Genomic DNA, 67,879 nt, shown 5'->3' with positions numbered 1-67,879 from the left:
TTACGGCGTTTTGTAGTAAATTCTGTACAATACTTTGGTTTAATTTGTGACTTTTTTTGTAAGAAATTGTTTATAATATGTTGCATTTGTACTTAAGTCATTCCATCTCTCACTCAGGATGACTGCGAAAGTGACTGTTCACAGACCTCAGTGATGTGAGCGCTTGCTCAGGAGTGACAAGTTGCTAATATGCAGATGGGATGGGTGATGCTTCCTGCTTCTCATGATGCATGTTTCTGTATGTTAATGACTTGTTGGGTAGCTATTAAGGTACTAGAATTGATAAATGTGTACAGGGTCCTTTTGCAATAAAACTGGTTATGACTTGATCCAAGTGTTTAACAATTGGGGCTGTTAAGTCTGACCATACATCACTGTGATAGAATGTGGGCTTTTTCAAGGGCGAAGAGGAGTCTTGACCACAGTGTAACTTACAGTTTCCTAAAAAAGAAAACGAAAAAAAAAAAAGTAAACCTGGCAGCTATAGAATACACTATGTGCATTTATAATAGCTATTTTATATATTGTAGTGTCAACATTTTTAAATTAAATGTTTTACATCCACATGTGGTGGGGAGTCTTGTCATTAAGGTGTGTGTAACGTAGAGTCCAGTTGGTTTTTTCCTGACTAGACTGCGCTTGTTCTCATAGTAGTGATGCTTTGCACATTCTATGCCTTGCATAAGTCCTCATTCTACCACATGTTAACTAACTCTCTCGCTGATGACGCAGACACTAACGGGGGCGGGGTTTATTTATAAGGGCTCTAGAAGATACAAGTTAATTCACACCAGCATCATCTGTTAACGGATAGTCGACACTAGTTGCAGCAGCTTTCCTTTGTGTTGTGGTCGGTCTCATAACTAGACTGAGTTTCTCTCCCACCAGGAGGAGCACAGCAGCCTTCCCTGCGGCATTTGTATTATCATAACCCTTAGAGTAAACTTGGGCGCGGGGCAGCGCACAGCGCTCGGCGCCAGCTTCTTGCGCCCCGCCAGTTCTGAGGGTGTTGGCTTAGGTTACATCTGGTGCATGCCCGGGAGAGGCACCGTAGCGATGGCCTTCCAAGTGGTTTTAAAATTGATCCTTTTGCAGCGTTCAGGTCAATTATGTATGTTGACTAAATTTACAAATAAACTTGTTTATCCAACTGTCGAAAACTTAAACTGAATGTACAGAGCTTTGATTACTTCCATGACCTAGGTTCTTTGTATTCTAGTTTGACTTAATCACGTTTTGCTTGGCAAAGGAAGCTTTCATTTACAAAGATAATTGTAGAAAGCATGTAAACGGTTCTCTATAAAAATGCTATATGATTGCCATATCTGCAGTGTGAGCTTGGAAGTGTATTAGTATCCACCCCCATATTTTCAAGGAATAAAAATACTTTTATTCAAGGTGCAACACAAGACAAGGAAAATAAATTTCTTTAAAATTCAAGGGCTCACCTGAGGTGGTTCGTGAGCCTGTTGACGCGCATGTAGAGCAGGCACATTAACGGTCCAGAGGACGTAGCTCTCTCCGTCTGAAGACACCCTTGCAGCGTGAGGCTGGTTTTCTTGATCCTTGATGGCCAATGGTAAAGTCACGACGTAGAAAGTATGAGTCGGCAGGATGTGGGCACGACAGCCAGTCAACAGACAAAAGTAAATTTGAAGGTAGACATTCCTGTCATATTTAAAGTTTTAGGGCCTTGGAAGGGGTGGGAAGCTAGAATAAGAATTGGGATAGCTTTTTTTTTTTTTTGAGGATTTATGCATACGAGAGCTGGGGTGTAGGCCAGAGATGCAGGGGATGAGCGGATTCAGCAGAGACAGTGGGGAGCAGAACAGGCTGATCTACTGAAACAATCTGGAGCAGCAGGGGAGACAGGCAAGGTCTGCTGCGCCCTGTGGGTAGCCCCCTGGCTGGGGTCCCTGGTCCAGGGATCTGGGATGCAACTGCTGCAGTGGCTGATGATAACTTCGTAGTGCTGAGACTTAACCCTTCACACCACCTGGGAAGCCTCAAGATTCTGGGTAATAGCCTTGTGAGATGTAAAAGGTGGGTCCAATAAAATACACGGTTTTAGAAGGTCCATGGTAACCTGGTCTAGAACACCTGGCAGTCAGGACCATCTCGTCGTGGTGGAACACCTGTGCCCTGGGGTTTCCGGCGGCATCTGAGCACACTGGAGTGGAGACACTTAGCTGTGGTGATGAGCTGGCTGTGAGCGCTACCTGTGGTAACCCAAGGCGGGCAACACCTTGACCCCCACCTGCTCTGCTTCCTGATGGAGAAGGTGAAAAAGGTCTTTGATTTTACCAGGCAGCTGGAGTCTGAATAGCGGCAACAAGCACTTAACACACTTGTGTGAGTGCACTTGACCCAGAAGGCAAAAATACTGCTGTTTTAGGAAGCTGCCCACACAAGATACCCCGGGGAATAGGTGAGGGAAGGGAGCCTGTTAGGGGGGAAGCAAACAAAAGAGCTGAAGAAGGCATCCTGTGCTCGTGATTGAGAAGACAAAAAGTTCTTGAAGTTAGGAAACTATTGTTAATGGTTTTCATTTCAATGATGATCTCACAAAATTCCCTATGGGGGAATATCCAGAAAAGCCTGGCCCCGCTCAGCGGGGTGGGGGTGGGAGCACATTACCTAGCGGTGTGTCAGTTTGCCCAGGTTGGTGCCAGTTTTGGGGCGTGGGCCCTGTGTATTGATTGGTCGATGCCCTTCACCGTCAGCTGCACCGTCAGGCCGCAGACTCACCTGGTAAGGTGATTCTGAAGAGCCAGAAGTCCTTGATCAGCTCCGAGGAGGCGCAGAAGCAAGTCCTGTCCTCCCTGCCGCCTCCCTCACCCCGGAGTCTGCAGCCTGTGCCCTGGGAAGGTGGCTCGAGGGCCACATGTTTGTGAATCTGCTGCCCAGAACCCAGGTCCCATCTCTGTCTCCTCAGGCCTCTCCCCTACTAGGCAGTTATGCTTCATGGACTGCCTGTGGCCGTGATTCTGGATCTTTACCCCAGACTGTTACATAGGATCAGACAATTTACATCTAAGAAATACAGGGAGCAACCCGCAGGGCGCAGCAGACCTCTCCTGCCTCACCCGCTGCTCCCCTCAGCAGTGGATTTCAGTCAGCCTGCCTGTTCTGCTCCCCGTTCTGTCTCTGCTGAATCCTCTCACCCCGCCCCCCCATCTCTGGCCTGTCCCCCAGCTCTTGTATGCATAAATACATCTTTTTAAAAAATTTGCATCTGAGAGACAAAACAAATGACATCCTGTTTACAAAATGTAAGGGGGCATAAAAGAAAATGAGGGAACCAAACACTTCAAGGCCAGCTTCTTTTCTGAACTCTGTTCTTGTTCAAAAGATTCAGAGTCCCCATCACACATAGGCCAGGGGGAGGGAGACAAGGCCAAGAGGCCAGCGGGGACCACCCACAACCCTGGCCAGGCCTGCCCCTGCCAGGGACCTCTGGTGCCGCCTCACCCCTCACCCGTGTCTCTGAATGCAGGGAATGCAGGGAAATGGGCGCCGACCCACTGGGCTGGGCTGTACTGCACCTCCACTCTCACTTCCCGATCATTGCCAGCTTCCCCCAGCGCCACTCTGCAGGGCCCCCCTTCCTGGCCCCTCACCATCACTGTCTTGTGCTATGGGCATCTGCTGGGGGCCGACGCAGCCGTTGGGAACCGGCCTCCATCACCTCCGGGCGTAGCAGCAGAGGGTGGACACAGCCTGGCCGGCTGTCCGCCATTAGACTGGCAGGAAAAACAGTCTTACCCTGGACCTCCTGCAGGATGCGGCCTGCCTGTTTTGGGAGTAGCCGCCAAGGGCCGGGCATCAGAGCTGCAGGGTCCGGCCAACCCAGCCTGCCACGGCAAGGCTGAGGGCTGGGGTTTTCACCACACCTGCCTGCAGCTGCTTTCTCCCTGGGCGGGGCGTGGCCTACTGGGCATGAGCGCCCTGAGCTCCCCTGCTCCCGGATATCCAGCCCCACCCCCTCCCCATCCCTTGGGGTGGGAGCACTTCGAAGTCACCCCACTGAAGAAATCACAGCCCACTGCCCGCAACCCCACCCAGGCACTCATCTGAGACCACAACTGAGCTATCTGCACCTCGCCTGGGCCCCCACAGCATAGCCTCTTGCTCCCCTCACCTCACTGGTGGACCTGCCAGCCCCCTGTGGGCATTCCTCAGGGGTCACCAGCCTGGACCTGGCTTCTGGCCAGCCACTGAAGCATCCACCGCTAGCTGGTCTTACAGCTACTTTCGCCAGGGCTGGGTGGGGAGGGAGGGAGTCGGGGGAGGGAAGAGCCAGGCTCCTGCCCAGGTTGCTGACCCCAATCCTGACATCATCTCAGTGGTGCTGTGGGCCAGGGTGGGACAGTTTGGGTGGCTTCCAGTTTCTGTTGGGGGTGGGGGGAGCGGCCTGCTGGGAGGCGGGAAGAGACAGAGGAGGCACTGAGCTGTCGGCGGCCTCTCGTGAGTCTGGATCTGCTCCCTGGCCGTCAGCGGGGTGATCGTCAGCCTAGACAGCAAGAACTTGAGGGAGAGGTTGGGGGCACCAAATAAACACAAGGCCTTCTGCTGGCCCCTCTTAGCAGGGCATCTGAGGCCACGGGGGAACAGGAAACTCCCAGCGCTCTGAAGGCGGGGGCTGAGTCTTGGCCGCCTCTGGAGTGGTGCCTGGCACTTGGCGGAGGCTCCGGGCATGTTTGCTGACCAAAGTGAGTGGCCCTGGCAGCCTCACAGCACAGCTGGCTGGGTCTGCCCCTGGCACAGGTGGTAAAGAAGATGTCCACTTCCCAAGAGCTTTGGATGCTGGCCTGGCTCCCAAGTAGGGCGTGTCCCATGGAGGAACCGGGACCGCAGTGGCCTGGGAGAGCAGATGTCCCACTAGTGCCTCACCCAGAGGCTGAGCCCTTCAGCCAGCAGAGGCGGAGGTCCGGGCCTCAGGGGTCAGGCTGAGAGGAGGGGCTCAGGCCAGACAGATGCAAGTTTAAGGCCCAGCTCTCCCGCTTGGACAAGTTCCTTAACCCATCCGTCCCCGTCCTGCCTTTCCACATCTGTGAAGTGGGAGTGAAAACTGTGCCGATCCAACACACTTGTAAGGGTTTAGTGCAAGCAATCCTCTCACCCCCTGCACCTCTGGCCTACCTCCCAGCTGTGCAAAGCTTCATGACTTTAAAATGACCCATCACCTCCCCGGTGGCGCAGCGGTTGAGCGCTGGGTTGCAAAGCTGCCCGCAGCCTCTGCGACGCAGGTTCGATCCCCGGCTGCTCCCCGGCCACCGGAGGAGGGTCCCACATGGCACGCAGACCTCTCCTGCCGCCCGCTGCTCCCCTCAGCAGTGTCCTTCGGTCCTTCTGCCTGCTCTGCTCCCCGCTCTGCCTCTGGTGAATTCTCTCACCCTCCCGCGCTTCTGACTGTACCCAGTGCATATATAAACAAACAAACAAATAAATAAATAAATAAAACATGCCTCTATTTAAAAAAATAAATAAATAAAAAAAAAAAATAAAATGACCCATCAGGGCCTCCCTGGTGGCGCAAAGGGTTAAGACACAACCTATGGCGCTAACTGCAGCCACTGCGGCACGAGTTCGATCCCCAGCCAGGGAGCTACCCGCAGGGCGCAGCAGACCTCTCCTGACTCACCCGCTGCTCCCCTCAGCAGTGGATTTCAGTAGATTCATCTGTTCTGTTCCCCACTACCTCTGGTGAATCCTCTCACCTCCGCACTTCTGGCCTACACCCCAGTTCTTGTATTCATAAATAAATAAAATAAATTTTTAAAAAAATGACCCATCAGAACAGACACAGGGAGTAAACCAGCACACGAGTCCCAAAGCAGGTGCCACGGCTCAGTGCTAGCGCCAACGGTACGTGCTGCGGGGAAGGCGGGGGCGGTGGGGGTTGCAGGGGAAATAAATCAGAGGGAGAAAGACAAATTCTGGATGGCGTCACGTGTGGGATAGAGGGTCAGTACCGACAGAGTTCGTAACAAACCCTAGAAATCTGAGTGTACAACTGAAGCCACGAGAGAGGGCGGGGGAGAGAGAAAAAAGTCGCAGGAGGAACACGGACCGTGGCAGAGGGCGAAGGCACCTCGTGGTGGGTGTGATGTGTGACAATACCTGAAGGGGGAGATCTTTTACCTTGAAATCGCGGACAGTGTTGTAAACCAGTTACCGCAACGAAAACAATAAAAGTTACATTTAAGAAATATTATATGCTGTTATCATCAATATTTCAGAAGGGCCCCGGGGGTGCAAACTAGGAGGTAGTTTACTCTCTGGGAATAGCAACACAAAGAACCTTCCAGGGTGGGTGAGGCGTGAGCCATGTGCTGAGAGTGTGTTCAGAGGCCAGGTCTGGGAGAACCAGGCTGTGACAGCATCGAGAATCCAGGGCATAAACAGACCCCTTGAAGAGAGACTGAGTGGGGCCACAGGACGCAGGAGTGGGGCATAGAACAGACTCCAGAACACAGGAGGCCATTCCGGAGCGCCTGTCCTGGACAAAGTGTCTTGGCGACCTTTAGGCCTGCCTGGGCCGCTGGCCGCCTGGCTGAATGGGGTGCCCCCGTGGCGCCCACTACTGGGAATTCTATCACAACACACCAGCCTGTGTGACAGGCCGCTGAGCAGGCACAAGTTGTGTTTTTTAGCCAGCAGAGTAGAAGGCAGACCTTGGGGTGCAGAGTCCCTCTTAAGGTGCCACCCCCTTCGTGGGACATCTGGCCAGGAAATGGAAGGAAGAATCAAAGGTCAAGGCCGACTTCCTCTGAACAAATTTCGTGTAACATGATACATGGGGTTCAGGATTTAAAAACGGAGAGTAAACACATCTCCCACATGAAATCAATGTTCCAGAGTCCATCTTGAATAACTAGGACAATAATAATAATAATTAGGACAAATCAAGTTTCTCCAAGAACAACCCAAACAATAGAAAAGGTGGAGAGGGGGCCAGTGGGTGTGTTTTCAATCAAAAAGAGACAATGGAAGTAGAAAACAAGGGTGGGGGCTGCAGCGGTTAGGATTCCTCCACTGCCCTCTTGCCCAGAAAATTCTGGGCTCCCAGACCAAGTGTTTATCTGTCACAGGGGGCCTAGATTGCCTCTGCCCCCAGCAAGCATGAGAGCCTGAAGCTTTTAACTTTTATCTGTCTGGCCAAGTGCACACAGGAAGAGTCCAATAACAGCTGTTGAGTGAATGGATGACTGATATAATAGCAAACATTTATTCTGTTCTCACTAAGCGCCTGGAGCTGGGTGCGCGCTCCACAAAGATAGTCTTATTCAGGTTCTCTGAAAACAGTGTGGGGGAAGCACTAGCCTCACAATGCAGATGAGAAACTGAGGCTCAGAGAGGAGCTAGTCACCTGCCTGCAGTCACACAACGGGAAGGACAGAGACTGGAAGGCTGCATTGGTGGAGGGGTGCGTAGGTGGGCAGAGGATCCTTAGAGAAGGGGGCTCGTCCCAATGCTGCCGCTGGGACACAAGGCTTCTGAGTTTAATTCCCTTGCAACCAGGCCCCAGGGTTACTCCTGCATTGTTTTGTTTTGCAGCTGCCAAAGAGCGCTCAGAAGGAAAGGATGTCAGGTGAAATTTACAATTGCTGGGCCTCCCGGGTGGCGCAAGGGGTTAAGCACGGCACTGTGAAGCAATCCGCAGCCTCTGCAGCAGGAGTTCGATCCCCTGGCCGGCCAGGGAGCTACCCGCATGGCGCAGCAGACATCTCCTGCCTTGCCCACTGCTCCCCTCAGCAGTGGATTTCACTCAGTCTGCCTGTTCTGCTCCCCACTCTGCCTCTGGTGAATCCACTCACCCCCTGCACCTCTGGCCTACCTCCCAGCTCTTGTATGTGCAAATACATAAAATAAATCTTCAAAAAACCCCACAGCTTTATTGAGATATAATATACATCCCGTCCAATTTGCCCAGTTCCATGGCTTCAGTACAGTCACAGACATACAGTACAGTCATAGCCAATCCTAGTCCATTTTCCTCACAGCAGAGAGTACTCAGTGCCCGTCGCTAGCACCCCCCAGCCCAAGCAACCACTGATCTACTTTGTCTCCACAGTTGGCCTATTCTGCACGTTTTATAGAGAAGGGCTCATGGGCTGTGAGGTCTTTCACGCCAGGCTCCCTTCATTTACCTGAGTGTTTTCAGGGCTCACCCTTCTCTTTTTATGCCTGTATAATAGTCCTTCATGAGGCTACGCCACACTTTGTGCATCTCTGGGTTATTTCCACTTTTTGGCAGATGTGGACTGTGCTGCTGCAAACATTAGCATGTTTAGGTGTGAAGTCGCTGGGTCCTGTGATGACTGCAGGCCTCACATTTCGTGGGTCTGCTTAACTGCTTCATATTCCCGCCAGTGGTGTGTGAGGGTTCCCATTTGTTACAAGCCAGGGAGGGGGCACCCCAAACCTGCCTGCTCTAAGTAGCTCCTGCCATCCGCTGCATCAAGACAAAACATACTCTAGTGCGTGAGACCTTCAATGGGAAGGACCTTAATACAGTTACTGCTCAACAAAGAGAAGACAAAGAACAGTTTCCAAATCAAGCACCCGAAGTTACCCGTCCCCTCGTGGGTACAGGTCCAGCCAAACAGGGTTGGCCCAAAGCAGGGCCACTGAGGCCGAAAACCTGCCATCATCTAAGGTGCCTCCCCGTGGGGACCCACAGGAAAGAGGCAGAAGGGGCCCAACACGTCTGAGACAGGAGGAGAACATCAAGATCAAGATCAAGGCTGCCATTGTTAACCTCCCCTCGGGCCTCTCACCCACGTCTGTTTCAAGTGTCTCCTTCCATGTCCCCCAAGTCCCTGGCACAAGGCCAAGACCAAGAAGCCAGCACAATTTCTGCACATGTCCCTCTGCTCCACGGGCCCCCTCCAGGTCTCCTCTGGATCCCCAACCTGCCCCCTCCTTCCCCAGTCTCCTTCCTGGCTTCTCCTCCCTGCTCAGCGCCTCCCTTCCTTGGGGGGGACAGGGAGCCTAGAACCTCCCGTTTTCCTGGGGACCACCCTATTACAATTTCACCTTGTCCTCACCAGCACTTGTTATCATGTCTTATTTATTTTAAGAGTCATTTGTTTTTAAAGATTTATGCATACAAGAGCTGGGGTGCAGACCATAGGTGTGGGGGGTGGTGGAGGATTCACCAGAGACAGAGCGGGGGGCAGAACAGGCAGACCGATGAAATCCACTGCTGAGGGGAGCAGCGGGCGAGACAGGAGAGGTCTGCTGTGCGGTGTGGGTAGCTCCCTGGCCGGGGATCGAATTCATGCCACAGTGGCTGGAGACAGCGTCACAGTGCCCAGGGTCTTTTTACTGACTTTGATGGTGTCTCTGATGCATAAAAGCATTTTATTTTAATGAAGTACGATTGACCTTTTTTTCCCTTGTCGTGGGGGCTTTTGATGTCATATCTAAAAAAATCCTGCATAAGCCAAGGTCACGGCAACTCACCCCTAAGTTAACCTCTAGCATTTTCAGAGCGGCTTGACCCTCGCAGACCCCAGCCCATATTGCTGGCTGCATCTCTCCACAAAGCCCCCCTCATCCCAAACAGGCTGCTCACGCTGCAGCATTTCTGCCTCAAGGTTTCATGTGGGGTGGGCTGCAGTGGGCGGGGTCCACACTAGGCTTGGGCCAGCGCGAAGGTTTGGGGTGCAGACTGGCAGGAGGGGAGAGTGGCCACTAGTGCCAGTGGGGCATGAGACCAAGCCTCTGAGACCAAGGCTGGGGGCTCAGGAAGCACCTGCCAGGGGGGCTCACAGCCCACCCACCTAGGCAGGGGCCTGGATCCTTCCAGGTGCGTCTGGCTCTACTGCTGTCCACTGCCTGCCCCCCTCAGCCTTCCACTGCCAGCCTCTTAGAGCCGGCGACCTCCCCCAGCCTCAGCACTAGCCGGCCCCTTTGGGGGACCCTGGCCCTCTGGACGCGCGCTCTGCCGCTCTGGCCGGGGGTGGCACTGGCAGGACGGGGACAGGCCCGCGGGGAAGGGTAGCTCGGATCTCCCGGGGCCGCCGGCAGGCGCTCGCGGCCGCGCAGAGATGGGGGCGCGCGCAGGTGGGCCGGGCCGGGCCGGGCCGGGCCGGGCCGGGCCGGGGCCGGGGCGCGCGGCGGGGGCGGGGGCGGGGCGGGGGCGGCGCGTGCAGGAATGCGGCCCCGCCCCGACTCCCGTTCCGACCCGGCGGCGCGGGCCGAGCTGCTGGCGAGAGTCATGGCCGCTTCGCGACAGCCCCAGGTCGGGGAGCTGCTGGCCGAGGCGCGCAGGGCCTTCCAGGAGGAGTTCGGGGCCGCGCCCGCGCTGGCCGTGTCGGCGCCGGGCCGCGTCAACCTCATCGGGGAGCACACGGACTACAACCAGGGCCTGGTGCTGCCCATGGTGAGGGGCCGGGCGGGGATCCCCGAAGCCTGGCCGGCAGCCGGGCCGGGCCGGGCCTCCGGGGCGCGGGAGGTGCGCGCCCAGCGGTTCCCCTCGCGGAGTTGCGGGACAGGCACGTGGCCACGGCCCGGGGCCGCCCGGGGAGGTCGTCCGGGAGGCTGTGCCGGCGCCTCTCGCTCGAGCCCGCCCTCCGGGGCTGCTGGTCCGCGCCTTCCTCCGGGGCCCCCTCAAAATGCGGGGGCGCTGTTGTTGCAGGCGGAAGGGTGCGCTTGGGGCTCTGGCCTCAGCAGCCGGGGTGAACCAGCTCTGGCCTCCCGACGCGGGCCGGGCACTTTCCAGGGGAGGAAACTGAGGCCCAGAGAGGGCTCGTGAGCGGCCCAAGGTCACACAGCTGTTTCTCGGTGGGGCCAGGACCAGAGCCTGACCTCTCCCGGCCCCACTGAGCAGCTTGGCAAGGGACTGAGTACCCTGCAGCAGAGGCCACCCCAAAGTAGAAAGATTCTTTTGTGAGCGCCTCTGATCCCCATTTCCTGTTGAGCTATGGGGGCAGGGGGCCCTTGTCCTCACAGCTGGGGGCCTTTGCTCGGGGCACAGTCCACATCTGCATTGCTAAAGGGGCTGGGGCCCCAGTCCCTACGGCCAGCTCAGCGCCGAGACACTCCCATTCCAAGTGGGGCCTCAAGGTCACTGCCCTCCCTCTGAACCTGGGTATCTGTACCCCTTGCCTTTCCTGCCAGGCGCTGGAGCTCGTGACGGTGCTGGTGGGCAGCCCCCGGACAGACGGGCTTGTCTCCCTCCTCACCACCTCTGAGGATGCTGACGAGCCCCGGCGGCTGCAGTTTCCACTGCCCACAGCCCAGCGGTCCCTGGAGCCCGGGACGCCCCGCTGGGCCAACTATGTCAAGGGCGTGATTCAGCACTACCCAGGTATGGGCCCAGGTCAGGGTCACGTGCACACTCGTGCCAGAAACACCATTTCTTGGCCACACGCTCCTCAGCTCATTGAATCCACTGTGGGCTAGACTGGTAAGGCTGAGCACCCCCTCTGTACAGAAGAGGAAACTGAGGCCCGAGGGAGGGTCCAGAACTTGCTCATGACATGATGGGAGGGGGCAGGATTCCAACCCCAGCTGGTTGACCTTCAGAACCCTAAATCAGAAGTAGGAGGACTATGCCAGGAACCTCAGGGCGGAGGGGGGAGGGCCGTGGGCCCCTTGGCTTAGCAGGTTGGTAACCTCTGGCAGTTGAGGCGTATTGTCTGGTAGCAGCCACCTCCCTCACACCAGAACCTGCCCTTCCGCGCCCACCTCACGACGGCCCATCTCACCATCACCCCACTTTCCCTGCAGCCGCCCCTCTCCCCGGCTTCAGTGCAGTGATGGTGAGCTCAGTGCCGCTGGGGGGCGGGCTGTCCAGCTCGGCATCCCTGGAAGTGGCCACGTACACCTTCCTGCAGCAGCTCTGCCCAGGTATCACCTAACCCTGGGCTAACCCTGCCCGCCCCGAGGTCTCCTGTGTTCAGAGCTTCTTCCCCTCTGTGGCTTTGGGAGGGAGGAGAGAATCTCCCTTGAGCATCTGGGAGCTACCCCCTCCCCTGAGGCCCCCTCCTAGGCCCCCCCCTCACCTCACTCTGCTGTAGATTCTGGGCCGCTAGCCGCCCGGGCCCAGGTGTGTCAGCGGGCCGAGCACAGCTTCGCAGGCGTGCCCTGTGGCATCATGGACCAGCTCATCGCACTGCTGGGGCAGAAGGGCCACGCGCTGCTCATTGACTGCAGGTCAGGGCTCCCCTTGTACCCGGCTACCGCAGAACCAGGAGCTCCTGGCTAGAGCCTGCCCGCTGCCCAGTGCGCCAAGCAGACACTTGGCCTTGTCGCCCCCCCCCCCCCACTCCAACTGCATCCCAGGTCTCTGGAGACAAACCTGGTGCCGCTGTCGGACCCCCGGCTGGCCGTGCTCATCACCAACTCCAACGTCCGCCACTCGCTGGGCTCCAGCGAGTACCCGGCGCGGCGGCGCCAGTGTGAGGAGGTGGCCCGCGCACTGGGCAAGGAGAGCCTCCGGGAGGTGCAGCTGGAGGAACTCGAAGGTGAGCGCTGGGGGGTGTGCCGTGTCCTGGAGGCGCTGGACACCGTCTTTGACCCTGTCGTGCACCCCTCATCTCGGGGATTTGCTGTGCTCTACCTACTCCCCCAAACTCTGCAGGCCTCGGGCTCCAACTTTATTGGGGCTGCTTGAAATCCCAATATTGTTCTTTTTATATGAGAACTAAGTTTTCGTGCTGGAAAATGTAGCAGCGCGCAAAGGAGAAAATAATCAGCTCTCAGGCCTCCGCTCAGAGCTGCAAATGCTGCAGCCGCCGTTAGCATTTGGACACATTTCCTTGCAGTGTTTTTCCATGCTTCTTTTTTCAAAGTTGAGCACATGCAGTCTCGCCCCCCGCCTTTGTACTGGCTCACGCCCCAGACCTGTTCCTGTGCCCGAAAGGCCTGTGAGCCACTCGGCTTTTTTAAGAGCCTGGTACTGCTCACAGGTGTGCTGGGGTTGACTAAACCCTTTTCCGGTAGGTTCACAGAAGGTTCTGGTGCACGTTTTTTGCTTTTTGTTTTTGTTTTTTAGATTTATGTTATTTATTTATGCATACAAGAGTTGGGGTGCAGGCCAGAGGTGGGGGGGGAAGAGGTTCACCAGAGACAGAGGGGGGAACAGAACAGGCGGGTTGACTGAAAGACACTGCTGAGGGGAGCAGCGGGGAGACAGAAGAGGCCTTCTGCGCCATGTGGGTAGCTCCCTGGCCAGGGATCGAACTCACATTGTATTCGCTGCCAGTAGCTTCACAGTGCTGACACTTAACCCCCTGTGCCTCCAGGGAGGCCCCTGATGCACGTTTTCATACAGAAGCCTGCTCTCTGCATGCTTTTTTGGTTAGGATAAGCCCTTAAGAGTAGGATTACAGTGTCAAGAGATACCTGTGTTTTCAGGGTTCCTGATGCGGGTGGCCAGGAAGGTGTGTTGAACAGTTAGAAGGTCACATAAATGTTAACTCACTGCATTCGCTTCCAATGTCGCGGGGGGTGGAGGTGCTGAGACCTGAACGCGGGCCTCAGTCCCATGAGCCCACACACTTCACCCCCAGACCTTGCTGCTGGCCTTGGGGTCAGGCCCTCCCTGGCGGTGCAGAGGTGTCCATCTCAGACTCACTGGTCAGCCCCAAGGGACTGTCTTGTCCTCCTTGGTGAACGTTCACAGGCAGAGCCGTGCAGGTGACCTTGGCTCACGTTTTCGCGCTTGAATGCTTCGGCCGTCCCTCCTCGCTCAGCCTGTGCGCGCCCCTCCTGGGGGTGGGGGTGGGGGGCCGCCCTCTGCCTTCTCCACAGTCTGCCCCAACATCCCCCACTCACCCTCTTACACTTTCCTTCTTCCGGGCCCGGCCTGGCTCCTCCCCTTCCGATGCCTCCATTTTCCCCACCACGGATCCTCCCTGCCTGGACCATCTGGGGCGCACGTGCGTCTCATCTCCTCTCATCTCCTAGCCCGAACCTGCCTGCCCCCTCACATGCCTCCACCTTCAGCTCCCCGGGGCTCCCCACTCCACCCTTGACCTTGACCCCAGCCTTCTTGTCCTGGCCCCCTGTGGGAGCCAGAAGCCTCCTCCACGGCCCTGCCGCCCTGCCCAAGCCTGCCCAGGCTGTGTCCTCTGCCCACAGCCCCCACAGCCCACGGAGGGCTCAGGGCCCAGCTCGGAGTTCACGGCGCCTTGCTCGCCCGGCTGCAGTCCCCACTTCCTCCTGGGTTTCTGGATCCTTCACTGACCCACAACGGAACTCATCATCCTTCCTCTACAGGCCTCTCCTGACTTCCCCTGGCCTCTCCCTCCCTCCCCTTTGTCACTCTTGTTTGAAACTTCAGTCACTGCTGAGTCCTCACTGTCCCCCCTCGAGGCTACCCTCCCTTGTCTCTGACCTCTGTTCCCTCCTTCTTTCCTCTCCCCCTTGGCCCCTGGTCGGCCTCTGACTGCTTCAGAGCTGCCTGCTGGGCCTCCGGGCCTGCCCCTCCCAGCTGGGGCCCCGTCTGAGGCAGCCGCTTCTGTCTGCGGCGCTGTCCCTCCCTGCCCCAGAAGCGCTCTGGCACCTGGAATTGGGTGGCAAAGTCCCCGGGTGTCAGGGCTGCCGGTACACACAGCTGAGCCAGGGGCGGCTGGTGGGGTCCCTGGGGTGCCTGGGCCCTGCTTCCTGAGCTTTGCTGGGCCTTCCCTGGCCAGCAGGGCGCCCTAGGCTCCCAGGCGCCATTGTGGCTCCAGCGCATCCTGTTGCACCAGCAGGGCATCTCCCCTGCGCTAGGGCATCTCCCCCGCGCTGCCGAGGCCTGTGTCCTACCTTGGGGCCTGGGGGCTAAGCTGCTGCGTTGCACACCCCTGTTGGGAGTCTACTGTGTTCGCTCACTCTGTCCCCACCGAACCCCAACAAGGCAGGCTCCGCTTTCCAGCTGGTGAGGAAGGGAGGGCCGGGAGCCCTGTCCAGCGCTCCCTGGGCTCTGCCCACTGCCTCGTCAGAACCTGGTCCCCGGCCTGGCTCAGCCCTGCCCCCCACCCGGCCTTCCACCCCCGGCTGCCTCCCCAGAGCCCTGGAGCCGTCGGGTGGCGGCAGCAGGGCTGACCCCGTTCCCTCCCCAGCTGGCAGAGAGCTGGTGAGCAAGGAGGGCTTCCGGCGGGCGCGGCACGTCGTCGGGGAGATCCGGCGCACGGCCCAGGCTGCGGCCGCCCTCGGCCGCGGGGACTACAGAGCCTTCGGCCGCCTCATGGTGGAAAGCCACCACTCGCTCAGGTGAGGCCCCTGGGGTGCCCGCCACCCCGGGCACAGGCTGCCCGCAGGCGGTGGGTCTCAGCCCCTCTCCTGTTGACGCCCCGCAGGGACGACTACGAGGTGAGCTGCCCGGAGCTGGACCAGCTGGTGGAGGCCGCGCTCTCCGCACCCGGGGTGTACGGCAGCCGCATGACGGGCGGGGGCTTTGGGGGCTGCACGGTGACGCTGCTGGAAGCCTCTGCCGCCCCCCGAGCCATGCAGCACATACAGGTGGGTGGGGCGGGAGCCGGGGGCCGGGGGCCAGGGAGGAGAAAGGGGTTCCCGGGGCTCGGCCACCCTCCCACCCTCCCCACCTCTCCCACAGGACCGCTACGGTGGCACCGCCACCTTCTACCTCTCCCAGGCGGCCGACGGTGCCAAGGTGCTGAGCTTCTGAGGCGCCCAGGGGGGCCCTGGGCAGGCAGGTCTCGAAGCCCCGCCTCGCCCGGTGCCCGTGCTCTGCTTCTGGGTCTCAATAAACATGTGCCTCCGACCACCGTGCCCGCCTGCCTCGAGGTGGGTGCGCTTGCGCCTCAGAGGAGGGGGTGTCAGAACCGCTCCCCTGCTCCGCGCCGGCACCTCTCTGGCCCCGCAGACGGGAGAGGGTGAAGCCCAGCGGTAGCAAAATCTTTTATTAAGTGCAGAACAAAGTTGGGTCTTAGCCATGCTGGTCCCAGCTCTTTGGTTACCGATGGGCTCTGGGCTGGGGTGGGGCTGGGGGGCAGCCAGAAGGGCCTTCCGGGACCTGCTGTGGTCAGAGGCACCGGCCCTGGGATCGGCCCGCCCTGGGCTGGGGCACCCGGGGTCCGAGAATGGAGAGGCTGAAGCAGCGCCAGGGAGGGGAGGCGAGTGGGGCTCGGATTCCAGGGCACCATAGGGTGGGGGAAGGGGCTCAGGTCTGGAAGAACTGTTGGTCCATCTGGGTGCTGAGGGTGCCACTGGTGGTCAGCGTCCGGCTCACAAACTCCTGGGTCACATGCCGGGTGAGGGAACCCCCCGCTTCCAGGCGCTGGGAACCCCGGGTCAGCCCATCTGCCAGGGAAGAGACATCGGAGGATGCTGCTTGGGTCCCTGTTAGTCCTCTGCGCCCCCGAGGAGAGCCAGGAGCCCCACCGGGCGACTCACCCAGGAGGAAGGGCTCGGTGGTGCTGGTGTGGGTGGTGGTGACGCTGCTGTACTCGCCGGGCAGTGAGTACTGGAAGAGCCCGCAGTGGCTGCCCAGCTGTGGGAAGTGGCCTGGGATGGCCAGATGGGCCAGTCAGGAGGGGGGCCACCGAGGGCGTGGCCAGAGGGCCGGGGAGAAGAGGGTGAGGCTTCCTACCTCCGTCCTGGGACTCGATGGTGATGATGCCCTCACGCTCCGGCCCATAGCCGTTGGTGGTCTTGGCCTGCACCTTGAACTTGTAGGGCACGTTCTCCTGGAGGCCTGGCACTGTCAGGCGGCTCTCGGGGCTGTCGCCCTCCACCATGAACGTGGTGGCTGGCTCTGGGCAGGGAAGAAGCCCTTAGCCTCTGTGGCTCCCTCGCCACCCTCCCCTGGGCTCCCCTGACCCTGGGGTGGCCAGTACCTGCTCCTTGGGCCCGCTCGCAGGTCACCAGGTAGCCGAGGATGTCCCCATCGGGCCTGCGCGGCCGCTCCCAGCTGATCTGCAGCGAGTCTGGGCTCAGGGCGGTGAACACCAGTGGGCCCGGGGCACTGGGGGTGCTCAGGGTGAAGGCGGAGCCTGGGTGCAGCCGGGGAAGAGTGTCAGTGGGGGTGGGGGTGGGCACGATGCAGGCAGCCCCTCTCGGGGGGTGGCGCAACTCACCGGGCAGGGGGCAGAGTGGGCTCTGCGGGTGCACCTGCGACTCGATGGTGATGACGCCCTCACGCTCCGGGCCCCAGCCGTCCTGGCTCTGCGCCCGCACGTGGAACACATACGAGTGGTTGGGCAGAAGGTCTTCCACCACCACTGAGGTCTGGCTGGGGTTGGGGATGTCCAGTCGATACACCTCTCCTGTGGTGGGGGGTGGGGCAGATCATGGAGCAGCTTTATTCCGCCCCCTGGCCTGATGCTGCCCCCTTCCCGAAGGTTCCCCCCAGACCTGGTCATCCCCTACCCAGGAGTAGCTGCAGCTTGGCTACAGGTGGGATCAGCCTAGTAGGGCATGGTTGGCTGTTCAGGTTGTGCACTGTACGCAGATGCACAATCCTGGAGCCCCTCTATGTCCTCATGGACCTAGGTCCTGGGACCCTGCCGTGTATGTGCCAGAGAAGTGCCACGTCCCAGTTCCCACAGAGGCAGCTCATAGGCCAGCAGAGGCCTTGTTAGGCAAAGCCTAGCAGAGGGAATCGCTCGAGAGGCCCAGGGAGATGGATGAGCGCTCAGAAGAGGGGGGCAGTGAAGAGCAGTGGGGAGCATTCACATTCAGGGGGTCTGGGTGGATTCCTGACAGAGCCGGGTGCCCCGGGTGTCCATGGTGGCGGTGGGGTAGGCCCCGCGAGACCCCTCCTCCCAGCCTGCCGCAGCCGCCCCTCACCGCCATTCAGCAGCTGGTATTCCACGCTGTAGCCCTGCAGCCCCCGGTCACACTGCGGCTCCTGCCAGCTCACTTTCAGAGACGTGGGTCCCAGGGCTGAGAACACCAGGCGGCTGGGTGTGACACCTGCAGCCGAGCGCGAGCCTGGAGATAGAGGCCACAGTTAGCCGGGGTTGGGGCCCCTGGACCTCCGGCTGCCCAGTCTCTCCGGGAGCAGCTCCCTCTGCAAACGCCCTCTCCAGGCTGCCCAGCTCCTCCCGTACGTCCTCCGAGTGGGGGTGAGCACGAGCATCATGAGCTGGCCAGTGCCCGGCCCGCCTCCCTCCACCTGCCGGGCCCCTCCTGCCCCGGCCCCAGCCCCCACTGCTGGAGGGGCAGAGGCTGCGTCAGGCATCAGCGCGGATGCGGATGCGGATGTGGATGGAAGGGAGCGTAAGGGGGCGGCGTGGGCAGCGGCGGTGGCAGTGTGGATGGATGGCAGATGGAGCAGGACAGCTGTGGAGACAGGCTGGCCACCCTAATACTACCTGGGCCCCAAGAGGGCGCTGCTGGCCGCCCAGCCAGGATTATAGAGTCTTGTGAGTCTCTGGTAGTGGGGAACCCCTTCATCTGAGCCAGACTCTGGGACCCCAGGGCCCAGGACAGCGGAAGCCTGCTCCTCCCGTCTTCCCAGATGGGAGGGAGGCCTAGGGCGGGACAAAACGACAGTGAGGGGGAGGGTGTGCGCAGAGGATGGCGGTGGGAGGACCAGCGAGCATCCTGGAGCTGGAAGAGAAGGTTAGCGAGGAGCGGGCGGGCGGGCGGCACTCACTGTGCAGGCTGCGGGAGCCGAGGGTGCCGCAGTCCCGGGGCAGCGTGGATGAGCACTCCGTGCGGGTGAGGGAGTTGTAGTCCCGGGTGAGGGTGGAGGACGTGCTCAGCATGCGGTGCGGCAGGCGCGGGCTCAGGTGGGTGCCGTAGGCAGCGTTGGCTATGGTCATCCTTTGCAGGGAGTTGGCGCTGCCTGGGTAGGCAAAGTCCAGCCGCCCGTTCAGCAGGTGCTCTGGGGGAGGACAGCAGGGTCAGCCTGGGCAGGCCTGCAGCCCGTGAGGCAGGAACTCCCGGGGTTACCCATCCTCTGTGGGACCTCGGCTAGGTACAGCTGGTCTCCCCGGGCCAATCAAGGCCAGAAGCCCAGCGTCCCTGGAGTCCACGGGGCCTCGCCGGCTCGTGCAGCCCATGTCCTCCAGGCAGGACAGCACTATGCGTGGTCTGAGCACCCCAGGCCCCCCATGGAGACACACTGCCCCTGCAGCCAGCCCCGCCCTGGGGGCACCCCCAATGCCCACGTGTCCCCTGAGGCCTCTGAGGGATCTCCTTGGTCCCAGGGCCTGCCTCCCCGGCCGTAACTCGTCCAGAACTGCGCTGGGCCAGAAGCATCGCAACTGGGGGGCCAGGCTTGCTTGCCCGAGCGCCCAAGCGCCTGCGGGGCCCCCTGGGCGGCGGCGGGCTCAGGCTGGGTGGGCGCGGGGCCGGGCGCTCGGGGCAGGACCCGTCACCTCCGGGGGGCCCGGGTGCTGCGCCGCAGCTGCTGCCATCCCAGCCCGCGGGCCCCGCACCGAGGTCCGGGGAGCCGCGGGACGGCTCGGCGGCGGCGTCGGAGGAGCGCCCGCTGCTGACCGACAGGCGCGGGATGAGCTCCGGGGGCAGCCGCCACGTGACGCGCCGCTGGTCAGGCTCCGCGCCCAGCCGGGGCTCCGACGTCCAGCCGCCGCCTTGGGAACAACGAAGGGCCGCGTTGGCACCGCCGGGGGCGCGGGCGGCGGCTCGGAGGAGGGGATCCAGGTTGGGGTGTCGGCGGGGATGAGCTGCAGGCGCGGGGAGCCCGGCGGCCGAAGACTCGCCCTCGTGGGGAAGGGCGGGGGACCAGCCCAGAGATGGGGAGCCCTGGTCTCCTGACTTGACTGCACTGAACCTCAGTTTCCCGTCCGCGAGTCTCCCCAGCTGTCCACTCGCTCGGGCAGGTTCCGAAGCCCAAGCCGCCGCTGGGCCGGGCCCTTCCATTCCCACTGCTTGTGCCCCAGGCCCTCCCGAGCCCTCGGGGTTGGGGCCCCTGAGCCTCCGGGCAGGCGCGTGTTCCCTCCGGCACTCCGCTCCCGGCGCCTCATTTTAAAGAGCAGAAATGACGCAGGGTGAGGGGTGCCTCGGAATGCCCACGCGAGGCCAGAGCTAAGACAGTCCCAGCGGGGGTCTCCGAGCCACACTGGGCAGGCAGCCAAGGAGGGGACAGCCTGTCACCCCCGCCCAGTGGCTGTTCTGGGGCTCCTGGGCCTGCCCCTCCTCCTGGCCCCGGCCCTGACTCCCTGGCACGGCCGGGGGACCCTTGAGTCGCGAGGCCGTTTCCAAGGCCCCGCGCCCGAGGCTGCGCACACCTGCCCGCCTGCGCGCGCCGCCCGTGACCGCGAGCCCGTCCCCCTGTCCCGGCGCGGGGCGGTCTCTCGCCCCACCGCGGGCTCCGCGGCCTCTTCTCTGGTGCCGGGAAGGGAACTTCAGCCTTGACTTCCCTGCCCAGGGGTCACCGGCCCCTTTGCTCCCTGGACACCAGCGAAAGTCCCCCCGCTGACCAGGCCCCCAAATTCCTCTCGTGGACCCCGTGGCTCACCCGTGTCGTCGGAGACGCTGGGCCTCTGGCTGCCGGTCGGGGAGCGCAGGACGTCGTCGCTGTACATGAGGAAGCTGTCGTAGTCCTCCCCGCCCTGCGCGTCCACGATGGGGATGTCCGGGATGATGGGGACTGCGGGGCGGGGCGGGGGGCGGTGAGCCGGGGCCCCAGCCTTGGCCTCCGGTCCCCCCGGCGCCTCCCCGCCCGCCACTCACTGGACATGGGCCGCTTGGGCTGGGTGGCCAGGTTGATGATGGCCTCGCGCTCGGGCCCCCAGCCCGCCCCGTTGCGGGCCTTCACGGTGTAGCGGTACGGCTGGGACTCGCGCAGGTTCTCGATGAGCAGCGTCCGCTTCTTGGGGCTGTCCACCAGCACCTTCTTCATGGGCCCGATGGGGCCTGGCGGGGGAGCGCGTCACGGGGCCGCCCAGGCTCCAGCCTGGTGCCAGCTCGTCTGGGAGGTGGCAGGACCCCTCCTCCCCCAACAACCCCTGAACTGAGCCCCCGGGGCTTGGGAACAGGCAGGGAGCGAGGAGCTGGTGAACTCGGCATGTGCCGAGCCTAGAATTGGGGTGACTGGCTTAGAGAGGTGGCACTGGTTCTCCAAGGGGTTCGTGGGGTTCTGGCTGGTGGCAGGGCCAGTGGAGACTATACTGGCCACCGTCACCTCCGCCCATGGGCGACGGGTCCTACGCCCCAGGTGCCCCCGCGGGAGGCCTCCCACTGCGGCGGTGCGGGCACGCTCCCGGCCCAGCGCCGAACCCCAGACGCTCTGTGGAGGAGGCGCAGGGCCAGCCATGGCCCTCAGGTCCCTTGGGCGAGGGTGGGAGGAGTGGGCCCAGGGGGCTGCTCTACAGGACGGGCTGGGGCTTGTGGGAGCCGAGATGTGGGGTGCCTTGGGGGCCACGTAGGGGAAGAAGGCTGACAGGGCACGCGAGAGGGAGGCTGAGCCGAGGTCCTCTGCCCACGCCTGGGTGCACAGGCGGCCCTGGGAAAAAGGACAACCCCTCGGTCCGAGTGAGTGAGGGCTCTACAAGAGGGGAGCCGGCTGGCCCCACTTGGACACTTTGGGGAAGCTAGAGAAGGAACAGAATGGAGGCAGAAAATACCCCAGTTTCCAAAGGGGATTCTGGGAGATGACACCTGAGAAGTTTGATGTCAAGCTTGTGCTCCAGAAGCTTCGTGGGCGGAGGCCACCTGCCTGGGGTGGGGTGGGAGGGCTCTAGCTGCCCAGGTGGCGCTTGTTGCCTCCCCCCCATCTGTTGGCCAGGGGGAAAAGGGAGGGGGGCCGAGCACCCACGCAGACATCCTGGGACCAGGAGGGCTGCCCGGAACACTCCAGGCCTTTGGGGAGTCTCAGCAACCTCAGGCCACAGGCTGACACCATCAGGGGTTGAGGACAGAGGCCCCCCAGGACAGAGGCGTGTGGGTTGACCAGCCGTGAGCCCAGACAGGCTGAGGAGGCGGTGCATCCCGAGGCGGCAGAGCTTGTCTGCCAGGAGCCTGTACCCAGCACTCTGTGCTGCCCTCTGCCCCACTGGGCCCCCTAGAGTGCTGAGCCTGACCCACGTTAGGGTGCACAGGTCATATGGGGGCGCTGAACTGCCCATTACTAGGACAGACCAAGCAGCCGTGAGGGTGTGGGGCCAGGGCACTGCCCATGTCTAGGCCCAGCCCCGCCATCCCGTGAGCTGCTCACCCTCGCTTCAGAAGGCGTCCGCCCGGCCCCAACCACAAACTTAGTGCTGCCTGGGCCCCCGGGGCGACCCGACTCCCCCCCACCCCCCGGGGGATGGAGGGTCCAGGGCCTTACGGTTGTCCTCGTTGACCAGGCCGTAGCAGACCTCATAGGCTGTGATCTCGCCGTTGGTCTCGGCCGGCTCAGCCCAGCTCAGCTGGGTCACCGTGGAGGAGACCACGTTGAAGGCCAGTCGCCCCGGCTCGCTGGGCACTGGGGGTGGGGGAAGAGAGCTGTCAGTGGCAGAGGGACGGCTGGGTTCTGGGAGGCAGGGGGGCAGGGCCAGGCATGCTGGCATCAGAGCAGCCGGGGGACAGACAGATGGACGGATCCGGCGAGCCTCACCTTCCTGGTGGGTGCGGCAGGACACCAGGGAGCTGTAGGGGCCCTCGCCCTGCTCCCCGTAGGCGCACACCTTCATCTCGTAGTCACAGTACGGGTACAGGTTGGTGAGCTCCACAGAGGGCACCTTGCTGTCCAGCAGGTGGGCTTCGGACTCAGAGTCGCCCTGGATCCAGTACTTCACCTGCTCCCGGGGGGACGGTCAGTGGGGCTCGGCTGGGGCAGTGCTGCTCGTCCCTCCACTCACCGCCCCCCTTTGTGCGGGTGGGACAAGGAGGGGCCGAGTGGCCGGGTTCACGCAGCAGCGCTGGGGCAGAGCACGGGTGTCCGGGGGAGGCATGTGCCAGGAACTGGACTGCCCCTTTCCCTGGGCACAGACGGGATTTTCCCCTGTCCCCTCCCTCAGGGACCCTCTGGCCTGCAGCATCCCACCCCCCAGGGGGTGCCGACCTCCCCATCCACCTCCCCCACGCCCCATCGTACCCTGTACCCTCTGGGCTTGCCAGGAGGGGGGAGCCAGTTGAAGTGGATCTTCCGGGACCCAGCAGCCTTGGCATTGGGGTTCTGTGGGGTGCCCAGTTCACCGTGGGGGGGTGCGGATGATAACAGTGTCTGATTCATAATCTCATCAAGTTCATCTGTAGTGGTCAAGTCAGAGGGCAGCCAGCTCAGACACCCCCTCTTTGAGGGAGGCAGGAACCCACTCTCACCACCTCGGGGCTCCACAGACCCAGTTAAACCCCCAAGGCTCTTTCCCCACAGTTCTCAAGGAAGAGCTCCTGCCCACCACAGGGGGCTGGTGCCCCACTGGTGCCTCAGAGGGCATCCTGCCAAGTGTGGTGGAGCGCCCAGGGGTGTCTCTGGAGGAACGAGGATGGCATTTGTCAGCCCCACTGTCTCCATTGTCAGTCAAGGGAATGTTCCATATGAGAACATTTGCTCCTTCTCCTCCACACACCCCACTGTCACCCCCACACCGAGAATCCTCTCCTCTCCCACCTTCCCAGCAAACCATGGGCTAGAGGCCGCCACACTGGGGGTGAGGACTGACAGCACAGAGCTGACTGTGTCCCCGCTTCCAGGGAGGCCTGCGGATTAGTAAAAACTAGGTCAAAGCGTGAAGACCTAACTTGGGTGGGATTCCCAGCGCCACCGGCTGCCACAGCATGACCCCAGCCTCTCGGGCAGGGAGCAGAGTTGCCAGATGAAATGTAGGACACTTAGTTAAACCAGAATCTCAAACAACACATGCTTTTTAAGGTCAGTATATCCCAACATTGCCTGGGATAGACTCACACTACGAGCGTGTCTGCTGTTTCTCTGAAGTTCAGGTGACCTGGGCGTTCTGCATTTGCACTTGCTGAGGCTGGAAACCTCCGTTCAGAGCCCCCCCCAAGCCCTTCCTCCACACCCACTTGAGCTGACCCCAGGCTGTGCCCACCTCGGTCCCCAATGATGACGGTGGCTGAGTGGAGCTGACCCAGGCGGGCCCCAAACTTGGGGTTGAAGAGATGGACATAGAAGCGGCGGGTCTGGCGGCCCTGCAGGAGGGAGTCCATCTCCTGCTTTTCCAGGAGCTTCACCTGCAGCTCCTTCCAGGTCTCACCAGGTTGGAACACCAGGTCACCCTCCACGGGCACATAGTCCTAGGGGGGGGGCAGTGTCAGGGTCAGACAAGCCGGAGAGGTCATGGCCACATGCTTGGTCCCCACCTCACACATGCTGCAGGGACCATCCTGCACAGGCCGGCCCACGCGTCAACAGATTGCACTTATACAGCGCCCCTGGGTGCCAAGCACAGAGCTCCTCACAATCACACACTAGCTCGTTTACCCCTCACAGCAGGGCTAGCGGGTAAGAGGCAGCGCTATTGTCCTCGTTTTACAGATGAGGCACACAGAGGTGAAGAGACACGCCAAGGTCACACGGGTCTGGGGCTGGCACTGGGATTTGAGCGGGAGGGCCCCATGCAGGTGAAGACCCAGCCTGGGGGAGCTGGGTTTTCATGACACTTAAGTCTGGCATCCCTCCAGGCCCTGCCTCCAAGGTGGGGCACTCCCATCAGCTCTGGCTCTCTTCTTCCAATGCCCAGAGTATCCTGAGCAACCCAGGGTGAGTGTGTACCTGTGTGGCCTTTGTACACCCCAGCGGGGTTGGGGTCATCAGCGGCCGGGGAGCAGCCTCTCACGCATGGCCACTAGGTGGCGCTTCAAGCCACCATTTCAGTTCCATGCACGCCCCCTCGGGCAAGCTCAAGGGTGAAAGCAGACTCCTCTGCTACTGACCTGGGCGCATCTGACCTGGGCACACCCGACCTGGGCACGCCTCAAAGCTGTCAGAGTGACCAAAGACAAAGCTTGGGGGTTGTTCTATATTAAAGGAGAATAAAGACACAGGACCGCAAAATGCAAAGCCAGATCCTTGACTGGTTACTAGACGAGGGAAAGCCGGGGGAAATCTGAGCATGGACCAAAGATTGGGTGTGGTCCACCGGGCTGGACAATGCTGTGACCTGTTCTCAGCAGGTGCTGCAGAAGTGTGTTGGGGCTACGTGTCTACAGCTTTGAGGAGTTATTTCAGCAACCAAAACTAAGCACAGGGGCCTCCCTGGTGGCACAAGGGGTTAAGTTGCAACTTATAAGCTATCTGCAGCCACTGCAGCATGAGCTCGATCTCCGGCCAGGGAGCTGACTCACATGGCACAGCAGGCCTCTCCTGGCTTGCCCGCTGCAACCCTCAGCAGTGTATTAGTCAATCTGCCTGTTCTGTTTCCCACTCTGTCTCTGGTGAATCCTCCCACCCCCTGCACTTCTGGCCTGCACCCCAGTTCTCGTAAGATTTTAATAAATCTTAAAAAACAAACAAACAAACAAAAAAAACAAAACCTAAGCACAATTCTCCCTTTCTCTAGCAAGAGATGTGTCTGAAGAAAATAAAAATGAAAAAACTTTAAAAATTTAAAAAAAAATGAAAAACAGCCAAGAGATCTGGAGACCTAGCTGTATGTCTGTGTACACAGCTACATGCCTATCCACCTAGATCTGCATGGAAAGACCTAGATCTATACGGAAAGAGAGAAAGCAAGTACTAACAGTGGAGAATCCATGCAAAGACTAGTAATCATTCTCCTGTTTTTCTGTAGGCTTGGCATTTTCCAAAATGAAAAGTTGGGAAATGATAAAATCGTCTCTGAAAATTATGTAGAGCCAAAGTCCCTTTATGAAAGCATAACCCGACGGCCAGACTCTCTCGTATGATACGCACATTCCATGCAATCTCTGGACATACTGACTCCTTGGAATTCCGGTGGGAGGCCCTGGAGCAGGAAGGGGACTGTTCCTTCCAGTAAAGAGAAGTAGGGAAGGGTAGGGCGGGGTGGGCCGAGGCAGCCTCTGCGTCTGCCTGATGGGCCTGATGGCGCAGGGACACTAGACTTGGTTACTTTTGGGGAGAATTTTTGATATGGATAGTTGCCGTTTTTAAAAGTTGGTAGTGAAGTCGGACAACAAACTCACCTGTAAGCCAAACTGCACGTCTGCCGCCAAGACCCGGCTGCTCCTGACCGGGCCAGGGGCGAAGGGGGTGGGGGCACGTGTGTACATGGTGGCTGAGTGGAGCTGACCCAGGCAGGCCCTTGGGGAGTGTGGCCAAAGCCCCCCAACCTGAGCTGATGGGTCCCTCTCTCTGTAGGGGGCTAGCTACTCTGGTGGCCCCAAGGATGGTGGAACGAGGACATTAATGGTCAGGACATGTCCCTGCAACATGTCCTGTCTCTCCCAGGTGTCGCTGGCTCTTGGGGGGAGCGGGACGCCCCTGCTCCAGGCTGACAGGAGCAGCTGAACATGTGTGGGGGAGGCCAGCCGGGCACCAGCAGCAGCCAGGGGTTTGGCCAGCTGCTCGCTCCGGGCCCCGGGGTGAGCCCTCCCCCCGCAGCAGAGCCCCTTACCCGTCGGGCCTGCGCCGTGTTGTCCTGCGTGCGGTAGGAGACCTGGGACTTGCCGTTGTCCAGGATGTGCCGGGTGACGGGGATGCGGGCCGCCTGCTCCCCTCTGCTCACCATGTACTCGGGCTGCTCGAAGGACACGATCCCGCTGGCTGCAAGGAGCCCGGGTGCTGGTCAGGGCCTGGCCTCGGCCCTTTGCCGCTGCCACTTCCCGCCACCCTCCCTCTCACCCCCACAGTCTGCTGGTCACCCCTCAGCCCACCACTCTCGGGGCTGGGGGGAGATCAGAGGAAGGGGGTGGAAATTGTTCCAGAAAAAAATGTGGAGGAGCTGGATCAGTGTCCAGTACACATCCTGGAAGGGTCAGGGCAGAGAAAGGAGGCCAGGAAGAGCCAGGACCAGAGACGAGCCCCCGAGACTGTGGGCAGGGGTGAGGGTGGGGAGCAGGACAAGGGCGGGCGGCCCTGGGACAGGGGGAGGTGGGGCCGGGGCCCAGAACAGGCCCTGTGGATGCAGAGGCCAAGAAGCCAGACCCTGCCACCTTTGCTCTAGCAACCCTGTCTGGTGACCTGGCCCGGTCAGTCCCCGGAGTTCAGAGGCCACGGGGGAGAGAAGAACCAGGGGAAGGAGGGGGTGAGCTCCAGGGGACCCGGAAGCAACCACTCCTACCCTGAGAGGTGACTCAGGGGTGCTCACCCCGCTCCAGGGGCCTCACACCCACTGTATGGAGGGAGAGACCAAGGGGCACAGAGGGCAGGGGACATGCTGAGGCGGGCAGGCCAGGCCCCCCACTACTCGGGTCTCAGGAGGAACAGAAGGGACCCGACCCCCCCCTCCCCCCGCCAGCCAACCTTGCTCCTTGATGATGGTGATGTTGACCAGGCGGCGCCCGAGGGTGGCCGTGCCCACCGGCACGTCGATGGCCTCCACCAGCAGCTGCTTCTCGTCGTCGTCCTCGGGGCGGATGAACAGGGGCACCCGCACGTCCACCAGCTCCACGCCCTCCTGGAACTCCACCATGCCTCGGGCCTCTGGGGGCGGGGCGCGGTCAGGCCAGGGGGCGCCGGGCCGGACGGGGCGCGTGGGGTGGGGGCGGCCGCCTACCCTGGTCCGCGGTGAGGGTGTAGTAGCCGGGGGCCACCTTGAGCTCGTGGAAGGACCTCTGCTCCACGTGCTTCTCCGTCAGCTTCAGCAGGGACTGCTTGGCCGAGCGCGGCGCCGTCAGCACCGTGTCCACGATGGTGTGGTCCTGCCTGGGGGGGGCAGGCGGGAGGCGTCAGGCCGGCCAGGAGCTGGTCCCGTCCCGCCTGTCCCTCCTGCCTGTCCTCACCCCATCAGGGAACAAGCGCAGGAAATTCAGGACTCCATAGTCCCGGGGGGACGCGCACTGGCCCCTCCACCTGCCCAAGCCTCAGCCCCCAGCACCAGCCTCCGCCCAGCACTGCACCTCCGGGGCCCTCACTGTCCTCATCTGCGAAATGGGGGGAGGGAGCAGGGGGCAGCAGGCTGCAGGGGGCAGCAGGCTGCAGGGGGGCAGTGTGCTGGGATGGAGTCCGGCAGGGGGGAAGTTGGGGCCCGGGGCACCTGCACCCCGTGTCTTCAACTCACTTCTTCCCAGCGTTGGGCTGTTGCCTGTGGGGGACAGAGGGGAGCGTGAGACAAAGGTCCCTGGGCTGGAGGGACAAGCTGCCCCGGCAGATGCACCGGAGCCGGCTAGCGGCCGCCCGTCCCAACCCCAGGGACCCTGCAGCAGGCTCGGCGCTGGCACGGGCTGCACAGCCAGGCTGCCCCGCACCCACCCAGGCCCAGCACCCACCGGAACTTGGTCTGCTGCAGCTTGTGTGCGCCTGGGATCTGTCTGTACACCTCGTTCAGCTGCCGGGCAAGGGAGGGCCGTGAGGCTGGGGCGCAGGGCGAGCTCTGCCCAGGCCGTCCAGGCCCAGGGGCCGCTCAGGTGGGCACGCCCATCACCTCACCCCCTTCTGGAAGCGTCCGCAGGGGACGACCCCGGACAACCCCCGGCCGGGCACGTGCCCAAGGACGCCCCTCTTCCCTGTCTGGAGACAACAGCTCCCGGCGGCTTTCCCGTCGTGCTCCCACCCTCCTGCTCCCACCCGGGCCCAGAGATGGCGCCCGCGGCCCTTACGTTCTCCTCCACCTCCCGGCGCAGCTGGTCACACTCCCGCGTGTCGGGCTTCAGCAGGCTCTCCGTGCAGAGGCGGGCGAGGCGCAGGGACAGCCCGTAGGGCACTGCGGAGGTAGGGGTGGGGCGCCTCAGCCCTCTGCCCAGCGGCACCACAGAAGCCCCCTCGGGGAGCCCCTCAGGGGCCGTGGGCCGTGAGCTCATCAGGAAGGGCGGGGTGGCCAGCCCGAGCCTGAGCCCTTTCTTGTGGCCCCAGGCCCGGGGCAGCTGTGCCATGCGAGGCCCCCAGGGCAGCGCCAGGGCCCGGCCCTGCGCTCACCCAGCTCCGAGGGGTTGGTGCTGGCGGCGTGGCTGGCGAAGCCGGGCCGCTGCACGTTGTTGGTGATCTTCCAGCGCACCGTGTCCCGCCCCTTGAGGTTCCCGCTGCGCAGCATGGGCGTGTCCAGGTGGTCCGAGGCCATCAGGCTCTCCCGCAGCATGTAGTGGTCTTCCTTGAAGCCCACCATGTGGCCTGCGGGGCAGGGGCCTCAGCTTGGGGTCCCCCCAGCCCCCCAGCCACACCTCTGCAGGTGGACCCCGAAGCACGTTCGGCCTCCGCTTCCCTCCGCGCCGGCCGGAGGAAAGGGCAGCAGAACCCCGCCCTGCCCACGCCAGCCGCCACCTACCTTGGTTGCAGCAGGGGAGACAGGCCAGGCAGGTCTAGGAGGCAAGCGGGTGGGGAGGAGGCTTGGACAGTTGCCCCAGGCTGGGAGCCAGGTGAGCTGCTCCAGCCCGCCCCACCCCCGCGTGTGGCCCGGAGGGCACCTGTGCTTTCCCCAGAGGCAGCGAGAGCCAGACAGGGGCAGCAATCTAGGTGTGGGCACCGAGGGTGGCAGTGTGGTGGGTTCCCAAAGTGTGTGCCAAGAGACCCTGGTCCTGCCACTGCCCGCAAAGGTCTTGGGATCGCCTCTGTCTAGGACTCGCCGAATTCATCCCTGGGCCCAATTAGAGGTTCCCTGTGCAAACTGCCAGGCCAAGGGCTCTGAGAAGTCCTGCACAGGAGAAACCTGCTTCTCAAATGGATTTGCTCACGGAACTTGTTTCCTCTCCAGCGCACACAAATACCCCGCAACACTGGGGTCACTACGGAGCACCCCAGCCCCCGTCCCTGCAACCCCCATGCACTCCTGTCTCTTGTCTCTTCTCTCCCAGGAGACTGTCAGCTCCTGGCAGGCAGGGCCCTTCCTTCCCCGATGGCGCCGCGGCCTCCGCAGGTGGCTGGCCCAGGACAGGGGTTCTCAGGATCGGCCACTGAGAGGTCGAGGGGCTGGGGCGGGTAGGACACTAGAGCTGGATTTACCTGGCACCTGCAGCCCTGGTGGGGGCGGGGACCCTGGCGGGGGCTCTAGGGGTGCTGGGAACCCTGGTGGGGGTCTCCAGCGAGGTGGGGGCCTTGGCAGCACCCCTGGGCCCTCACCTTGCAGCATGCACAGAACTTCCAGCAGAGCAGCAGGAGCAGCGCCAGGAGCAGCAGGAGGAAGATGATGAGAGGGATGAGCCACCAGAAGGAGCCGGGAGGGCAGTCTGGGGAGGAAGGAGGGAGCGGAGGAGGGAGGCCCTTGCCCCTCCTGGCCGGTGGGATAGGCCTGCCCAGCCCTGCTGGCCCCCAGCTCACCCTTGCTCTTGTGCACCAGGACGGTGCTGTTGGGCCCGGGGGTGCCGTCACCCTCCACCGTGTAGCTGTAGGTGCAGTCGTCATCCTCGTCCCGGAAGGAGCAATACTCCACCACCTCCTCCGCTGCACCCACAGTCAGTCAGCAGGGCACCCCACTCCCCCCACAGCACCCCATGGCCTGGTGGGGTGCTCTACTCTGGGGTCCATATTGCCCACCCACCCCGGGCCAGGAGGCACATCTCTGGGGAAGAAGGCACGTTCCTGGCAAACTGCAGGGAAGGGTGAGTGGGGGGCTGTTCTGCCCAGGAGCTTTCAAAAATGCAAATCTGGGCCCCCTTCTTTCCCATCCTGGGCATCACCCAGGTTGGAAGCTTCTAGAAAATGTCTCTGACCTGGAGGAGAGGAGGCTCTGCACCCCCATGGTGTTCCTACCCCTGCCCAGCCTCTCCCCCTGCCGAGGCCACTGCCTCCTCCCCAGCCCCTTTGGTCGCTGCTCAGCTGTGCCCCTACCCTGTCCGTCTGGGTTCTGCGACTGCTCTCAGGCCTGGAACCCCTGTCTGGATGGTATGACCGCCACTTAGCTAATGAGCCTCCCGCCCAGATGAGTGGCCATCCCTGCCCCAGCACCCCATCCTGCCCCTGCCCCCATACCTTTCTTAAGCTGGTCCACCATCTTGACCTTGAAGCTGCACTCCTCGCACTTGCGCCCCTTTTTCTCCCCAGTGCCCCAGGCCTGGCACTGCACGCAAGAGCGCAGGTCCTCGCAGAGGCCCAGGCGGATCTGGGGGAGAGGCAAGAGGGCACTGTGCTGAGTGGGCTGCCCCAAGCCTGCAACTCCAGCCTCGAAACCTTGGCCAGCTTCCATGGCCCTGGGTGGAGCCCCCCATCCATCCATCTCCCCACCTTGCACCTAGAGCCCCATGTCCACACCCTGTGATCCGGGTCTCACCGCTGAGTAGTTGATCTCGCAGATGGTGTCCGTGTAGATGGACTGCTGGTTGCAGTGGCAGCGGCCACATTCGCAGTGACCACGCCCGTTACAGATGCCCTGAGGCGAGAGAGCCCGTGAGCCAAGCTGCACCCCCATCCTCGCTGCTTCCCAGTCCTCTCTCCATGACCCCCTCTGGGCCCCACACTGCTGGCCTCAGGCCTACCCCACTGCTGTCGATGCAGGTGGCATTGCTGAGAGGACAGTCACAGCTCAGGCCTGTCCAGCCAGGTTCACAATCACACCGGCCCATGGAGCAGCGTCCCCGGTCTGCAGAGAGGGAGTCACATTGGCATGGGCCCTCCAGGCTGCCCACCTCGGGGAGAGCCTCCGGGAGCTGAGCCCAGAGGCACGGCCATCTCCTCCTCACCTCCTTGGACCTCCTCCCTCCATCCCACCTTCCCCCAACACAGACCAGCCATGTGATCCCCCTGTTTAAGAACCTCTAGTGAGTTCTGTCCAATGCAATGAGGTAAGAAAAAGAAATAAAACATTTAACTAATCAAAAGAAAGAAATAAAACTGTCACTATTTGCAAGTGTCAGAACATGTCACCAGACGCCAAGAAGAATCTAGAGATGAATTTTCAGCTTTCGTAAGTGAGCCTGGCAAGGTGCTGGATACAAGGTGAACAAACAGGTAGAAAATGAAATCAAAACCTCCAATGACTCCCTTTCGTCCAAAGGACAAAGTCCAGCACCCTTAGACTAGAATAAAGGTTTATTAACTGTGGCCTGCAGGCCAAATCCGGGTCTCCGCCAGTTTGTGTAAGTTATTTTGGAACCGTGTGACTGTGTTACATGGTCTCTGCAGCTGCCTTCTGCACAGGGGCAGACTTAGTCATGACTGAGGCCATACACAAAGCTAAAAATAATCATGTTCTGGCCCCTTAAACATGTTTGGATTAGGGCCTCCCCTGGTGGCGCAGGCGGTTGAGCGCAGCGCTGTGAAGCTGTCCGCAGCCTCTGCAGCACCGGTTCGATCCCGGCCGGCCAGGGAGATTCCCACATGGTGCGGCAGACCTCTCCTGTCGCGCCCGCTACTCCCCTCAGCAGTGTATTTCATCAGTCTGCCTGTTCTGTTCCCTCTCTGTCTCTGGTGAATCCTCTCATCCTCCCGTGCATCTGGCCTGTACCCTGGTTCTTGTATAAAATAAATAAATAAATCTTTAAAAAAAAAAAAGTTTGGATTAGACTAGAACTGGCCCTGCCCTGGACTGGAACCCAAACCCCTCGCACGCTGATCCTGCCTCCTTGCCGGCAACACTCCCCCACTCTGTGTCCCTGTGCGCGCCCAGGCCCTGCTTTCCAGGGGGCTCCCTTCACTTCTCTGCAAATGCTGGCCTGGTGTGCACGCAGAGGGAGGGAGAGGCGCACAGAAGCAAGGACGGAGGGAAAGCCGAGAAAAGCGGGGCCTGAACCCTGTGGCCGTGCGGAGCTGGGCTGCATAAGCAGCGATGAGTGGGTTGTCGCCCATCTCTCCTCGCAGCCACCAGGCCCTTCCACGCGCTCCTGGTGCGGACTCTGTGACCCTCGCCCTTGGACACACGGTTAGGCCCTGCCTGCTAGAAACGTGGCCTCTTCTGAGAGAGGAGAGGCCCTGCTCCGTACCCCAATCGTGAGGCTGGAGCTGGGTGAATGGGAGTGTGGGGGTGGGGAGGTGGCACAGGCTGGAGGACGCAGGGGCTCAAGGCGAATGTCATGCTGGCTGGGGCTGGATTTGGGGGTGCAGAGGCACTGCACCTGTGGGGCCCTGGCTCCCTGCCGCCCTCCGGTGAGCTCACCGTTGCAGAGGAACCCAGAGGCGCGGGGGCACTGGAAGTTGTCGTGCTCGCAGAAGTCGCCCTCGTAGCGGCCCTCGCCATAGCACACGCAGCGGCCGCACTGGCACTCGCCGCGCCCCGAGCACGCCTCCACCTCGTTCTCCCGCAGGCAGGGCTTCAGGTCGCTCAGGGAGCCCGTGGAGCAGTTGCAGGTCTTGCCACTCCTGAGGGGGGCCAGTCGCTTGCTCACCACTGCGAGGAAGGCTCGGCCTTCCTGACCCATTTTACAGATGGGAAAGCTGAGGCCCAAGTGACCAGACAGCGGGGGCCGAGCCCAGCCCCAAACCTCGGACTCCAGGATGCCCCTGGGGCCCTCCCGCGCGCGCCGGCAGACTTAGTGTGCTGAGGCTTTAAAGACTCCCGCGGCCCCCGGTTCCTGGGCTCATGGAGGTGACACGCGCACTGGGCTGAGAACACCAAGGAGAGGAGCTCGTCTCTCTGGCCTGACACCCGTCCCCCCGTCCCGGGGCCCTCTTATCTGTCTCAAAGTGCTTTGACTGGACGCCCCAGCCCTTTCTGTGATCTCCTGCCCCCCTCAGCCGTGCCTGCGGACCTTGCCGGGGCCGGGCCCCTCTCTGGAGCCGCCTTCGCCCCCACACTCACCAGCCCTCATTGCACACACAGTGTCCGCACATGAAGTCCCCGTTGAAGTTGCACTGAGCAGACCGCACCTCTTTTTGCTGGAAAGAGATCGTGGAGGGTGTGTGGGGAGAAGGGAGCCAGGGCCACCAAACCCTCCGCCACCTCTGTCCCTCGGGGGACCCCACGGGGACATGTGGCCTCAGGCTGCTTCCTCACCCGGGGTCCCAAGCCCCCTCCCGGGCCCGGGAAGGCAGGGCCGTACCAGCTCACAGGTGCAGACATCACAGATGATGCCCACGTCCATCTTGAGGCCGTCGGAGAAGGACGGCTTCAGGTGGACGACGCCCTTCTGGTCCTCCTCCGGCAGCTGGCATATGTGCGTCCCGTCCACGTCCTGCACGGCCCGTAGCTGCACCTGGTATGTGCCCTGCAGGCAGGGGCTCTGCTGTCAGCCCCACCGAGGCCAGTGTGCCCTGGTGGCTGAGCCTCAGGGTCCTGACGCTGCTCCCTGCCCACCCCCTCGGGCTGACAGCTTGCTCTTCCAGCTGCCGCATGGAACACCGGGTGGGCGCCCCCGTGGCCCGCTCCTGCGGCAGGCCCTGAACTCCCCCTGCTGTCTAACCCCGCCACACAGAGGAGGTGACAGACAAGCAAAGGTAGGCGCCAGGTGTGTGCAAGTGGCTGACTCAGGGGCTTCCAACCCAGGCCCGGCTGCCTTCAGAGGCCACATGCTCGACCTCTACTCAGGTAGATGCCCCCCTCACACCCCGCAGGGCACAGGGCCCGTCTCGCTGCCCCAGGGCCCCCAAGAGGCATACCACTTCCCCCCGACGGATGTGAAAGGACCCAGTCTTTGTCTTCTGGAACATCTTGGAGTTGACCTCTGTCCGCAGGCCTCGGGGGCTTTCCAAGGCCCAGATGCCCAGGTTGGAGCGAATGGCCTGTAGGAGGACAGAGAGCCAGCTGGGCTCACCCATGCCAGCCTGGCCTGGAGGGCTGGGGCTGGTGGAGGTCACAGCGGTGGAGCCCACAGGAGCTGGGGGCCAGGTCAAGGCGGGCGGTGTGGGCGCCCAGGGACACCAGTGCTCTGGGACATCGTCCTCTCTGCCCTGTCCCACTTCTCAGCCCTGACTGGAGATATCCTTTGCCCACTCTGCCTCCCCTCCAGCCTTTGCCCACTCTGCCTCCCCTCCAGGCCCGAGCCCCTCTCACTTTAAAGGCCTCCTCCAGCAGATCCACGATGTTGGACGAGTCCTCCTGCAGCAGCCCCACCCAGGAGACAGGGAAGTACGTGTGCAGCTTCTGCAGGAGAGAAGACACGCTGGGTGAGTCCTGGGAGGGCAGCAGGTCACTGCATCCAGACAAGAGCTGTGGGGTCGGCTCCACGCGCAGATGGGGACGGAGGCCGGGAGCCTGCTGGTGCGTTCCACCCCTCCTGCTTGGGAGCTGGGCTGGGGGGTGGGTATGTGACCTTTCCTACCCGCCACCCTTGGCTGAAGAGAAGGGGGTTAGTGGGGAGGGAAAGCAGGAAGAGAAGGCCGGAGGGAAGGGGAAAGGGGAAGGGGGCATCTGCACCCCAGTTGAGCCCCCTCTTGCCCAGCCAGGCTGGCCCCTCACCTCGTAGTAGCTGTAGGAGTAGTTGGTGACGGCGAAGATGGGGATGATGTTGTGTTTGGCGAGCAGGCGCACCAGGGTGGGCACGGACGGGTAGTCCTGAGCCCGGTACTGGGTGTAGGTGCCCCTGGCGTCCAGGTGGCATTCCTCGTCGTTGCGGGGCATGATGCCGGCCAGCACGTTGGCCCCGTCCGCCTCGTAGTGGAAGGCCGACTCGGTGGAGAACACCAGCAGGTGGGTGCTGTCGGGGCGCCAGCCGATGTCCCTCTGGGGATGCAAGGGGGTGCCCGTGAAGCTGGGCTTCTGCTGGGACGGGCACTCCCGTGTCGTGTCCCATGGGGACGTGCATCCCTGCGACTCAAGGGCTTCCCATGTGGCCGGGAGCCGATGCCGCCATCACAAACATTGGTGACAGCAACTCTCAGAGACCAGAGATGGGGGCGGCAGTGATGTGGGGGTGGTGCGGGCCCCTGGGCCACGCAAGATGGAACCAGGCTCCTCTTTCTTGGATCATCCCTCCAGGCTCTTTACTGCACTGCGAGAAAACTTTAACATTCTGCTGCAGGTTAAAGAAAAAGATGGGCTGGATGAGCTGTGGCGGTGCATGAACATTTGTTAGAGAAAATATGGGGTGGGGCCTCCCTGGTGGCACAAGGGGTTGAGTCGCAACACTATGAAGCTATCCGCAGCCTCTGCAGAATGAGTTCGATCCCGGATCCCTGGCTGGCCAGGGAGATACCCACAGGGCGCAGCAGACCTCTCCTGTCTTGCCTGCTGCTCCCCTCAGCGGTATGTTTCAGTCTGTCTGCCTGTTCTGCTCCCCACTCTGTCTCTGGTGAATCCTCTCACCCCCCGCACCTCTGGCCTGTACCCCAGCTCTTGTATGCATAAATAAATAAGTCTTAAAAAAAGAAAATATGGGGTGACTTTGACAACATGTTACAACCAAAAAAGCTTATAGGGGGTTCAACAAAAAAAAGAGCAGGTTTCAGAGGTACAAGCCACTAATTCCAGCTCGACGATACGGGAAAGGGAACAAGGCTTGCTCGTGGGCTGTGAGCGTCTGGCAGCTGCTGTTGATGAAATGTGGCACTTTCTGCTTTTCATGTTCCAAATTGTAGATGGGGGTACTGTCTTCAGAATGAAGGAAAACGGTCATGCACATAGAAAGACATGCCCTCTTAGCTGCCCTGCCCAGGTGGGCACGGGCACCTTGTGGGTCCCGGCAGACCGGATGGAGGTGCTGAAGATTCCAGAGCCACACGACTCAGGTCTGCCTCACCGGCCAAAGCAAAAGCAGCGGCTCAGGCCAGGCGCCCTCTGCTCCCCGCACACTTAAGCCTGAGCGCCGTCGGGAGGGTCTGCGCTCCGCTGAGCCTGGTACCAGAGCAGACCAGGGGCAGCTCGTGCCCTTGCAGAGAGGCACCAGTCCTGGAGGACCCCCCAACCCCGCACTCACCGTGCACACGGCCGTCTGCAAGATGGCGTCGAACCCGCCTTCGGGGGCGTCCAGGTTGCCCGAGATCCTCTCTCCCTGCAGCTTACTCCGGAACTCAGTCACGTCCTGCGTCAGGCTGATGACGTTCTTGAAGGAGAAGGGAGCGTCGCTGTTAGGCCAGGGCTCCTTCAGCCTGGACAGAGAGGGCGGGGAGAGAGAGTCAGGGGGAGAAGACGGCGCAAACCCCCCGAGGGTGTGCGGGCAGCGCCACCCTCCCCAGAGAAACCCCGGCTCCTTGCAACCGTGTCTAGTTGATTCACAGTCAATTCTTTGCCACAAACATTTTCACCACGTGGGGCAATTCTGCCATTAAAAAAAAAAAGATAAACTAGCTGGTTGACAGTTTGGTTGGATCCTTTGATCTGCATCGTGAGGAGCAGATGGGGTGGCCTTAAAATAGTGGGTGATGACAACTGGCGACTTGATAGCAAACACTGTGATAAAACCTGCTGGAAGCATGAAACAGAAGCGGAAGAGCCAGACGGCCGCTCCCCTGGCACAGGGCCACATGCCAGTTTGCAAACCCTTGCCACCCGCCCTCCCGCCGCCCAAGCCAAGTTTACCAAGTGGCAGAGGATATAAGAGGCGGCTACAATTCCCAGCCGTCGCGGAGAACATCACTTCTCCGGCGAATTCAACTGAGACTTGTTCTCGAACACCATCTATGCCCAATTTAGCACACAGACGCCGGTGACCACAAGCATGCGATGCCCGGCCATGGGAGTGGCTCGTCGGGTTGGAGATGCTGCCGGTGACAGAGCTGAGGTCACAGTGATTTGTCCAAGAGTTGGTTTCTTTTCCTTTTATTTTTTATTTATTTTTTTTAAAGATTTATTTATTGATTGATTGATTTATACATACATACATACAAGCACTGGGTACAGTCAGAAGCGCAGGAGGGTGAGAGAATTCACCAGAAACAGAGCGGGGAACAGAGCAGGCAGAAGGACTGAAGCACACTGCTGAGGGGAGCAGCGGGCGGCAGGAGAGGTCTGCGCGCCATGTGGGACCCTCCTCCGGTGGCCGGGGAGCAGCCGGGGATCGAACTGGCCTAGCAGAGGCTGCGGGCAGCTTCGCAACCCAGTGCTCAACCTCTGCGCCACCGGGGAGGCCCTATTTTTTTTTTTAAAGATTTATTTACTTATGCACACAAGAACTGGGGTACAGGCCAGAGGTGCAGGGGGTCAGAGAATTCACCAGAGACAGAGTGGGGAACAGAACAGGCAGAAGGATGGAAATACACTGCTGAGGGGAGCAGCGGGGAGCGAGGAGAGGTCTGCTGCGCCATGTGGGTAGCTCCCTGGCCAGGGATCGAACTCATGCTGTAGTGGCTGCAGATTGCTTCGAAGTGCTGTGCTTAACCCCTTGTGCCACCAGGGAGGCCCCTAGGAGTTGGTTTCTTATTTGAAACATACACTACTGGAGGAGAAAGAGGCCAAGGGCCTGGGAGGCACAGAGCGAATTCACATTTCCCACAGGATTTTGTGATTTATTACTTCAGATTTGATTGTTTTACTTTCTCCCACAGAATGGACTATCGGGCGGCCTCCCTGGTGGCGCAAGGTGAGTCGCAGCAGTATGAAGCTATCTGCAGCCACTGCAGCACAAGTTCGATCCCGGGCCAGGGAGCTGCCCACATGGCACAGCAGACCCCTCCTGTCTCCCCGCTGCTCCCCTCAGCAGATTGGCCTTTCAGCCAATCTGCCTGTTCTGCTCCCCACTCTGTCTCTGATGAATCCTCTCACCCCCTGTGCCTCTGGCCTACACCCCAGCTCTCATATGCATAAATAAATAAAATAAATATTAAAAAAAATTCAGCCTGGTATTTGGAAACATGCCTCTTTTCATTAAGAAAAAAATTCACTGAAAAATATCTTTTGAATTTTGGTATTAATTGTTCATGTTTCATTCTGTCCTTTTTGACTAGTGTCCCTCTTCTAGTTTTGTAATTGTGCCTTTTTTATTTATTTATTTATTTATTTATTTTTTTATAGAGGCATGCTTTCTTTCTTTCTTTCTTTCTTTCTTTCTTTCTTTCTTTCTTTCTTTCTTTCTTTCTTTCTTTCTTTCTTTCTTTCTTTCTTTCTTTCTTTCTTTCTTTCTTTCTTTTTTTGTTTATACAAGCACTGGGTACAGTCAGAAGCGCGGGAGGGTGAGAGAATTCACCAGAGCCAGAGCGGGGAGCAGAGCAGGCAGAAGGACCGAAGTACACTGCTGAGGGGAGCGGCGGGCGGCAGGAGAGGTCTGCGCGCCATGTGGGACCCTCCTCCAGTGGCCGGGGAGCAGCCGGGGATTGAACCGGCGCTGCAGAGGCCGCGGGCAGCTTCGCAACCCAGCGCTCAACCGCTGCGCCACCGGGGAGGCCCTGTAATTGTGCCTTTTTAACAAAAAAATTACCCATGGCCAGTGAGTTGCGTGGCAAAATTATTTGTGGCAAAGAATTTATGGTCAGTCTTCTAGAACCCACTTCAACGAGAGGTCAAGGGCCTGGGGGCCGCCTGACTGAAGTCCTGCCCACTCAGCCACTCACTTCTCAGGCCTCATGTCCGTCTGAGGGACGCTGACCTTGTCCACAAACTTGCCGAATCCAATGGTGTAGTCTCTGGTGAGCTTGCTCAGGACCTGGGCTAACAGGACAAGAGAGAGGCCCCTGAGTCCAGCACCCCTGATCCTGCACAGGGGCCCTGGCTGGCTCGGACAGGGAAAGAGGGAAACTAGCATCCGAGGGTCACCACGCTGCACAGGAGACACCAGTTCCTGCTCGCAAGAGTCCTTGTCCCTCTTATAGAGGAGAATGAGACTTGGGGGTCCCAGAGGGACGCAGGGAGCGAGCTGGAGGGGAGACACTGAGAAACCAGAGTGGCTGTCACAGCAGGCGCCTCCCTTGGCAGGGCCAGGACGAGTCCCCAGAGATTATTTGGGTCTGACTAGGAGCTTGTCCCTGCAAGGAAAGGAGCGGGGAATGGGGGAGTCTCTCCTGGGGAGACTCAGGTGTCTCTCCTGTGCGGTGGGTGCAGCTCCCTGAGCCCTGCCTACCCTAGCCGGTGTTGGCCAGCTGGGTGAGCCCCTGTCCCATCCTCCACACCAGCCCCGCGGTACCCAGATCCTGTCCCATCTGCTTGAGGTTGTCCAGATCATCGGACATGGAGTTGGAGAAGTCCATGAGGATGTACAGATCCACAGGGCTCTCCTGGGGCTCGAACACTTCCAGCTCAAAGTGCCGCTCCTCGCCAGGCCGCAGCCGGACCCGCAGCCCCTGGGGGGACATCTGGCTGCGTCGCAGGGTGGTGTCTATCTGGGTATCCTGTGTCCAGAGGAGGGGTCAGCTAGCTGGGGGTCACTCCAGAGTCTCAGCCCCGTCGATGGACAGAGCAAGCCCCCATCAACCGCGGGCCTTGAGCAAGAAGAGCCCCGCTCCCCCCGATTCCACTCCGGCACCTCTGTGATCTCGAAGCTGCTCTCCATGACCACCACGCTTTCCAGCCGGCAGCCCGCGGCCAGCAGCTCAGCCTGGGTGTTGCAGCGCCGTTCCCTGAACATCTGAGCAGAAGGAGATGGGGTCAGGGGACAGTGCCGCCCCCTTGGCTTTCCCTGGACTATTCCCCCTGACCCCAGCCCGTGCTCCTGCTCCCGCCTGGCCAGGCGCTGGGCCGAGGGTATGGGAACGTGGACTTGGCCTGAGCTGGGGGTGCCCGGCGGGGAGGGGCCCAGGTTGGGAGGTGGCCCCAGCTGGCCCCAGCTCAGCACGGCAGGCCGGGCGGCAGCATCACCTCGTCCGTGCAGTAGGCGCAGTCCTTGTCCACGCGGATGCACTCGGTGCAGGTCCTGACCTGGGCCTTCTTGCAGCGGTTCGCTGGAGGGCAGAGACGGGCGGCGCTGGCTAGACCTTCCTCACCGGAGAGAGGGGGGCCCTCCCCCGAGTTTCGGAGGGGAAATGGAGGCCGAGAGAACATGGTGGGCCCCAGGTAGCGCCGTGAGAAACCAGCAGGGCCAGGTCTCACGCCTGGAGCTGTCCATTCAAGGCGGGAGGGGGGGTGGGGCCTGGCCCCGCTGCTGCCTGGGACACCCTGGCCTTCTCTCTCATTCACTGCCCGGGGGCAAAAGGGACCACGGGTGTGTCTCGTGGGCGGCTCTGGCCGCAGTGCCTGGCCCCAGCCCAGCACGTAGTAGGTCAGTGAATGAGGCAAAACTTCAGAGATTCTTCAGAGGTTACTGGGAGTCCCTTTGGTTTTGCACAGTTGGAATCAGGGTCAGGACCCACGATGCGCACCCAGGGGTGGTCCCCCGCCATGGCCAGTTACAAGCTGCCACGTGGCCATGTGCCCATGGTCAGAGACGGCTCCGGCCACGCGCGGGCCTCCCAGAGCGGGTGACAAGTCGTCCTGCCGTCCCTCCCCCTCCAGCTCCCGCAGGGCTCCCCCAGAGCTCTGAGGCCTCAGTGCACCCAACGGGGCCCCGGTCTCTGAGTAGCCTCTTCCATCCCCCTTGAGACCGAGCCTCCCTCCCCTCGGGGTCCTTGGGCCACGCGGCTCAGGCCCGGGGACCCCCAGAGCGTCTGGGTGAGGCCCCAGCGAGGGCCATGCTGGACTCACCGGCGTCCCCCGGGAAGCTGGCGCTCAGCAGCGCGGCCAGCAGCAACCTGGTCCACGGGCAGGCCCGCGGCCCCGCCATGCTCTTCCTCCTGCGGAACGGCCACAAGTGTCATGGGCACCGCCCCGGCTCACCGGTCCCCCCAGGGCGCCGCAGGAGAGGCGCTACCATCCCCTCAGCACGGGCGTGGAAACGGGCCCGGAGGCCACGCAGCCCGTGCGTGGCAGTGGAGAAGGCTGCGCCCTTCCCCGCTGGCCTGGGCGGCTGCCTGCCGCGGGCCTGCACCTGCCCGGGGGGCTCCCTAGCCTTGGAGAACTCGGGCTCCGGGCTGGTCCCGAAGCGGGGCTTCCGTCCGGCTCCCCGCGGGTGAGCAGAAACGGTTTGGCCTTTGCCTTTCAGATCCCTGCGGGCCTGGCTCAGTCTGGGTGGGGAGAGGGCACCCCTGGGAAGGCCTGGCTCTCCCTTCCCACCCGCTGGCTGCCCCAGCCCTCGCCCTTCGGTGAGGGCGGTGAGCTCAGGAGGAGAAGGGCCCCTCCCAACATCGGGGCCTGGGGCGGAGAGGCGGCTGGCAGCACCCGGCTTCTTCCCCAGTGGCTGACCCGCCTGCCAGGGTGGCTCCCTGCGCTCCCCGCTGCACGGCCTGCCCCAGAGTGAGGTTTTTGGGGGCCCTGGAGCCATTCTCCCTTCCCAGAGAGCGTCTGGACCTAGAGTCCTCCTCCTGCCCCCTCCAACGCCCGCCTGCTGCCTCTGGTTCACTATAAACCGTGTCAGCATGTCAGAGCCCTGGGGGCCGGGCACTGGCATCGTTGAGGCCTTTTAAAGATGGGCAGCCTCGTGCTGGGAAGAGGAGCTGGTGGCAGCCACCAGGCTGCAGCCCGCTGAGGGCAAAGGTGAGCGGAGTGGCCTGGCCTCCTCAGGGGCCTCATCTCCCTGAGGCTCAGGACCACACCCCCCCGCTGGCTTCCCTCCCTGGGCCCTTTCTCGGTCCCTGGCTAATGGGGTGGGGGCAGCCAGGGGTCTCGGGGCTGAGGCCCCGATGCTGGGAGGCTGGAGGTGTCGGGGGCCAGGAAGGCAGCATCTCCCTCCCTGCAAGGCAGGCGGCCCCCGAAGCCACTAGCAGCTCCCACATCCACAGGCAGAACCAGTTGGGGTTCTAAGAGGGTCCCTGGCCAGTGGGAGGGGGGTCCCCAGAAAGTGACTTTCCTGCAGCCTGAGGCCCAGGCACCACACCCACTCACACAATGCAGGCGCAGACCTGGGCGCCCCGGGGCACCATTACACAGGCGGGCTGGGCACCGGATGCCCAGCCCGCCCTTAGTCATCCTCCCGTGCCCACAGGCCGGGCACACAGCGTGCTCAGCACTTCACCTGCGCGGCTGCTCTTCCACCTGGGCAGGGGGGGTCTGCACGCCCCTATCTCCCAGGTGAGGAGGTGAGACACAAAGGCTCCCCCATCCTGCAGCAGGCCATGGGGGGCCTGGCCCAGCCCCTGCAGTCCACACCACCCCTCACCCCCGTTTAACCTCTACTTTACACGCAGGGGGTGAGCTGTGCGCTCAGGAGTGTTTTGTTTGAATCGACTTGTGTGTCAAGTTTTAAAAGTGATTAAAAACAATGAGATTACACATAGAATGTCTGTGGGCTCATCGGAGGAGGAGGCCCCAAGGGCCCCCCGGGCCGTACCAGCCCAGTCGGGGAGTGTGACTGCCACACGGAGTGCGGGCACGCTGCGGCACACCCAGGCTCCCGCACGCAGGGACACGCTCACGCACGGGCACGGCTGAGACCCAAACGCGCACGGATTCGGAGGTCTCCCCACGAACCCCATCCCTGCTGAGCACGGCGCTCTGCCAGCCCCTCAGCTGCTGTGTCACCCACAGATCCCAGTGTCAAGGAGAGCACCTTCCCCACCCCTCCGGCTCTCCTGCTCCCTCGGGCCCCAGCATGGGGAGCTTCCTCCCAGCGCTGTCGGAAGCAGCAACAACCAGGCCACTTGTGCCAGGTTCTGGGACTCGGTGTGACAAGGCCCTGGGTCGGGGGCCGAGCCTGGTCCCTGCCTTGGGAGCCAGAGGCAGACCACCCAGGGGGCGGCACTGGAGGAGGCACAGCCCCCAGGGCTGTCGGGTGAGGTCAGGGGGGCTTCCTGGAGGAAGGGTGTTCTGAGTCAGCTCCGGGAGGAGGGTAGGCATGTGCTTGCCAAGAGGAGTGGAGCGTCAGGGACTCCCCAGGTCCCTGTGGACTGTGCCCCCCCACCATGGGCCCTGCCCATCTAGGTGGCTGCACCCACCCTCCCCTCTTTGCAACCCCCAGAGCCAGCCCAGCAGGTCTGCGGGGCCCCGGCCTGGCCTCTGCACTGGTGCACACCCACCCGGCACCCTGACCTTTCACCCTGGCCACTCCTCGGCCCAGAGGTGTGACCCAGAGAACCTCCTCGAGCTCCCCCTGCCTTTCTGCTCCCAGCTGGCCCCTGGGCATACCCTGGCAGGCTGGGCACCTGCCCTGGGCAGCGAAGGTAGAGGGGGCCAGAGCCTGCCAGGCTTCAGGAAGGGGAAGTGCCAGGAGACAAAAGCCACCGACCCTCCCAACCAGCTCCCCTGCGGGGCTGCCAAGCTGGGGCGCTCCCTCTCTCTCCGGGCCTCTGTCTCCCCGACGGGGGCGCAGGGCATGGAGGGGGCTGGCGAAGTGCGGCCCCGATCCCCCGACGGCGCTCCCGTTCCGCGCCCCTGCTCCTGCGTGGGTCGGAGGCTGGACCTACCTTGGCGCGCGCGGGCGCCCTCTCCGCGCGGGCTCCCTCGGCGGCTCCGGCTGCAGCGCGCCCCGAGCCGGGACTGTCCGGAGGGCGGGCTGCAGGGCGGGCGGCGAGCGCGGGCGGGGACCGCTTTATGGGGCGGGCGGCAGGTAGAAGGAGGCGCTGGTGAGTCAGGCCCGCCGCATTCCTGCGCGCGGCGCGCACCTGTCGGGGCAGGAGCCGGGGCGCTGCGGCCGCCGGGCCCGCCCCCCGGAAAAGGCTGCGGCTCCCGCGGCGCCCAGCCCCGCGCCCCGACCGTCGGCGGCCGGGAGGGGAGGAGCCACACCCCTTTCCAGCCCAGCTTCGGGCAGCGCCTCCCCAGCCCTCCCAACCTGCGGGCGTCCCGCCTCCCCAGGCTGGGGGTGGCCTCTGAGCCCCCTGCCCTGATCCGCCGCCCTCCCTCCTCCAGACCCTGGGCCGGCAGCCACGGCCGCTGTCCCCACGGCGATCCAGCCCGCTGCGCACGCCACGGCCACCTCCCTTCTCCCTGTGCCAGCGCCAGGGATGGGCCCAGGTCGGAGAACTGGCTCCCCAAGTTTACCCATAGGGAGATCTGAGCAAAGACCGGGTCCCTGGGTGTCCGCAGGCAAGCCACTCAGGCCTCCTTGAAGTGTCACAGCACCCATCAGGAGGCCGGCCAACCTGGAGTGGAGTGGCCCTCAGACTGTTAGGGTTGTTCCTGACAGGCTGGTTCACAAATCCGACCCCTGCGGGCCTGTGCCTGCCGTCTCTCCAGTGCGGCTGGTTAATGTGTGTTCAAGTTCAAGCCTCTCAAGTCACTCCTAGACGCCCGCGTGGTCTGTTTCCCGAGCCCCACCTGCCAACACCTGCCAACCCAATGCCTGCAGACCCCCGTCACTCTGCCAGGGAGCCCCTCTTACCAGCCTGCTTTGTCCTTTTCTTTTCTTGTTTTTTTTTTTTTTTTTTTTAAAGATTTACTTATTCATGCATACAAGATCTGGGATACAGGCCAGAGGTGCAGGGGTGAGAGGATTCACCAGAGACAGAGTGGGCAGCAGAACAGGTGAATTGACTGAAATACACTGCGGAAGAGAGCAGCAGGCGAGGTCTGCTGCGCCATGTGGGTATCTCCCTGGCCGGGGATCGCTCTCCTGCTGCAGAGGCTGCAGATTGCTTCATAGTGCTGTGCTTAACCCCTTGCGCCACCAGGGAGGCTCCTGCTTTATCTTTTTCACCCTTGAAAGCACCCTGCTGATGCACAGCTCCAGAAGGCCTCCCTGCACCCGGGTGGCTTCTGTGTCCCCATAACTCCCCCGCCCCCCCCACAGCTCTTCATCACATTTGACTGTTGCTTTGAAATGACGGGACGAGGGGTCTCTTCCCCACTGGACTGTGAGCCCTGAGCACAGGACAGTGCCTGGCACATAGCAGGTGCTCAATAAAAGTGTGGCTGAATCAAAGCTGATTGCCCCCCAGCTTCCTGGAGCTTCGGCGTTCTCATCCCTAAACAGACACAGCCAGCTCGCAGAGTGCTGGCAGGAGCCCTGGGACTGGAGGGGCCTGTGCCATGGACATGCATGTGTGCACCACAGTGCGCAACCCTTACCCCTTGGCCACCGCGCCCAGTCATCTGACAGTTGCTCTGCCCAGGCCTGGGGCGCAGAGAGGCTGGTTCCTGTACTTGGACGTGAGCTCCCATTTGATTGAAGCACCCAGGTCTGGGGGTGCCAGGTGAGTGTATGTGCCCTGCCCACCACCCCGGGAACGAGGAGCACCGAGAGCAGCCTGCAGCCCATCAGCGAAGGCTGGGTGGGTGGCACACACCCACTGTGGTCTCCTGGAGAAGGAGACCCAGGTCCAGAGGTGGTGATGCCACAGACTCCACCGAGCTCAGCAGCCCCTTCCTCTCCTCATCGTCAAGGGGACAATGCTGCTGCCCTGCAGCAGCTGAGAGGAGGGAGTTGCCCAGAGAGGCCCTCAGACAAGCCACCAGGATCTCAGTCTTCTGTGGAATATTGTTAAACATACATGAAGTGGAAGGTCACCTCTTAAAACTCCAGTCACCGTAGATGACTGTATTTCTACTCGTCAGACCCGAGTTAACATTTCACCACTTTTGCTTTATGCATGTTGGTTATGTATTTATGCATCTTTTTATTCGAATTTAAGCTGAAGACATCAAGGCACGTCAACATTCCACCTGCCTCTCTCAAAAGCAGCCCCCACACCCCTACAACCACAACACGCCAGCCATCGCACCTTGGAAAAGGAGCTGTATGTATATGTATATGTATATGCGTGTGTGTGTGTGTGTGTGTGTATATATATTACATTGTTGCTCATTTTTGTGTGATGGATGTTTGATTTACCTCTCAGGTGTAATCCCCATAAAATTCCCATCATCAAGTCCCCTGTGAACTGGCCCCAGTTTCTCCTGCTCTCCCCTCCCCTGTTTTGATGCTGCTCCCTCCCCTTCCCCATTAACCTTCTAAAGAGACCGGCCAGTTGACCTGCTGGGTGTCCAGGGCTGGCTGGATATCTGATTGCTTCCTCATGATGTCCCTGGATTTGTTTTCTTAGCCTCCTATAAACTGGCCTAAATGTTTGATTACATTCGGGTTAACTCTTTTTGGCGAGGTTGGTCAGAGATGGGGCTGTTTTGTTGGGTGGCGTGTGATGTCAGGTACCGGCTGTTGATGATTTAGGACAGGAAGCCATCTCTCTCCACTGTCAAACACCTTTTTCACTCTATGACTCAGAATAATCTATGGGGGTAATGGCCTGGACCCAGCAAATTTTCACCAAATGGTTTTAGCTGCCCCTGGGCGTCCTAGCATCCTAGCCTGAATACATCAGGCACCCCATGACCCCCTCCCCAGGCTCAGTCATTTGCTAGCATGGCCCACAGAACTCAGGAAAACTGCTGGATTCCTGGCCAATTATAAAGCAACACAAGCAAGGAGAGTCGGATGGGAGATGCTGAGGACACAGTGTGGGGTGGGGTGAACAATGTGCTTCCAAAAAATTAGGGTAAATGCTTTTCATTTTGAGCTAGAGACACTTTAAACCTTACTATTATTATAAATCAACTCAAAAGATTGTTTTTAAATAGTGGCAAAAACATGCAACATGAAAATTAAATGGATAGTCCAGTAGTATTAAGATATTCACATTGTTGTGCAATTGAGCTCTCAACCCTTTTCATTTTGCAAACTGAAACTTTGTGCCCATTAAACAGCTTCCCATTTTCCTTCTCCCCCTCATTAATTGTCGTTTTGTTTTCTGTCTCTATGAACCTGTTTCCACACCTCACATAAGTAGAATCATAGAGTACTTGTCTCTTTAACATTTTAAAAAAGATTTATTTATTTTTACAAGACTGGGTACAGTCAGAAGCGCGGGAGGGCGAGAGAATCCACCAGAGCCAGAGCGGGGAGCAGAACAGGCAGACTGATGAAGTACACTGCTGAGGGGAGCAGCGGGGAGACAGGAGAGGTCTGTGCGCCATGTGGGACCCTCGCTGGAGGCCGGGGATCGAACCAGCGCTGCTGAGGCTGTGGGCAGCTTCACAGCCCAGCGCTCAACCGCTGCGCCGCTGGGGAGGCCCTAGGGTACTTGTCTTTTTGTGGCTGACTTCACTTAGCATGATGCCCTCCAGGTTCATTCATGCTGTAACACGTGGTAGGATTTCCTTCCTTTTGGGGGCTGTATAATATTCCACAGTAGGGATGAACTGTGTTTTGTAGAGTCACTCAACAGCTGATAGACAAGGGAGTCGCTTCTACCTCTTGGTTACTGGGAGGAATGCTGTTATGCACATGGGTGTGCAAATACCTCTTTAAGACCCTTCAATTCTTCTTGCTATATCCCCAAAGTGGGGTTGAGGGAGCAGGTGGAATTCCCATTTCATCCATCATGCACAGGAGATACTTTCAATGATCCATTTCAGACTAAAGAAAGGAAAGGCTCAATTCTGATGGCAGGGGATACGTTTTTCCTTTTTTTTCAAATACACAATGTATGGACTTTCATTTATTCAATCGTTTACAATTCTGAGGTTGTGATATGGGTAGAAAACAGATCATTGGATTTAGGTCCCTGGTCCTGGAAGGGCCCACAGTGATTAAGGTAAAAGGACTGTTGTTCTTTTTTTTTTTTTTTTTTAAGATTTTATTTATTTATACAAGCACTGGGGTACCGACCAGGGGCTCCAGAGGGTGAGAGAATTCACCAGAGACAGAGCAGGGAGCAGAACAGGCAGGACCAAAGTACACTGCTGACAGGAGCGACGAGGCAGGAGAGGTCTGCTGGGCCATGTGGGAATCTCCCCGGCCAGCTGGGAATCGAACCTGCACTGTAGAGGCTGCGGACAGCTTCACAGCGCTTGCTCAACCCGCTGCGCCACCACCAGGGAGGCCCTGAAAGGTTTTTGTTCTTCATAACAAGCCCCTTTTCAACCACTCCAGCTTATGATAATGAGGTGACTTTCCAAAAGTCCCTGAGGATGGGGCGCTGACTGCAAGGGTAACCAACCATGTGATTAGGGAACTCTCATGTCAACGCCTCCCTCCCACCTCACCTCTGGCGGAAGGGAGAGGGTGGGGGCTGAGCCCACACCAATGGTCTGCGACTAATTCAACCGCGCCTAATAATGAAGCCGCCATAAAATCCCAACCCGAAGGGGGTTCAAGGAGCTTCCAGGTTGCTTCACACTTGCAGGTGCTGGGAGGGTGGGGCACCCAGAGCAGGCACACACCCCACCCCGCACTGTGCCCTCAGCATCTCCCATCTGACTCTCCTTGCGTGTGTTGTTATATAATTGGCCAGGAATCCTGCAGTTTTCCTGAGTCCTGCGGGCCATGCCAGCAAATGACTGAGCCTGGGGAGGGGGATATGGGGTGCCCAATGGATAGGCAGTTGGTCAGAAGTCTGGGGGAGCCTGGGCTTGCAGCTGGTGTCTGCCGGGGCCATCTCGAGCCTGGGTGGTCCACATGAACTGTAACCACTGGTGCCAGATTACTCGGTGTGGAAAATCCCACACATCGCGTGTCAGTGTTTTGTGGGTGGTGTAATAATGCACAGGAAACAAAGGAGTTTTTCCTTTTTGGACAATCATTGCAGTTGTTCTTTCGGCAGACTGAGCTGCGGACCAAGTCTGGCCAGCAGGAGATTGTTTCAAAGCGCGTCCTCTGACCTCTTGAAACACCCTTGTCTTCTTTCTGGAAAAAACACCCCCAAGCCCTACTTAGATTTCAGGGTCAGCCATTCCTCCAAGGAGGCCTGGTTCCTTCTGGGGGCGGGGGGGGGGGGGGGGGAGAGACTGGGCCCTTCAGGTATGCGCTGGGCCAAGGGGCCGAGGCCTCTGTCCCTGTCAGTGGCAGGAGGTAGGGTTTTTATTTTTATTTTTTTTTGAATCATGAACTCAGGTTCTGACATTTCTAATTCAAATTTAACTGATTTTTCTAAATTTCTTTGATTGTATTCATGCTCCTTCCTGTTTTGTTCTGCAATTCCTCACGACAACGGCTGTCTGTGGCTTGGCCTTTCCACTTTATCTCTCTCGGGGATCATGAAAATCTGCCCATGGGGGACATCTTCCTCATTCTTTTTTTATGGCTCAACGGCACTAAAAAAATTGTTAGTATGAAGAGATTTGAAAACATAGAAACATAGAAAGGGCAGTGAGTCCTCCGGTGCCCACCACTGAGCCTGGCAGTGACCAACTCGTAGGCATTCGTGAGGGTGGGGCGGGAGGGCCGGGAGCTTTGGGCCCAGTGACCCTGGAGCAGGGAGCCCTCTCCTTCCACCCACCTTGCTCCCCTGCCTGGTCACTTGCCAGGTGCTCGGGAACCCCCTCGGGAACCCCCTCGAGGGGCCCTGGAGGCAGGCGTGGCTGGGCCCACCAGCACGTGGGCGGAGCTCGAGGCAGCAGTGCACCGTGGAGGAAGCAGCGGGACACCAGGGGCGTGAGGAAGGGCTCCAGCCAGCGGAGCGCCTTGGAGGCATCCTCCCCTGGGGAAAGGTGTGGGTGGGGGAGGGCAGTGGCGTGGCAGAGAGAGGCTGGAAGTGGTAAGTGGGCCGCTGGCTTCTCTCCCCAGGGGAGTGGGTATCGCACCCTGGCAAGAGCAGGGTAGAAAGAGGTAGAAAGGCCGGCTGGAAGGTGCTTGATGGGCATGGGAGGCGCAGAGAAACCCAGCAATTTGCCACAAGTGGGGTGAGCGCCTCAAATGAGCAGTAATAATGGCAAGAAGGGGTTCCTGAAGTGACCCGTCAGATGGGGGAGCACATGACTCCAGGAACGTGCTGCGGGCCCGGATGGCTCCCCCAGACTTGGAACTGCAGGAAGAGGGGGTGGCAGTGGATTTCAGCTTGAGAGTTGTCCGCAGGGATGGGCCCATCAGAAGCCACTGCAGGCCCCAGTGCCCCGGTGGCCAAGCTCCACGGGAGACACCGGCCACGTGCTGCTGCTTGGGCCTGAGGGGATGGGCGTCAGAGCTCGGGGCAGGCTCGTGGCAGGGCTGGACGTACCCGGCGGACAGCAAAGGCTGTGGGGAAAGTCCCATCTCCGAGCAGGAGGAAGTGACCCCGGCCGCTTTCATCAGCTGAGTGCTTGTCTCCTACTCTCGACCAAGAAGGAGCTGGATCACGGCAAACACCCGCAGGGTGCCCGGCACCGCAAAGGGCACACGTGCCTCACGGATTCCTGCAACCACTTTGAGAAGCTTTACTGCGCTGATGCGCGCGAGAAGGCTAGCGGGGCAGGGCCCGAGACACACCCCAGAACAACTTGCTTTGCACTGTGATGGAGCATAGGTGCCGGCCACGCATACACTACCGCTCCCACCGCTCCCCAAGGCCCCCGTGATGCCCTGGCGTCTGGACAGGCGCCCTTGTCCGAGTCTAGGGGTCAAGCCCCCTCAGGACTGAGGGGCGGCAGCAGCTCCCCTCTCCGGGGCTGCACAGCCTGACAGAGGAGGGAGCGTGTGGGGAGGGGCAGGGGTGACCCGTTTGTCTCAGGACCGCAGGGGCAGGCTGGGCACGGGCCTCGGGCTGCCCATCAGGTGCAGTTTCAGACCCTCCTCTAAACTCCCACCCGCCCCTTGAGGCAACACAGCTCTTCACAGCCCAGCTTCCTTCCCCAACACCCGGCCCTTCCGCCGCAGGGCAAGGCGGGCAGAGGTCCCCCTGGACCTCTGGTGGCCGGGAAATCTGTTTTGACCCGAGAGGGGCCCAGGCGCTGCCCAGCTGGGGGCTGCTGTGGGGCAGAGATAACAGGCATAGGAAGGGCGGGGTGGCAGGACCCTCCCGGGAGCCCAGAGTTCGTGGAAACAATGAGCGCCCCCCTGGCCAGGGCAGGAGGTGACTCATCTCCCTGCAGCGCGAAACACTCACTGGGCACTGGAGGCACGGGCGGTCTTGGCCAGGCGCCCACCAGCACCACCCCCCATGCAGGTCGGGGATCAACCCCAGTCCGTGTGGCAACTGACTTGACTTGAAAAGCCTGGATGTGTCTCTGGGGCCCAGGGAGGGCTCCGTGGCCCCCAGGGGAGCAAGGCCCCCAGGGGTGCAGATGGCGGGAACGCAGGTCTCACCCACTCTCCTGACTCCCGCGTGCCAGAGGCATCCGTTGGGAATAGCTGGCGACTTTGTGGGTTGGCGCCTCTGAGCAGCGCCACAGGCTTGTCACCCTGCTGTCAACCCTGAGCAGTAATTCCAACCGAGGAGAGGAGAGGACACCTGCGCTCTCGCGTGCGCCTGCACCCGGGCCGGGGAAGAGGTCAGGGCAGCCTTGACGCCAGAGCACGGCATCTTTAATAGAGCGACCCCGGCCCCGGAACCCGCTCCACTGCGGCCTCCCGGCTGGACCGCCACACAGAGACTCCTGTCGGGGTGGCATCTGGGGGGCAGGGCCTGCCCCAGTCCTGAAATATACAAAGTGGCCGCTCCGGCGGGCATCGGCTCTGCGCCACAGTCTGCTCAAGCCTGGAGCGTGCCCTCCCTCAGGGAAAGATTGTCCGAGCACCCGAGCCACACTCTCGTCACTGCTTGGCCTTCTTCACGATGGTGCCCACGGCAGAGATCACCGTGGTCTTGGAGCCACTGGCACTGGTGGTCACCGTGACGACGGCCGGCAGAGTGGCCGTGGTGGTGAGGATGGTGGGCTGCGCTATCGTCGTCACCGGGATGGCCGAGTCCCACTTGCTCTTTCTCTTCTGGGCATCTGGGAAGACGGCAGGAGAGGAGTCAGAACCAAGACGGGGCACGAAAGACCCGCCCTCTCCCAGCAGGCCGGCGGCCGGGGCTCAGGGCACAGACACCCAAGGAGCTCTAGCTCAGAGCGGGCTGCCAGGGCCCTGGGGCCCCCACCCTGCCCCAGAGCTGGCTTACAAACTCCAGGCTCAGGAAAAAGCATGGAAGGCTGGGCGTGGGCCCGGAGGCCCGTGGTGCCTGCTCCCCAGAACAAGGCGGGCCCTCACTCCCTCTGCGCCGTGGCCAGGGGCAGAAAGCTGTCTCTACCTGCCACGGCTGTGCTAGCCGTCGTGGTGGTGGTGGCTGTGGCGTTGGTTGTGGTGCCTTTCTTGGTGCCCGTCACAAACTCAATCTGAAAGGGGAGCATGAGGAGAATGAGACCTGGCGGAGCAGTGACCCCTGTCCCCCGGCTGGCCGCTGCTCTGCTCCTGGGGGACAGGAGTCTGACGCGCAAGGAAGCTTCGAGAAGCAGCTCTGCCACGACCGCTGGGCGGCACGGAGGGGGCTTTTACTATTGTGAGGCGCTCTCCAAGCAGGCACCGGGTCCCTGCCAGCACCTCCACCTGCTGTCCACCCCTGGGCACCGCCCGCCACGTCTCATGTGCCCAGGACTTCCTGTTACCCTGCAGGAGGCAGTGCCTGCCACACAGGGCAAGGACAGCTCTGCCTCCAGATGTTAGACAGGTCGCCCCAACAGGCCTGGGATTTGGAAGGGTGAGGGCAAGCGAGGGGAATTTCATCCAGGATTAACAACACTCTGGGACTCTGTCCCTCACTTACTTTGGTTCGTTCCTTTTTGGCTTTTTCCAATTTGTCCATCTCGATCTTCTGGGCTTTGGCTAGAAGGAGGAGAAGCATCACAAGAGCAGCCCCGGGGAACGCCCACAGCAGGAGACACTCAGGCCAAGGGACCGCAGTCCAGCACGCGCCCTCCCCACCGCTGTCTGACCCACTAAATTCAAGTCTGAGTGGCCCAGCGTCTCCTCTCACGATGTGTGAAACTAAGGCCAGAATGGCTGGTGGCAAGCAGGGGTCTCCAGCTCAAAAGCCTGAGGCTGGGGGTCGTGCACCCCATTTTAGGAGTCAGCTGACCTTTGCCCTAAGACAATGCAGCTGGCAGAGAGATCTACCTCCCCACTGACAAGAAGCTGGAATGAAAATGTTGGCAACTAATTCAAATTCCAGCAAGACACACATGTGGGGGCCAAATACCCCACAGGCCAGGTCTGCCCCTCTGGCTGCTGCTGGCTGGAGACGTGGGCACACGTACCCTCAGAGTACTGTGGGCATCTCAAGTTCCATGCTGTCACCGGTCTCAGAGCAAGTAGTGCCTTGGTCTGGCCACGTCACACCTGCCTGGCCAGCCCCCGGCGCCCTCACACCTCAGCTCTAGCATGACTGCCCTGCCCGGCGGCCTAGCTAGGGGGTCCTGCTTGACTCGCTCCGGCCCCCACTGTGCTAACACTCATCACGGTGGGGTCACTTCTTCAGTGTGTCCACTCGGCGGTTCTCTCAGCCTCGTAAGTCAAGGATGGGGTCTGTCACGTTCCAGACTACGGACCTTCAGGGGGCCCTGAAATACATGCCGCCTGGACTTGTGACTGACAGATGGACAAGTGGATGGACAGACGGATGGGCGGGCAGTAGCTACCCACCTAATGCTTCATAGTAGGAATCCTCAGACCAGCCATGGGGGTCAAACATATCCTGAAAAGACAAAGTTCAAGGCGCCATCAGCAGGGGCCAGTGGACGACAGAGAGCTGAGACCCCAGTCTCCGCTCCCGTGTTTCCATGACCTTCCTGGCCCGAGGGCTCAGCCTTCACCCCTGGGCTCCAGGCAAGGGGGGCCCGTGTCTTCTCGGGAATCTGGTGGCAGCAAGGCATTCGTTCAGCAGCGCCCCGGCAGCTTTACAGGCACAAAGGGACCCCACACTCAGGCCACCCAGGGGCCCAATCACTTTACTGGACCATTTTTGAGCGAAAGTGGTCAAATAAGAGTAGGGAACTGCTCTTCTGCCAGAAGTGAGCTCGCCGTCCCCCTCGGGGCTCGCCTCCCCGCCACGGCCTCTGTGCGGGACACACCTTTGGGTAGTTGGTGCCCAGCTCATCGATGGCACAGAACTGGATCAGCTTCTCATAGATGCTGGAAGAAGAAAACCGCGAGGCACTGAGCAGGCCCTAGTGCCACGGCCCTACACGACCCCAGATTCCAGGCTGGGAACCAGCCAGTTCCTAGGCTGAGACGAAATTTCAACCCTGTCAAACTTTTCAGCAGGCTTCCTAGGGCCTGACATAAAAGTCACTCTGTCCTCCACCTCCCAGACAGGTGGACGTGGATGGTGCTGAGGGGTCTGGCTGCACGTTTCTGTCTTATCTGGACAGCATTCTTCAGTCTGTGCAGCTGGTCGGGGCCATGACCCTGGGCCCCACACAAGGGGAAGACCGAGAGCCGGCAGGACCATCTAGCCCAACCCCTCATCCCCGATGAGGCCCCAAGAGGCGAGTGCTCCTTAACGCAGGCCCCTCGGCTCCCTCTCTGCATCCTGGTCTCCCTGCTTAGTCTAAACCTGGAAGGCAAGCCTATGGAGGAGTCGTGCGCTGGGGCCGGCCCCTTAGCTCAGGCGGGACCTGGGCCTCCATGGGGCGTCTGGTCCCCAGTCCAAGATCAACGACTCAAGTGCCCCCGCTGGTCACGGGACACTCACCTGGGGTTCCGAAACTCTTTCTTCCTCTGGATGATGTAGTTCATATCCATTCCCTCCTTTATCTTCCGCTCGTAAAGCTTCTGGATCTTATCCTGCGGAAGAGGAGCAGAAGGGCACCATGGCAGAGCCCTGCCCCCCACCAACTCTAGACTGCGGGCACAGGGGCTGTGCGGAGGCTTGGACACTGGAGACCCAGGGGCGCTGTGATGCCTGCTCGGTCTCTTCTCTTCCTGCACCCAGCCCTCCAGCGCTGAGCACAGACAAGGTGATGGCGACCAGTCTGTTTCTGTTTTGCTTTTCCTGCGTGGCTACTAGCGTGAGCAGTAACAGACCCAGGCAGAGAAGACTCGGAGAAGATGCCGCGTGAGCCTCCAGGGGTTCCCAGCCCCTGAGTCACTGGGAGTCTCAGGCACTGGAGGGATTTTCAATTTGAACTGGGATTAAGTCCTTGGTGGCAGACCTGGGCAGACTGGAAGGCAGTTTTCAGATTTGGTCTAACACACTTCCTAGTGTCCCTCGTGGGGAGACTCAAGAGTCACTTATAGTTGTCAGGGGTCAGAGTTCATGTCTCTTCAACCCCTCCCCACCCATGGCCTTCTCTTGGGTTTTCACTGGGAGACAGGACTATCCGGCAGGGATCCAGGTCAGTGCCATAGGTGCCCCCCAAAGACCATGCCCACAGCACATGGCATTGGCAATGCCCAGTATGTGATGAAGCCACAGAAGCAGTTTTGGGCTAGAGCCACCTCTGAGAGCAACAGTCTTACCCAGGAAGGCTGGCACCAGCCTGGGTCTCTCTGCAGCCTCCCCCACTAATGGCAGCTAAATACGCAGACTCCAGAAGAAAACATTCAGGGTCACTCTTCTCCTGCGAGAGGAAGTGGGGAGGGCTGCAGGTCCGAGTGGCGCCCTTCAGGAACACGGGGAGAGGGGTCCCCCACTGAGATTGGTCATGCAGCAGCAGGGAGGAGAGAAGCCAAGAGCGACAACCCTCTTTCCTCAACGGCACCTCTTCCAGGGCACAGGGAGGCCTTCCAGAGAAGGCGCGGAGGGCCGAGGTGGCCCTGTATCTGTCAGGTCCTGGCTCCAGTGCCGTCAGAGCAGTTTCCCCATCTCAGGTGAACTACATGCTTGCTGAGCGCCACAGCTTCACCACGGGAGGAGCTAAAAGGGACCATATTCTGCACTTGAGGGCCGAGCTAGTCAGTTGTATGCCGGGCATGGAGGTGATGGGCAGAGGGGCAGACCACTCAGCAAAGGGAGAGGACTTCTGGGAAGGGAGGAGAATCTGTGCTGCACCCTGGTGCAGCTCCTGCCCAGCCCACCACATTCGCAGCCCCAGGCCCCATTAGTCATCAGCCTGCTGGGGAGGCAGAGTGCTGGGGGTGGAGCCTGCGGTGCCAGCAGAAGCTGTGGGGCGCAGGGTAGAGCAGGTGGGCCGGGAAGCACTGAGGGGTAGCCTTGCGTGTCTGCCCGACAGTCTGGCATGAGTCCCACGCACAGGGGAACCCGCAGAGGAACGCAGAGAAACAGGCAGAGCGGCTGAAAAGGAGGGGCACATGCCTCTACTCCGAGGTGCTGTTCCCCAGGGAGCAACTGTGCTAAACGCGCCATCTCTTGGGGTTTCAAACACCTCAGGTGGGTCTGTATGAGATTTGCGAGGCAAGAAGTCAGGGAAGCGGCACCTTAGGAAGAAGATGGGGATTTCGTGTTCCGAAGTGCAGTTGGTCTCGCATTTCTGGAATTTGCTAATTTAACATCCTGATGGTCACTCAGTTCCTTGCGAAATTCCTTCTGAGACATTCTCACAGGCTCAGCTGGGTGCACGAAAGGGATGTCACTGCTCTGCGCCGAGTGACCTCGCCAGGGCTGCCGACTCCCTCCCCCCGGTCTGTTCTTTCACAGAAGCTTCTGAGAGGCAGATCAAACCAGGCCCCCGACGCAGCCTCATATCTACAGGCCTCGGCAGGCCAGCTCTGCGCTTACCTGTAAGTGATTTGAGCATCTGCCAGGGGGTTCTGGGGGGATCTTAATCTCATCAGGTGACATATTCCGGACTCTTTCAGAAAAGGAAGCTGTTGGAAGAACAGACAAGTTCTGCAGGTATGTGGGAGATGTGGGGTTTAAAACGGGGGATGTGGACAAAATTAAAAAGTCACACAGGGCGTTTCTGGGGAGGGGTGACCGCACTGAGACAGTACATCAGGGTGTCGTATGAACTGAGACCAAGTGACCGGAAGGAGCCTGTGTGCCAACAGACAGAGGTTCAAGTGCACGCGACGGTGCTGTCATGCGCACTGGGAGGGACAGGAGCAGGGTGCAGGGCAAGCCAGGAGCTGCGGCCACTGCCAGTTTCAGGCTGGAAGTCTTGGAACCTGGGGCTGATGAGACATGCCCCGCTGGCTGGCTGGCAGTGTGGCCAGCTTAGCACCCCAGTGAGATGCCCCTGAAACCCGTCCGGGCTCTGGGCACCCAGAGCTGCGGGCCACCATCCTTCTCATAGCAGACTATAGATAAAGGTTCTGAGGCTTTGGATTCAAAGCATTCAAAACTGTCTTGGGCATCAGTCACGTAAGAAACAGTCCCACTGGTTACTAGCTTAGGGCCTTTGAAACATAAACCAATGGTGCCTCTCTTGGACTCATTCTTGGGAACAAAAGGTCTGATTCTGATGGGAAGAAACACCACCTCAGGGACAATGCCCACTGCTCTGCCACTGCCCACCCAGGTTCTTCTCTCCCTCCCCAATCCCTGCCCGTAGCCGCTGGCCACCCTGGCGACTGCAGAGCGTGCACTGGATCCTCAGACAATGCACTGTTTGTTGTAAGAGTCTGTCTGTGCTCTTGAAAACATTCACTCATGAAAAGGCGCATACAGTGAGCAAAGAGCAAAGGAACAGGGTGGGGTGGGGTGAAGGGAAAGAATGAACAAACCAGCACAGACAGCCCAGCAAGTACTGACTGGGCACCTACTGTGTGCCAGGTCTGGGCGGGGGCAGCGCTCACCCTAGTGGCCGTGTAGGGCTGGCCGCACAGCCTCCCCTGCCTCCCCAGGCTGGTTAGCATTTTCTTAGCGGAAGGTACTTTGAACCCTGCCTAGCTGTGCTGTTACTGGAGAGAACTCGGAGCTGAGAGGGCTGAGGCCACGGCTCCGCGGGGCTGCAATCATGGAGGCTGGGGCCCCGGGCCCAGGGCAGGGCCTCAAAACATAGCCACTCGTGCCGCAGACTCACTCCGGATGCTTCTGGAGAATGGAGACTGGGTGGCACGTCCTGTAGTGGATGCCAGGCACCCACGCAGCCCAGGAGCAGTTTCCACCAGGGGACTATGTGCTTCCCTTTGCCCAGCACCCTCTTTTTGTCCCCTGAAGTCAGGGTGACACCCAGATCTGGCTGGAGTTCAAGTCCTGACCTCCTCCTTCCTAGTCCTGGGAGAGGAAGCAGTTCTGAGCCTCAGGCTCAAGCAGGCTGCAGAGGCCAGCAGAGGGTGGAATTAGTTGGGGTGAGCTGGTCCTCCCCAGCAAGCTGGGAGGGCCTGGGCAGGCTCAGGCACACAGGCAAGGGGGGCAGCCTCTTCCGTGGGGTGGAGATTGTGTGCATGCATGTGGCAGAGACAAAGAACGCCCTTTGGCATTTGCCAGGAAAGCCTTTTGGAAAAACAGGGTGTGACAATGTTGCCATAGCAACCCAACCACACTCTGGCTACAATGGTATACAGTATGGGGGGGGGCAGCCCCCCCAAACTCCCAGGCCAGGAACAAGAAAATTCCTAGGGAGTTACTGGCAAATAATCTCCCTTTAACTACCCGAGGTCGATCATGGTAGAAAAATATCAGGGATGATAACATACTTTGGGAGGGAGGCCGCACCACAGGGCTGATGACAGCACATTACTGCGAAGGTTTAACTCTTATTTCACTACTGGCTAACGCTGCCAGTCTCTCACCGGGCTTCATTCATGCAGTAAACCTTGCCACAGGCCTGCATGCCAGGACAATCTGCGGTGTATCCGGAGAGAAGGACAATCTGTGCTTCTAGGCCTCCACCGGTGGTGGTGGGGGGGTGTCTAGAAACATACCCCCCTAAGGATGCAGGGGCTACCGTAAAGGGGACACGCTCAGGAAGCAAGATGAAACTTGTTCCATAGATCTGAGGGGCAACTTTTGGTGATTCTCTCTCCCAGCGGAGAGGAAGCCCCAGCACGACGCTGGGAGAGGGTAACCATCCAGGCGAGTAAGGACCCACACACACACAGAGCCTCCTGCCACCTTCTCAGCAAACACGTCAAGAAACATGACCGTGGGCCCCTGGAGGCCGCCAGGTCTGTGGCTGCTTCGGGCGCCGGGGGCGCTGTGGAAGGGCAGCAGTGCTCAGGATCCGGGAGGCCCGTGTGACTCAGCCCCGCACACGCCCAGGTCAGAGAACAGCGCCGGTCTGGTAGCTGCCAGGCAGGAGTCTGAGCAGCTGCTCCTTAGCAGTCTCACAATGTGGGAGAGGGAAAGCCTCAGGGGCGCTGTGGGCTGCAAGCAAAAGGCGTGGGGTGTCCTGAGCACATCAGAGACAGGGAGAATGCAATGGCTCACCACCCCTTAGCCATGGGCGGCCCTGGAAGGCACCGACAGGGCATGTGCGCTTAGCTCTATTAAGCAGCCACAGTGGGTCTCATCTGCTCCAAGCAGCCCGACATTTCCCACACATCTGAAAACACTTCTGACACTAGGGGGCAACTCTAGAGTCCTCTCCAGAGGCTTGAGCTAAAAGGAGCCCAGGCAAGGCGGAGGGGCTGCCCACAACGGCCAGGGAAGGGGAAGCTGCTCTGCAAGCTAAACCAGTGAGCAATGGCTTGAGTGGTCAAAACCAGGAGGCTTCAGGCCTCCCTGGTAGTACAGGGGTTAAAGTCTCAGCGTTATTAAACCATCACCAGCCACTGCGGCCTAAGTTCCATCCCAGGCCAGGGCGCTAACCCACATGGCGCAGCAGACCCCTCCTGTCTCACCTCCACCCCAGTTCTTGTATGCATAAATAAATAAAATAAATCTTTTAAAAAAAAAACCCAAAAGCCAAAAAACAGGTGGCTTAAAGCTCTGCCCCATTCTCCCTGGGTGCGTGTGCAGAGCAAGAGTGGGGGGTACCCCCCCCCCGCAAGGAAGCAACTCTTAGCAACGCCGAGAGCCTGCCTGTTCCAATGTGGATGGCCCTCCAAACGAGTATGGCAAGTGCAGAGACCGACCTAGGCAAAGCTTCTGACTCCATCTGTGCCCGTGGTTCTCAACTGCGGGCAATTCTGGCCTACCTCACCCCCCACTCACAGCAATGCCTGGGATCACATCTGAGGTGGGGCGTGTTACCGGCTCCCTTGGGTAGAGACCAGGAATGCTGCAGCAACACCCCACCACGCCCACGACGGGCCCTGCACCAGAGAACGCCGCAGCCTCACAGGTCCGTAATGCCGAGGTGGAGAAACCCTGATTTATGTGGAATGCTAAAAAAGGCAAAACTATTGTGAAGAAAAGAGACGACTGTGCCCCAGGCTGAGGGGGGGCAGTGCCAGTTTTCCCTTGGCAGGGAAAACACAGGAAGTATCCGGTGTGGGAAATGCTCGGCCATCGATGTCGTGATGGGGTTAGCATGACCGCACGTGTCTGTCAGACTCTCCACATGACACACTTCAAATGGACCAGTCTACGTAAATTACACCTCAGCAGGGCTATTTTCAAAATGTGGAAGGAAAGAAAAGGTGCAGTTGCTTGGGGAAGATGTCCGGGCGAGAGCGCTGTCTCCCAGCTGGACACAGCAGGGATGGGGGCCGAGACTCCAGTCCACAAGCAGCCCCTGGTCACCACTTGCGAGAGGCCAGGGGCTGTGGCAAGTGTGTGCTCCGCTTCCCTGGCCCACAAAGCTCACTGGTGTGTCCTAACGTGCCATCTTCTAAAGAGCAAACCGAAGGTTTTAGCAAAACCCTGGCTTTTGCACAAGGACTGCAAAGACTCACTCTATTCATCAGGGACGGCAGGAGAAAGGCAGAGCCCACTGGGGGCCTGCTCTGGGAGGTCAGTCCTACCCACCCAATCTCACAGGACAAACAGAATGATCCTTTTCTGGGCCCTCTAGTTCGGGAAAAGAGTAGCTGTTTTCCCAGGATCCCAGTGAGAGGATCCTGTCCTGAGAAAGGCCAGTCGGCAGAGGCTGCAAGAAGTGGCACTGGCAGGCTGAGCTCAGGGCACTGTGTCCCCAGGGCTGAAGTAAGCATGCCCTGACCCTCTCTGCCAGCACTGCCACGGGTTCTGCAGGCCACCTGCCCAAGGAGAGGGCGCCGCACAGGCACCCCACTGCAGAGACAAGCAAGGGAGTTGGTCAGGCTCCAGTCTCCTTGGCAGGGAATGGCCTGGCCAGGCTTTGGGTGGGCTCTTCCATGTCGAGGGGTGTTAAGAGACAAGAGCTACTGTAGCACAGGGCTGACAGGTGTGCCACTTTCCAGAAACTACCACTTTGCCCTCCTGAGGCACAGAGAGTCCCACACTCTGGGGCTGCAAGGTTCCTTCCAGAGACAAAGCACACAAGGACAGGGTGCGGGCCCAGGCACAGGGGGAGTTGAGTGCCAGCGGAAGGCCTCAACTGTCCCTCCACACACTGCCAACGCACCAAGCCTGGGGAAGGCAGCATGGACACAACGCCTGAGAACTACTCCTAGGGCAGCTTCCCCAGACTCCTCAGGGAATGCGAAGCCCTGACAGGGAACACAAGAAATGGCTTCCAGAGAAACAGCGGCCTTGCCTGAAGCAGAGACGCCTCATGCAGGGGCCAGCTGATTCCGGGCAAGTCTCGGAAACATGCCCGCGCCCCCCTGAGGTACTTACCAACTAATTCCTGGGGGTCTCGCTTTTCTACTTCTGTGTTATCCTGCAAGACAGAAACAGAAATACAGGGGGGTGGGGGGCGGGGAAAGGAGGGCTTGGGGTCAAAATAAGGGGGTTGTAATTGTAAGGGGAATATAAAAATAAAATTTAAATAATAAAAAAAATAAAATAAAACAATATATACATACTTAAAATAAATAAATAAATAAATAAATGCAAAATCCTCAAAAAAAAAGAAAGAAAAAGAAAAAAAGAAACAGAAATACAAGAAGGTAAGCCGGGGCCCCTGACCCACAGTTCCTCTCTTCACCGAGACCACTCAGGATTTCTGAGGGGAGACGAGGCACTGCCAGGAACCTAACAGTGAGCAGATGCCCGGAGGGTTTTCTGGGACCCCTGAACCTCCTAATACCCCCTTTCTTCCTCATCAGAGCAGCAGGGAAGCTCCAGACCCTGGTCGATCTCTCCATGGCCCTCAGCAGTGACCAAGACTGACCAGCGCAGAGGAGCATGACGGTCCGCCATCAGCTGCACGGCCCCTCCCCCAGGGCCGGCCAGTCACCCCCCCCACCCCACCCAGTACAGTGGTGGCTACTTTATAACGTGAGAGTCCCCAGAGTCGACCCAAGACTGGCTGCTCCCAGGAGATCTTTCTTACTTTTCGTTTAAGCACAAAGCGGGGAAGCTCAGGGAACCCGGCAGCAGGTCTTGAATCAGTGAGGGAACCAGGCACCAAACGGCCCCAGCACAGAGGCTGCCCCCTCTCTGGCTCCTCTCACAAGAAAAGTTTTCCTCACGGCCACCACATCCACGCGCCCTTTGGCCCCAGCCTCCTGCAGACTCCCGAGCGCTAAGCTTGCCAATCAGCCGGGTCCGCACGCACTCTGGGCCCCACTGCTCGGAGGAGCTTCACCAACCCAAACCAGCAGGAAGCCGCTCTCCAAGCCAGCCACAGGGGGCGGCAGGCTCGCCCCACTTCCATTGCCCCAACCGTACAATGGCAAGAACATGTCCATTTCCCCCACTTCTCGGGGAACCCAGCCCCTCAAACACAGTCAGATCAGGGTCTCTAGTGCCACACATACTAATGGCAGACGGTGCGCTCCCAGGAAGCTGTTGGATGTCGCTTCCTGAGGCCGTGGTTGGTGAGGGAGAGGAGACAGTGACAATGCAGCAACGGGAGACGCCCGTGGGCAGCGCCGCGGATGCCAGTTACACCGGCCACACCAGGGTAACGTCTCAGGACGGCAGGCGCGGGCACATGGCCCACGCTGACAGCAGAGCAGCCATTCTTAGCCCCATTCCCAAACAGTCCTCCCTGGTTCAGGGACAGGCCAAGCCCCTCGCTGCTCTGAACACTGCCGCAATTCATGACCCGGTGGGCAGGACGCGCAGGAGGGGCTGCCTAGCAACTCTCCAGCAGCCGCCCCCCGCCGAGCAGGCAGCAGGGCTACTGCAGAGGGGTCAGGGGTGTTGGGGGGGGCCTGCCCGCCAAGTTCAGGCTGGTCATCCATCAGCGGCGCTACAGAGAGTGCCAGTCTCCAGGGGACCCTCAACAATGCCTTTGTAGCTGGGACTCTGAAGGAGCCACCGTGTCAAAGAGCGTGGCAGCAACAAAACGCAGGGCCGCAGAAGGTCCCTCAAGCCTCCCTCTAGGGGACAGCTTTCTGGGCACGAACTGTGGGAAAATGCCCATGGCATGCCCCCCCAGCCAGTCCTGTCCCTCCTGAGGTGGGGAGAGGGGGGACCCTTATGGGATCTTCCCCCACAGGCAGCAACGCGCCAGTCCCTCTGGAGGCTCAAGGCCTGAGCTGCAGGGCGGAGGACGGAGCTGCAGATCCGCAGAGCCCTACCCTGTCCACCCCGGCGCAGGAAGTTAGTCATCAAGCAGGCCCTGTCTCTTCAGTGTTTACTCCAGGGGCTCCCGGGAAGGTGGCGGGCGGAGCCTCCCTGTGGCTCCCAGCAGAGGCCACAGGGGCAGGGCGGGCGGGCGGGGATTCCCGAATTTCACAAGGTCCTTGGGGCTCAGCGGAGGCTGTTCAGTCACGTCTCTGGGAGGAGATGATGGCACAGAATTGCCAACAGGAAGCCCCCCTTCTTTTAGTATTTCCTTTTTTTTTAGCTCGGCTCCCCATTCCCCCCAAGTTAATCTTTACACATTGTGGGGAAAAAAAATAAGCACAGTAGCTGCCTATCAACCTGCCACCTACTGCTTCTACTCTCCAGGGCGCGAGCGCACCCCGCCCCACGCAGCCTGAGGGTACCCTGAGCCCCACGGAGCAATCTTAATCCCAACCAAACATCTCCAGAAACACATCTCACTCCAGCTTCCCAGCTGTGGGCACTACCTCCACAGCCCCTCTGCGCAAGGTGCTGGCAACAGACAGGGGCCCAGCCCCAAGCCAGGGAAGACTTCTGCCGTGAGATAACACCATTAGCCGAAGTATACCGGAGCCCCCACAGGTCACACCATGTAATTTTGCCTAAGGTCTCCTGGAAAGACTTGGGAGTCTCTCTTCAGAGCTCCCACATGTGTCCCAGGCACCCCTGGGCCTTCTAAGGCCCTGGAGAATCAAGCAACGAGAAGCCTCCTGGTGGCCATACCTGGATACATCTGGAGTGTGATTCTTTGCTCTGGAAGCAGGTGGCTGAGAGCCTGCAGAAGCACCACCCCCTGCCCCCGGCCCAAGCTGCGCCTGAAGAAGAAAGGCACAGCCACAGTTCTTTTGGGTCCTAAAGCAGCTCAAACCCCCAACCCACCCCAAGCATGGGAGAGGGGTTCAGCTATGCGCCAGAGAGAAGGGCGCGGAGAGTGGACCTGGGGGAGGACTTAGAGGTGCTGAAGGAAGCTCAGCAGGCCGGGAGACTGGGGACACCACTCAGAAGGTGTCGATTACCCCAAAGATGCTTCTTAGACCCCCCCCCCCACGCCAACCGTAAGTTTCATCAGAAGCGGGGGCTGCAAGTGGAGACCCCGAGGGGCCTCTGACAGTCACCCCGCAGGCACCAGGAACTCGGCAGGAGAATGAAGCAGCGCCTGATGGTTATCTTGGAAGGCAGCCGCCATGTCAGATAAAACTCTTGATCAAAGTGTTTAAAGAGGACAAAATGAAGGAGATAGAAGAGACACATGACGAAGCTACCAGCAGTTCAGGAAACCGGTTTTACAAAACCTGGTACAGGGAAGGATTCTCGCCATGTCCTTAATGCAGCGGGGGTGGGAGGGGGGTGGGGAGACTGGCAGTAGTAATCCTTTTAGTTTCCCCCTTTTTTGGCTTGCGTCTTCCTTTTTCACAAGTAAAGAGCAACAAGAAACCGCTGTTCCTTTTCTCCTCCAAGCACTGCTTTGGCATGCGTGGGGACACCTGTCCTGACTTGCACGGAGCCGGCGCGGCCTCCAGGTGGATATTCTCAGTTGGTCAAAGCGATGAACTGAGCAGAGAGCCAGGAGGCAGAGGTCTGTCTGCGTCAGCCATCAGCAGAGGTAGGATCAGCCTCCAGGCCCAGCCGTGAGCACACGCCCCTTGGACACAAACAGGCAAAGGAGTTTCACCAGGAAGGTGAGAACAAGACTTCTGCCTGAGGAGAGGAAGAGCAGCCAAGATAAGAGCAGAAAAGTCCGATCTCTCACACCCTGCAGTTCAAGTCCAATTAAGACACAAGGGAAAACAAAACAAAACAAAACAAAACAAAACCTGCTTCTCAAAAAAGCTGAGTGAGAAGATGGGAAAGGGAGAAGGCTGAGCTGGTCAGAGAAGCCAAGCTCTGGCAAGGCCCCTCTCCCTACTGCACGCCTCCAACCTCCCCAGGCCTCCGCTGAGGCCAAGGCCCACTGAGCAGGGCACCAGGCAGGGGCATCCTGGAGAGGAGGGATCAGAACTTGCCAGCTTGGGTTCCTTAAGCAATTACGCCTGAGACTTGCAGGAATACAAGTGCCCAACAGGGGCCTCACGCTCAGGGACAGAGCCTGGAAGGTGGCTGGCCCTACAGAAGGGCCGAAGAGACAGGAACAGAGGAAGGAAGTCAGATAAGGCTCCGGGAAGCGGGCTAAACTGCCATCTGAGCTGGGAGGGTTTACTCCGAAGAAGTACCAGGTCTTGGTTGAGAGAACAGAGATTTATTTACAGCCAACAATGCTTCCTCAACCCTTCCTGGAACCAGCCCCTCAAGCATGTTTCAAGGTCCACTCTCCCACTGAGCTGCAACAAGGCCCCCCTCCCTGCTCCCCCCTTGCAGCTGGTTCTGCCAAATCTAAAAGTGGCTCTTTCTCCCCCACTCTGGGTACATTAGGCACAGAGAAAGCATTCTGAACGGGGGGGGGGGGGGGGGGGGGGCAAAGGGCAGCCTCTTCGCACTGCCAGGAGGTGGGGGGGAGAATGCTCCGGACGGACGCTGTTTGCTGTTTTCTGCTGGATGATGTAATCTTGCATTTTAAGAGTAGGTGGCAGCCAGCAGGGAGTCAGTTAGCAGAACAATGCCTTCCGAACCTGTACATTCAGTAGTCAGAGTCCAAATAAAATCTCACCTCCTGGCTGGAGCACCCACAGGAAAGTTAGCGTCACTGTGGCCCGAGGCCCTGGGGGATCCTCTGCTGACCCTTTCAGCCTCACCTCCCCTTGGCCTCTGCTCGTGGGCCCTGGCCCAGCCCTTGGCCTCGGGCCACCCCTCCCCATTGCTGCCAACTAAGCCCCAGGCAGACTTCAGAGTCCTGCTCTGTGCTCTCCCCACTTCCATTCAGCACCGTGTTCCAGTGCTACAGCCAACACCCTGCCCAACAGGTGGTACACCCTGGAGCAGACACCCCCACACTCACCCCCACCCCCCACTCTCCTTTCTACTTCAGCCCAGTTAAGGGTTTCACAGCTACCTCTGCTGGGTGCTCTAAGCCCCAGGCCTCAAACTTGTTCAAGGTCAGTTTCAGTGTGGAGTCCTGTCACGAGGCAGAAGAGGAACTAATTAAGGGGTTGGTCTGGAATTGACCTGAAATAAACCTGAAATCCAGTTCTTTGCCTTTCTTACCCCACAGCTTGCTGTTCCTAATCCTCAAACAGAGTTACTGGCTATTAAATCATATATTTATCACACAAATAATTTACTGAGCATTTGTTATGTACCAGGCCACGGGCCAAGCTCTGGGGAGGAACAGGAACAAAATTCAATCGAGGGGAATCAACTGAGGTTTCCTTCAACGAAGATCTCACTTCATTCTCAGCTGTGGAGCTGTTGTGCCCTATGAAGCCCCCTTGAGGTTTTCTGAGATGCATCTGTCACTTCAGGTTGTCAAGAAAGCAGCAGTTCTGGGACTTCTGTCAGATCTCCAAGCCTCAGACTATGACTGTGCTTTGACAGGCGAGCACAGGGATGTGGACTGAGAGCTGGCAGTTACCCCAGGGCTCAGGCTAAGTCGGTGAACCCGCTGCCCTGTGGGGACAGCCCCTTGGCACCGCTCTGGCTCAGGCTGTGTCGCCGGCACACCCAGGAGAGCCCTGGAGGAAGCCTGTCACCAGCGCGTTTCCTTCGGCTGCATCCTGCAGTTGACCAGGCCACTGCCGACGGAGACAGGCAGCAGACACAGGGCGGACGCGGCGGGGGTGGGGGCGCCGTGGATGCAGTGGTCTCCCTGTTGCTCCCTGCTCACCCCTGGGAGGCTCAGCTCCCCCAGTACAGGTGGTTTCTACAGGTAAGGGTTAAGTAGGCATGAGCAGAGACAAATTAAACCTGCCAGGAAGGTCCTTGTCCAGGAAGAAAAGGCAGGGAGGCAGAGAAGGAACAGTCTCTCAATCTGAAAAATCTGCTACCAGAGGCAACACAGCACTGCACAGCAGGTGCTGGCGCTATTGCACAGAACCAACCAGACCAAGGGAAGTGCAAGGCCCTGGCCGGGAGCCACTTCCAAGGGGAGACATTTGTTATCTGAGGCTCCAGGTACAAGCTCAGACTGGATTCAGACACCAGAGACTCTGAGTGTCTTGAAAATCTCGGAAGATGCTCAGAGGGGCCACTTCTCTCTCGCTC

At 60.0% G+C, this 67,879-nt stretch overlaps 3 protein-coding genes across 5 annotated transcripts; 1 reads left to right on the top strand and 2 right to left on the bottom strand.

Annotated features, from left to right (window-relative positions):
* Window positions 1–10,228: 10,228 nt before the first annotated feature.
* GALK1 (galactokinase 1) lies at window positions 10,229–15,670 on the top strand (the record flags this gene model as incomplete). Its single annotated transcript, XM_084236723.1, has 8 exons — window positions 10,229–10,393; window positions 11,131–11,320; window positions 11,743–11,862; window positions 12,033–12,168; window positions 12,298–12,479; window positions 15,063–15,213; window positions 15,300–15,462; window positions 15,557–15,670. The coding sequence occupies 8 exons, from the start codon at window positions 10,229–10,231 to the stop codon at window positions 15,626–15,628; spliced, it is 1,179 nt and encodes a 392-aa protein (XP_084092849.1). The 3' UTR covers window positions 15,629–15,670.
* A 220-nt stretch (window positions 15,671–15,890) lies between these two features.
* Window positions 15,891–41,385, bottom strand: ITGB4 (integrin subunit beta 4; the record flags this gene model as incomplete). Of its 3 annotated transcripts, none has more annotated exons than XM_084236226.1 (39): window positions 15,891–16,263; window positions 16,357–16,467; window positions 16,553–16,717; window positions 16,800–16,955; window positions 17,040–17,228; window positions 17,752–17,895; window positions 18,563–18,793; window positions 19,290–19,505; window positions 20,393–20,524; window positions 20,608–20,790; window positions 22,205–22,342; window positions 22,475–22,655; window positions 22,955–23,109; window positions 23,913–24,117; window positions 26,418–26,566; window positions 27,266–27,445; window positions 27,519–27,667; window positions 28,023–28,046; window positions 28,231–28,289; window positions 28,561–28,664; window positions 28,877–29,068; window positions 29,223–29,256; window positions 30,014–30,120; window positions 30,212–30,334; window positions 30,863–30,992; window positions 31,161–31,259; window positions 31,366–31,469; window positions 32,982–33,184; window positions 33,624–33,700; window positions 33,865–34,029; window positions 34,421–34,543; window positions 34,815–34,904; window positions 35,220–35,483; window positions 36,676–36,847; window positions 39,245–39,341; window positions 39,814–40,018; window positions 40,153–40,254; window positions 40,485–40,567; window positions 41,307–41,385. In XM_084236226.1, 39 exons carry the CDS (start codon window positions 41,383–41,385, stop codon window positions 16,124–16,126), a joined length of 5,460 nt encoding a protein of 1,819 aa, XP_084092352.1. In that variant the 3' UTR covers window positions 15,891–16,123. The 3 variants fall into 3 exon arrangements, with proteins under 3 accessions (XP_084092352.1, XP_084092353.1, XP_084092354.1); XM_084236227.1 differs by lacking the exon at window positions 19,290–19,505 and adding an exon at window positions 18,279–18,437; XM_084236228.1 differs by lacking the exon at window positions 19,290–19,505.
* Window positions 41,386–51,798: 10,413 nt separating this feature from the next.
* Window positions 51,799–63,236, bottom strand: SAP30BP (SAP30 binding protein; the record flags this gene model as incomplete). Its single annotated transcript, XM_084238079.1, has 9 exons — window positions 51,799–52,274; window positions 52,571–52,655; window positions 53,084–53,142; window positions 53,959–54,010; window positions 54,387–54,447; window positions 55,010–55,101; window positions 56,996–57,084; window positions 61,865–61,907; window positions 63,081–63,236. 9 exons carry the CDS (start codon window positions 63,234–63,236, stop codon window positions 52,093–52,095), a joined length of 819 nt encoding a protein of 272 aa, XP_084094205.1. The 3' UTR covers window positions 51,799–52,092.
* Window positions 63,237–67,879: the final 4,643 nt, after the last annotated feature.

This window comes from Talpa europaea (assembly GCF_964194135.1).
Source record: "Talpa europaea genome assembly, chromosome: 7".
Taxonomy (NCBI): Eukaryota; Metazoa; Chordata; class Mammalia; order Eulipotyphla; family Talpidae; genus Talpa; species Talpa europaea.
Note: the sequence above shows the minus strand (reverse complement) of the source record. Positions and strands in the feature narration are given on the sequence as shown.